The following is a 72,089-nucleotide window of genomic DNA, read 5'->3' on the forward strand; positions in this document are numbered from 1 at the left end:
CCCCAGTGCCCAGGTCAGCACCTGTACGTTGTGAATGCTCAATAAACGTTTGTTGAATGAATGAACAGTGGCAGCACTGTGTAATTAGCACTCTTCTTATTCCCGTCTCACTAAAGAGGAAACTGAGGCCCGGAGAAAGGAAGTGCGTGTTCACAAGACTTAACACACCCAACGCAATTACGCCATCACTCAAAACTGTCAGTGCAGCCTTGGCTGTTGCTGGGCTGCTTTTGATATATTCATGTAATAAACATTTATTGAGTGCCTGCGATGAGCTTGGCTCTGTATAGAGCAGATTTAGGCAACAATTCGGGTCCTGCCCTCAAGCAACTTACAGTCTGGTGGATAAGCAGCCTGGAAAACTCACGATGACAATTAAGAGACCGCCTTAGGATCTTGATGAGGGGCATTAACGAGACTCGGGGGTTAGGAAGGCTTCCTGGAGGAGGTGACACCCAAGGTAAGGCCTGAACATGGCAGGGGAAGAAACAGAAGTGCAAAGGCCTGGAGGCTAGGAAGAGAGAGGGGTTAAGCAAATATTGGCTGGAACTGCACGAGGACGCTGATTGCATTTGGCAAAAGGTACTCGCCTCTCCTTTTGCAGGTAGCCCGCTAGAAAAACCCAGCCACTCCCGGCTCCTCCAAAGGGGACAGCCGGCGTCATTTTACTGGCGCTTAAGTGGTCCCTGACACTTCCCAATGCTGGGGGCTCCTTCTGCTTTAATCCCTGGAATTAGCTTCTGGCCCCACCAGCACCATTCCCTGAATTGCGAGAGGGCAAAGGTCAACGCATTAAGCAGGGCAGATTAATACCCGGCCGTAAATCCCAGAAGCGGCATCTAAGCAGCGGTAATATTTCACAGGGGATTGCTCCGGCCACGGATGGGCCCATCTTTGGGAGGGTGCGTGCTGCGTCCCGGGCCGGCGTGTTTACGAGCCTGGCCGAGCCCCCCGGGGCAGCGCCCCCCACACGCTGCCCTTTGATCAGGGAAATCCGATACCTGAGGTCTGGGCTTTACGGGCAAGCAGGTCTAGATTAAGGAATTAACCACAGGAGATTACAACAAATAAAAGTGTGCCCGGCCCCACCGCAGCGTGGCCCTGGGGACAGGTCGGGGCGGGCCCCAGGTCCCACCCAGGGCCTCCTCCTGGAGCCAGGCTGTTCAAGGAGGCTGAGAGTGCGTGTGTGTGTGCGCGCGCGTGTTTTCTTGTCTAAACCCTCTCATACACTTTTTTCCTGTCTCCACTCTCCGCTGAACCTTTCGCGTACCAACATAGATTTGACATTTCCTAGAGAAAGAGAGACACCCAGACAATCCATTTATTCATGTATTTCTCCATTCAGCCGTTATCCACCAAATATTCACGAGGAACAGGTGAGGCAGGCACTGTTGTGGGTTGGGTTTGTCCCCACAAAAGATATTTTCAAGTGCTAACCCCTGGTACCTGTGAATGTGACCTGATCTGGGAATGGGGTCTTTGCAGATGCAATCCAGTTAAGTTGAAGTCACAGTGGATTAGGCTGGGCCCTAAATCTAATGACTGGTGTCCTTATAAGACGACGCAGAGACACAAAGGGAGGAGGCCGGGTGACAACAGAGATGGGAGTGATGCAGCCACCAGCCAAGAATTGCCAAGGCTGCCAGCCAGACCAGAAGCCGGGGGATAGGCACAGAGCAGATGCTCCCTCTGAGCTCCCGAGAAAGAACCAACCCTGCTGGCACCTTGATTTTAGACTTCTGGCCTCCTGAACGAGAGAATAAATTTCTATTGGTTAGGCCACACGGTTTTGGTAATTTGTTACAGCAGCCCTGGGAAACTAATACAGGCACCACGGTTACAGCAGTGAGTAAAACAGACCCAGAATCTACCCACAGGAGCCTTCACTCTCCCCAGGAGACAGACAAGGGTGAGGCGTTAGAATGCGACGTGGTGAGTTCTGGGAAACAGAGCGCTCAGCACCCGGAGGGCAGAGGAGGGGCATCGATCTTGGAGGGATCATGGAAGGCTTTCAGGAGGAGGTAAGGTTTATGCTGACGCATAAAGATGATTGGAGTTGGCTAGACAAAGGCTGGAAGGGAACGGTGCTAAAGGGAGAGGAACCAGCCGAAGGGAGCGTTCAGAGATGAGAAAGAAAATGGTGCATTTGAGGAGAGAAACTCAGACTGCTAGGAGTAGAGAAGGAGAGAGAGAGATCATGCTGGATGGGAGACTGGTGGGGAAGGGCCTGTATGTCAGGGTTAACAAGCTTGGGTTTATCCTATGGGCAGAGGGGAGCCACGGAGGGGGTGAGCGAGATAGCCAGGGTTGCGTTCAGAGGTTATTCTGGCAGCCGGGTATTGTGTTAATTGGAGTGACGCTAAGTGTGCCTGGAGGTGCCTTAGGGTAAAGTAAACACCAGTGTAGGATTCTCCCTGTTAAGGGCTGAGGGCTTAATAGCCCCATTCCTACCATCTCTCACTCCTAAAATGTGGAGAACATGGGACAGGGGCTTCCCACAAACAGGGCTCACAAGCCATTCACATGGGGCATGAGTTCCCTCTAGGAGTTTGCCGAATATCTACCCAGTACAAGTCCTAGCCCTCCATCAGAAGGCTCGGTCCCTGCTCTGCGGGAACATGTCGAAGGCTTGTTTTGCATGAAGACAAGTCAAAAATGTCATCCAGTCTGCAACCAAGGAGCACAGACTGCTCTGGAATAATGCAGAGCAAAGTCATGGTCAGAATAGGACAGGGGCATCTGGAAAGACTGCCTGAGTGAGGAGGTAAATTTTAAGCTGGGCTGTGAAGCAGGTAATTTCGATAATACAGCAGCAATAACAGCAAGAATGAACATTTATCGAGCACCTACTGTATGCAGCACTCATCGTTCAAAGGGCTTTGCAAATGGCTACCTCTTTTAATCCACCCAACAGGCCCACACTGTGGGTGGTCTTGCCACACCCAATCTACAGATGAGAACATTGGGCCGCAGATAGGTGACCTGCTAAGGTCACACAGCTCTTGAGTGGTGCGGCTGGATACATCTTAACCTGAAGCCTGTGTACTTAACCACTGTGTGCCCTGACATGCTCTTCTGCCTCCTGTCTGAGTTTTGAACCAGAGGGTGAGCAACAGAGAATTAAGAAAAAGAGATGCAAATCAGGCAGTTTGGGCCTCTGTTTAATCAAGGAGGGTAGTGGAGAAAGGGAGCCCTCACCCACACACACCACCGTGACGTGAGCAACATCTCAGTGTCTCCCCTGGAAGAGGTACCAAGCTCACCCGTCAGCAGCTGATGGACCAAGGGGGAAAATAAACCCCAGCCATCAGTTCTTAAATATCCAGTTATCTTTGAGGTAGAGCCACTCCAGGGTTGGCCAAACAGGAGACAAATTGACTGTTCAAGCCAAGTCTGATGCTTGAGGCAGTGACTCCACCATTCTACTATCATCTACTGAGGAAGCTCCTCCCTACACATCAGGCACCCCACCCCCTCTCTTCCCTCTGCACACATTGTGACTGCAGGTTTTATTGGAGCAATAAAAAAATTAGAGGAGGGTGGCAGGCACCCCTAAGATGTCCACATCTTAATCCCCAGAACCTGGGGATTAAGAACATGGAAAGAAGGGGTTCCGGTACCAGACGGAATTAAGGCTGCTGCTCTGTTGACCATAACATAAGGAATACCCTGGCTTATCTGGGTGGGCCCAGTGTAAGCAGGAGAGAGGGAAAGAGGGAGGGAGGAGAGTCAGTGTCAGAGTGGTCTGATGTGGAAAAGACTCAACCAGCCACTACTGATTCAAAAATGGAAGGAGGCCCTGGGCCGAGGAATGGGGCGGCCTCAAGAAGCTGGAAAAGGCAAGCCAATGGCTTCCTCCCGAGAGCCTCCAGGAGGAACGCAGCCCCACTGACACCGTGATTTTAGCCCAGCGAGACCCACTTCTGACCTCCAGGTTGCACAGCCCAAGAACCCAGCACAGTGCCGGAACATAGCAGCTGCTCGGTACAGCCTGGGAATCACCTAGACTCCTCTTCCTTCCCGTCTTGCTAAATATCACCACCATCTGCCCGGCACCCACACTAGAAACTGGGTCCACGCGTTCAGTCCCCACTCGGAGCCGTCAGTTCCACCACCCCAGCAACAGCACTCACCTCTACTCACTCCTCCACATTGCCACGTCTTGGTTAAGACTCTTTGCACATCTTGTCCGGAGTACTGCAGCGACCTCTGTGATGGTTAATTTACGTGTCAACTTGGCTAGGCCGGTACAGATATTTGGTCAAACATGAGTCCAGATGTCACTGTGAAGGTATTTTTCAGATGAGATTAACATTTAAATCAGTGGACTTTGAGTAAAGCAGATTACCCTCCATAATGTGGGTGGGTCTCACCCAATCAGTTGAAGGCCTTAAGAAAAAAAGACTGAGGTCCCTTGAGGAAGAGGAAATTCTGCTCCAGACTGCCTTCAGACTCCAGCTGCAACAGCAACGCTTCCCTGGGTCTCCAGCCCACCAGGCTGCCCTGAAGATTTTGGACTTAACCAGCACCCATAATCACATGAGCCAATTCCTTAAAATCTCTCTCTCCCTGTCTCATTCTCTCTCTAAATACATATATTTATATACTATATACTTATATATAAATATATAAGTATAAAGTATATAAATTATAAACATGTTTATAAATTATAACTTATTAATAGTTACATTATATATTTATATATTATATATATTCATAACATATCATATATATATATACACACGCTATTTGTTCTGTTTCTCTGAAGAACACTGACACAACCTCAGAACCTGTCTCCCTGTTCTTCCCATCCATTATCATGTCTGTATCTTCCCTCACAAAGCTTCCTTTGCCTGGAATTCCCTCCCTCCCGATTGCTCTCCCCCACCCCCACACCCCAAGGCCCCAGCTTGCCCCAGCCCCACACAGAGGTGACCATCAGTCAGGATCAGACTTGAACCCGGTGGATCTGACCCCAAAGTCCTTGCTCTTAACTACAGTTGCTCATAACCTCATATGTTATGAGGTTATGAGGTCACTCATAACCTCATTCAAGTGAGCATTTTTTAATTCTGGAAATTCTCACCAAATATAAAAGTAGGAAAAATAGTATCATGAACCCCTTCTACCAATCTCCTAGCTTCAACAATTATCAACTCTTGGCTTTTGCTATTTCATCCACACACATCTCTCGCATTATCATGAAGCAAATTCCCAACATCATATCCATTATCAATTTATTCATAAATATTTCAGAATGTATCTCTAAAAGATAAAGACTTTTTGTTTTAATATAACCACACTACCATTATCACATCCTCAAGTTAAACAATTTAACAATAATTTCTTAATATTATCAAATGTCCAGTTCAGCATTCAGATTTCTGGGTATCTCATATATGTCATTAACGTGGGAGTTTTTTTTAGTTCTTTTTTATTTGATTGACTCAAGATCCAAATAAGGCCCAGGTAATTCCAGGCACAGAATGTGACAGGCTCATGTGTCTCTTAAGTCTCTTTTTTTCTTGTGTGCTGAAGAAGATTTGCCCTGAGCTAACATCTGTGCCAATCTGCCTCTATTTTGTATGTGGGTCACTGCCACAGGATGGCTGACGAGTGGTGTAGGTCTGCACCTGGGATCCAAACCCATGAACTCAGGCCACGGAAGCAGAGCTTGCAGAACTTAACCACTAGACCACGGGGCTGGCCCCTTAAGTCTCTTTTAATCTATAGGTTAACCTCTGTCTTAGTTTGAGTTGTCCCAAAAGCAGACCCAGAGACAAGGATTTGGGTGGAAACAGTTGATTGTGGAGGTGACCCCAGGAAGCACAGTGAGGGAGTGCAGAATTGACCCAGAGAAGGAACAAGAGCCAATAAAGTGCAGGCTAATCAAAGGTAGCCATTTGGGCAGCTGGGGCTGAGTCCCACTGTAGCACTTGCTCCAGACCTGCCCACCAGGGGACAGGAGTGGGAGCATCTCTGCACCAACCCTCACCCGCCTTGGTGGAAGGCTGGTCCTGGGGCATTAACTCCCCGGCACTTCTGTCTGCCCTGCAGGCAGAGCCAGCACGCAGCATCAGCCAGAGGGGACCCTAAGGCAGAGACACGACACAGGAAGCCACTGGAGTGTAAGGAGCTGTCTGCAGCTGAAGTCTAGGGCAGACGAACCTCTTGGGGATGCACTGATAATGTCAGCCACAATCTCCATTTTTAACATCCATCTTCTTTGTTGAAGTAAACAGGTCATTTTTGTTTCCTATTTCTGCTGTAACATATGACCACAAGCTTAGTGGCTTAAAACAACACAAATGTGTTTCTTACAGTCATAGAGATCAGAAATCTGACATGGGTCTCACTGGGCTAAGATCAAGCTGTCAACAGGGCTGTGTTCCTTCTGGAGGGTATAGGGGAGAATCTGTTTTCTTATCTTTTTCAGCTTCTAGAAGCCACTTGGCTCACGGCCCCCTTCCTCCATCTTCAAAGCCAGCAGTGGCCGGTCAAATCTGTCTCGCATCAGAACACTCTGATCCCGACTCTCTCACCTCCTTCTTTCACTTATGAGGATCCTTGTGATTACACTGGACCCACTCAGATAATCCAGGGGAATCTCCCATCTCAAAGTCAACTGATTGGCAACCTTAATTGCATCTGCTCCCTTATTCTCCCTTCCTGTGTCACTTAATATATTCACAGGTTACAGGGATCAGGATGTGGACATATCTGGGGGTTATCATTCTGCCTGCCACAGGTCCTTTCTTCTGGAGAATAGCCACAGTACGGAACTTGCTGCTGCATCCCTATGGTGCCATTTTAGCATGTTCCTCTGTCACCTGTATTTTCTGCAAATTGCAGTTGAATTTCGAGACTTAATTGATTCAACAGTCAATTTACCGTTGGCAAGACTATGTCACAGATGGTATTGTAAATGTGAAAGGGTTAAAGAATTAGTTTATTTCACAGAATGAGACACACGTACCTACACTAATGGACTGAGAATTTACAGCTGCTTCTAGCCAGCTCTCCCTATGAAGTTCACAAGGTGTTAAAAATTGGACTGGGAGAAATTTTCAAAGGAAGACAACATCAGGAAATCAGAGATATACATCTCTTTTATTCTTTGCACACAAAAAAGTCCCTTATATTCTAACTTTTAGGCAAAAAATAATCAAGAAAGAGAAGAGGTATCCAAAAAAATTTTTGCATAGTTTAAAGTAGAGAAAAAAGAATTTTCTAAACAAGGCAAGAATTTGCATACCCAGAATGCTCTGATCAGGAGTTCTAAAAAGTACATTTTTTCTGTAACTCAATTTTTTGTGCACCAAAGTCTCCAGGGTTCTCCAAAAGATGGCCAAAACCACACCCACAGAAGAAAGATCCCCAGACTGCATTCAAACAAAAATTGTGCAAGCCAAAACCACAATAAGATACCACTTCACACCCTTTTGGATGGCTACTATCAAAAAAAAGAAAAGAAAAAATAAATGTTGGTGAGGATGTGGAGAAATTGGAACCCTCATGCATTGTTGCTGGTGAGAATGTAAAACGGTGCAGCCACTGTGGGAAACAGTATGGCAGTTCCTCAAGAAATTAAACATAGAATTATCATACAATCCAGCAATTCCACTTCTGGATATACACCCAAAAGAACTGAAAGAAGAGACTCAAAGAGATACTTGTACATCCACGTTTCGAGCAGCATTATTCATAATAGCCACAAGGCAGAAACAACCCCAATGTTCATCAGATGATGACGGATAAACTAAATGTGGTATCTAGCTACAATGGAATAGTATTCAGCCTTAAAAAGGAAGGAAATTCTGACACATGCTACAACGTAGATGTGCCTTGAAGACATTTCTGCTAAGTGAAATAAGCCAGACACAAAAGGACAAATATTGCATGATTCCACTTATATGACCCAGAATAGTTGAATTCATGGAGACAGAAAGTAGTGGTGGTTGCCAGGGGCTGGGAGGAGGGGGGACTGGGGAGTTGTTTAAGGGGTATGGAGTTTCAGTTGGGGATGATGAAAAAGTTCTGGAGATGGATGATGATGCCGGTTGCACAACACTATGAATGCACTCAATGCTATTGACCTGGACATTGAAAATCATTAAAATATTAAATTTTATGTGTGTATATTTTACCAGAATAATAAAAAAAGAAAGAAATACAGTTGTGTCTAATTTCCTTACCATTTCAACCACTGGAAAAGCCCCAGTCTCAAAGTCAAGTCAGAAGAAAAACAGTTGGCCAACAGACATGTAAAGAAGAAATTGTTCCAGGCGGGACGAGGCGAGGAAGAAAAACCACTTGGCCCAAAACATGGAGTTATTTTCATTTTCTTCTGTTGTTGCCTCTTATGTTTTCAATTTTCTAAAATTGCTACATCTCTGGGTTTTCAAATGTCAGAGGCAGAAAGTTTCTCACCATACAGAATCTCCCAGAACCCTGTCATCAAATTACACACTGGTCAACAATGCCATTAACATTCATCTATGTCACAGATGAACCTCGTATTTCACAGCAACTGGTCTTTAAAAAAAAAAAAACAGAAAGCAACTTTAGACCAAAGGACATAGACTTGGCCAAGAGAGTGGAAAAAGACGCAAGCAGAAAGGGAAAATGTTTTTCAAAGAACATTTAAGGTGGGGAGAGAGAGTCATTGGTGATAAAATGTGGGATGAAAACAACATAATTTAAAGGACACTGGATTTACCCACTCTCCTAGACCGAGGAGAGAACAGTTGAGGATACACTTTGCAGAATCGAGCACAGTTATACAAGTAAAAGAATGTACTTCCATTACATATATTTAAGTAATATATAATTCTTTGGCTCTTCATCATTATGGGTTTTCTGACTAAAAATATTCAACCCATACTTATATGCATAAATTAGAAAATGGAAACTTTTCATAATCCTATCACATGGAGAAAAAACACCATTAACAATATTGGATAAGTTCTTTCCAAATTTTTTGTATGCAGAGAAATGTATAATCATATATGATCATATATATGCAAAAAATGGTTACCCACATATATATAATTATATATAACATATACAATAAATTATATATCACATTTTCTATGACAAAAAAACTTCTTCAAAAATAGGATCATGGGGCCGGCCCTGTGGTGCAGCGGTTAAGTGCGCACACTCTGCTGCTGGCGGCCCGGGTTCAGATCCCGGGCGCGCACTGATGCACTGCTTGTCAGGCCATGCTGTGGTGGTGTCCCATATAAAGTGGAGGAAGATGGGCACGGATATTAGCCCAGGGCCAGTCTTCCTCGGCAAAAAAAAAAAGAGGAGGATTGGCATGGATGTTAGTTCAGGGCTGATCTTCCTCACAAAAAAAAAAAGGATCATATAAAACATTATCTTTCCACTTGCTTCTTTAACTTAACAAGGAATCATGGATGTCTTTGCATATCAACATATGTCTATGGAACTTGATCTTTTGAATGGCTGTATTGTATTCCACAAGAGCAGTGTTCATCCATATATCTACTTCCCTATGCATGGGCACTTGGGTTATGACCTTTTTAATGACCTTCTAGGGGAGAGAAAGGAAGAGTGTATTAAATCCCTTCTGAAATAAAGAAACATATAACATACTTTTTCCTGTGTGTGTGAGGAAGATCAGCCCTGAGCTAACATCCAATGCCAATCCTCCTCTTTTTGCCGAGGAAGATTGGCCCTGGGCTCACATCCATGTCCATTCCTCTACTTTATATAGGACGCCGCCACAGCATGGCTTGACAAGCGGTGCATCGGTGCGCGCCCAGGATCCAAACCTGCAAACCCTGGGCCACCGAAGCCGAGCATGCGCACTTAACCGCTGCGCGACCGCGCCGGCCCCATAACATACTTTCTAAAAGTCTCTTTTTCAGCCTAACACACAGGCCTCAGAAAATTTAAACACTGTCCTCTCTTAACTTGGATTCCATTGTCAATTTTTGCTTGTTTGCACAGAATGGAATTCATTATAATCCTTAGTATGATACATTTTTATTATTGGTCCATGCTTCCATTTAATGATTTTATTAGTCATTTTTTAACAATGTTATTAGCTTACGGGAGCTGCCACCAATGACAAAACCTAAGACCCTGCCAGTGACCCATGTCCACCTCCCTGGGCTCCCAGCCCATCCTCCTGGTCTCACCTCTCCCCCATGCAACCACCATCCTGAATCTTATGTTCATCAACCCCTTGCTTGCATTTTTTACACTGTCTTTTTCATCTATATGCACTCCTAAAAAGTATTCTTTTCCTCTTTTTTTGACTTAAAAAAAGGGTATCCAGTTGTGTGTTATTCTTTGTGACTTTTTTTTGCCACCTGATGTGATATCGCCAAGCACCTTCATTTGGGTTCCCCAAAAGCTGACTGGGGACAAGGATTTGCGTGCAAACATTTTCCTGGAGAGAGATGGAGAAGTGAGATAGAGAAGCTTAGTCTGCCCGGGCTGATATAACAAAATACCATAAACCGAGTGTTTATAAACAACAGAAATGTATTTCTCACAGCTCTGGAGGCTGGAAGTCCAAGATCAAGATGCCAGCATGGTCCGGGTTCTGGTGAGGCAGAACGCGAATCTCCTTCATGAGGGTTCCACCCTCATAACCTAACCACCTCCGAAAGGCCCTGCCTCCTAATATCATAGCCTTGGGGGTCAGGGTTCAACATATGAGTTCTGGGGCAACACAAACATTCAGACCATAGCAGAAGGGAAGACAGTCAATAAAAGCGCATTATCTGGAGTGCAACAGCTTAATGGATACGGGTTTCCTTTGAGGATGATGAAAATGTTTTGGAACTAGAAAGAGGTGGTAATTGGACAACATTGTGAAAACATTAAATGTCACTGAATTGTTCACTTTAAAATGGTTGATTTACGTTATGTGAAGTTTGCCTCAATTTTTTCTAAAGTGCCTTATCAAACAAACCACCGGGGAAAATCAAGGTGTGCGGTACACACATTCAGAGTTGTGTCCCCCGAGCAGTGAGGGGCTGGGATGGTACTACCAACTCTCATCAGTCCGTGGTTGAGAATTCTTCCTAAGAGGTGCTATTTCACCGACACTTCCAGCCTGCCGTGGAGGTGGCAAAAGGGGCTCCAGCTGGTGGCAGTGAAGACGTAAGCACAGGGTCATAGGTAGGGCAGGTGCCACGTGTCACCTGCATCAAAGTTCACCACATTGCTGCCATCACCACCCTCCATTTTTTTTACTGCTGTGTTATATTTCACTTTTTGAAAATACCTCACTTTTTTCACCACTCTATCACCAATGGGCATTTAGCTTGTTTCCAGCCATTACTGGAAACCAGGGCGCTGGGAACATTCTTATTTCTCTGGGGTATATATCCAGGAGAAAAATGACTAGATCAGAGGATGTCTGAATTTTCTACATGAGAATATAACACTAAGCTGTTTTTCCAAAGTAGATGCACCGATTTGCATTCCCTCTGCCCGCCATGTCCTTTCTAACTCTTGGCTTGTCAGATTTTTTAAAATTTTTGCCAAACAAATGAATGTAAAATAATATCTCATTCTGGTCTTGATTTGCCTCATCATTAAGGATGTTCAACATCTCTTCATAAATTTATCAGCCACATATGTTCTCTCATTTGAAATGTCTGTTCATGCACTTTGCCCATTATTATATTGGGTTGTCAGTTGGACTATATTTATTGATTTCTAGAAATTCTTTACATATGCTTGATAATACTCTCCTCTGTTAGTTGCGTGTATTGTATGTTCTCCTGGTTTGTAATGTGTCTTCCACCTTTTTAAGTGTCTTTGGATGAGCAAAATTCTTGATTTTAACAGTCAAATTTATCTACCTTTTTTAGTTTTTGAAAAGCTAAATATCTGACAACACGAAACTGAGCAAATAAACTATGGTATGTCCATGCAATGGAATATTGCATAGCTATTAAAAATTATTTTGTTGAAAAATATTTCTTGAAACAGAAAGATGTTTGCAATTCAATGTTAAGTCAAAAATAAGCATATCAAAAAAGCAATACGTATATCAAGATCTCACAGTACGATTTTTTTTTTTAAGTTTGATAATACACTATGTTGGCAGGCTTGTGGACAAATAAGCTCTCCCATTCATTATTGGTGGGTGGTGTAAATTGGAACAATCTCTAGGAAATGCAATTTGGCAATGTCTATCCAAAATTTAAAGGTACAAATAATTTGACCCAGTAAGTCTTCTTCTGGATATTTACACAAGCAACATCCTCACGTGTGTGCCAAGAGACATACATACAATAATAGTCAACACCGCACTGGTTAATAGCAACAGATAAAATCATGATACCGCCATAGGGTAGAATACTGGGTAACTGTTAAAAAGAACAAAATAGGCTATATGTATTAGAAAATATATGAAATCATCTCCAAGGCATATTGTTAAATGAAATGAGCAAGAGGGTATTGTGTGATGTCATTTGCATGACAAATATTCAGAGCTATGTAAATTCTTTGCATGCATTATTTGCATAGAACATTTCTGGAAGGGAGCCAAAGAAACAGGTAACTGATTGCTTCCTAGGAGGGGACCTGGGTGACTGCAGAGCAGCCTCACACCTCTTTGGGAAGGAGATATTATTATTGCATCCATTGGAGATGAAGACACTGAGAACAGAGCACTCCTGAAGCCTCCTGGGGGAAAAAAAAAGAATCAAATGAAATCATCTCTGTTAATTCGATTCAAATTTCTTTACCATTTTCCCTGCTCCGGGGTCTCTGGGATAATAACAGCGCCTATCCATGTTGTTGTTTGTGACCAAATGAGACCAATAAGCAGAAATTCACTCCCCAGGGGTGCTTAGTAAACAGGAGTTAGTTCTTATAACAATAGTTATTAGTGTAATTGATTTTGCAGCTTATCTTGCTTGGTTTTGCCAACAGCTCTTTGCATCAAATAAAGCAAGGGTGGTTTCTATTGTACTCATTTTAGAGAAAATCGAGGCTCAGAAAGGTTAAGTCCATGGGAGCTCCTCACCCAGCTTTGGAAAGCACAGAAGAGGCTTCCTGGAGGAGGCTGTGCCTGCCACAGGCTCTGCCCCTGGATAACTGGGATCAAATCCTGGCTCCACCCCTCACTGGCTGTGGGATGCTGAGCAAGTTACTTAAGCTCTCTGTGCCTCAGTTTTTGCATCTATAAAATGGGAGCAATAAAGTACTGCTTCCTAGAATGGGAAGATGAGGTGAGTTAATATGTGTTAATTACTGCAACCAGTGATCCTTTTACAAACATAAATCAGATCACATCACTCTTCTGCTCAAACCCTTCCACTGGCTCCTTTCTCACTCGGAATAAAAGCCAAATGCTTACAGGGAGGGGCCCACGAGGCCCGGCAGGCCTGGTTGTCCAGCGACCTCCTCTCCGGTGTCATCCTCATCTCATTCCTCGTCCATCACCCGCTCCCTGGCTGCACCTCCAGCGCACAAGCCCCGCCCTGCCTGCAGGCCCTGGACGTTTTGTTCCCTCGGCCAGGAACAGCTCTTGCCACAGACGCCCCGCGGCTCCCCCGGCCTCTTCAGATCTTGCTCAAGTGTCTCCTATCAAGCCCGCCTCCCCCAGCCACCTCCCTCCTTATCCCGCTCAGCTATTTCTCACCAGCCCTCGTGGCCACCACATATCCGTTTATTTGTGTCATTTCTCATGCTTAAACATAGGCTGGAGGGGGGCAGGTGCCTGCTCTGTTTTGTTCGCTGCCTCATCTGCAATACTTAGCACAGCGCCTCACCCCCCCTGGGGCGCTCCAAAGCGATCTCTCTCCCAAGAGGCTGAGGGAAGGGCATTTCAGGCAGTGGGCGGTGGGGACAGAGCATGACCCCAGCAGGGACCACTCGTGCTTCCTTCCACCTGGCCCACCACCGCGATTATGGAAATGGCCTCTGCTTACCACCAGGGAGCTCGGGAAGCCGCCTAACCCGCTTTGGGCTGGCCCACCATCTGCACCCTTCTTCATCCCCTGCTCTCTTTGCTGCCCTCTCTTCCTTTCCTGGGGCCCCTGCAGCCCTAGTCTCCAGCCCCCAAGGCTAGGGGTACAGACGGCCAGGGCGGGGGGCTCCCCCTCAGCCCCAGCCAGCAGCTTTGGGGGCCTTGGGAGGGCCTGTGTCTAACACAATAAAGGAGAGACTTTGGGGGGGGCCCCCCCCCGGGAAAGCTGCCTTGCTGAGCACTGACAGCTCACAGCAAATAAACAGCAGACAACTGGAAAGGGTCTGCATCTCCCCCACCCCTTCAAGAAAGACACCTCGGGACTCCGGCTGGAGGTCGCAGCAGGAAACCAAACACACACAGAAGGGCTGCCCGGCCAAATAAATAGTCGTTTATTAAGGTACTTGTCTCCCCAGCCGGAAATCAGCGTGGGGGTGGGGACCCTCCCGAGGAGAGGAGCCATTTTTAAAAAGAAAGAGGGGGGGAAAAGCTTGATTTGAAACACTTCTATCCAGATGGGACCAGGAAAAACCCAGGCCCTCAGCCTGGTTGCAAACCTCGCAGGAAAAGGAATAGTAATGAGCAGCTTTCTAGAACCTTCCAGGGCAGAAAGCAAGGCCCTCTCCAGGCCAGGGTGCCGGCTGTTTGGCCTGAGCCACCCCCAGACTTGTGCCCACACGGCTTTCTCTGAATTTATGGCGGGGGCTGAGATGATAGCCCAGCGGCACATTTGTTTCTGCAAAGGGAGGTTGTCTCTGACATGGAGCCAAGACAAGGTCTGAGCTGGATTTCCTGCCCACGGCTCTGGGCAGTGCATCCAGGATGGCGCATCTCCCGGGGCCGTGCTGGTTCAGGCATGCTGCTCTCCTTCCTTGAAAGCTTTCTCATTCCATGGAGCCTGTGCAGGGTTTTCTTGCTTTGCCTGGAATGTTCTCTCCCCACCAAACTCCACCACCACCCCATCACCACTCTGTGGCCTGCACAACTCCTTTTCATCTTTTAGATCTCTGCCCAACCAGGGAAGCCTTCTCTGATCATGCAGGCAAGCTGAGATGCCTTGTTACGGGCTTTCCTGTACCCACCCCCTCCCCAAGTTACACATTGCCTGTGCTGATCACAGCTGGCCGTTCCTATTTTATAGAGATGGGACTGTCTACTGCCATTCTTCTGCATTACTTCTGTCCTGCTCACCACGACAGCCACAGCACATGACACATAGTAGGCCCTCAATAAAATGTGCTGAATGAATGAATAAATGGGCCCTTGGGGAAAATCCGTCAGTGTACCTCAGGCTCCTAGGCTAGTGTCCAAACACTTGAATGCATGCATGAATGAGTGAATGAGTGATGGAGCAATGAATAGGTGAGTGAATGAATGAATGCATGAGTGGAATAACGAATGAGTGAGTGAATTAATGAATGGGTGGTTGGACGAGTGCACGAGTAAAAGAGGGAGAATGAATAGTGAGGGCTCCCTCGGGGGTGGCCCTGTCTGATAATACCTTTCTCCCATCTCCTTTTCTGTCTATGCGGTCGGAGAAAGACGTGGGAGAGGTTGGCATAAATATGATTCTGACCAACACCCCACGGCAAGAAGAGGGCATTTCCCGAAGGGGCACCCAGTGGGGGGCTTCCAGGCAGAGGCTGACCCCCAAGGGCAGCTCCATCCCTGGCCCCTTTCACCTTCGCTTGTTCTGATCTTTATGGGGCCGTCTGCCTTTTAGCATCAAAGGAGACAGCATGGCCGTGATTTGTCCCACAACAGCTCTATAAAAATGTAATTACCCAATAACCCGCTGTCTGCAAAACAAACCATCTTCCTGTTTCTTCTCCCATAAAAAGCATTTGACAGCCCTGCTCTATCAGCTTATAAAACCTGCAGAGAGTTGACTTAGCCCTCTCTGGAATGAAAATCCTCCAGGGGGGAGAGTGTAAAGAGGGGAGAAACACACCTCTGATCTCCCAGGCAGTCGGCTGCAAAGTCTCTGGAGGTTTCGAGGACCAGTCATCTTGGTTCAACATGGGACTGGACAATGCAAGTCACACCTAGAAAGGGCAGGGGGAGACGCAGAGAGTCCAGGCCTGCCCCAGCCACAGGCAGCAGCCTCACACCTCTCTGGAAGCCATTCCTTCATTTAGTCACTCAACAAACATGGACCAGGCACCTACTATGCACTAGACAGTAGGCTAGGCCCTGAGGGTTCAAGTCCTCACATCTGTAAGACGCGTTTATTTTAAATGATGATGGAGTACTGATCTGAATTTATTGACATGCAAAAGGTGTATATAATCCATCATTACATGGACGAGACAGGTTATAAAACAGTGAGGACACTACGGCCCCATTTTCACATTTTTTTAATTGATAGAAAAAAATAACGGCATTTGAGGGAAGAGTGATAGAATTGTTCTTTTTTTTTTTTTTTTGAGGAAGATTGTCCCTGAGCTAACATCTGTGCCAATCTTCCTCTATTCTGTATGTGGGATGCCGCCACAGCATGGCTTGATGAGCGGTGTATAGGTCCGCACCCAGGATCCGAACCTGCGAACCCTGGGCCAGCGAAGTAGAGCGTGCAAACTTAACCACTACGCCACCGGGCCGGGCCCTAGAATTGTTCTATATCTTGATTGGGAGCTATGTAGTGGGTTAAATTGTGTTCCCCCAAAAAGATATGTCCAAGTGCTAACCCAGGGTACCCGTGACGATGACCTTGTTTGGAAATAGAGTCTATGCAGATGTAATTAGGGCCAGGATCAAGAAGAGATCATCCTGGATTAGGACGGGTCCTGATTCCAATGAGAGCATCCTCACGAGAGAAAGGAAAGAGAGACTTGGTACAAACAGGGCAGAGACCACGTGGAGACAGAGGCAGAGAGCAGAGCGATGCAGACACAAGCCAACGAACTTCCGGAGCTGGAAGAGACAAGGAAGGATCCTCCCCAGAGCCTTCCGAGGGAGCGTGGCCCTGCTCACACTTTGATTTCAGCCTTCTGGCCTCCAGAACTGTGTGAGAATCAATTTCTATTGTTTAAGCCACCAAGTTTGTGGTAATTTGTGACAGCAGTGACAGGAAACTAATACAGGGTGGCTCCCAGCCTGTGTGCATTCGTCATAGAACTGTTCACTAAAGTAGGTAAATTCCACTATATTTAAATTACACTTTGATTTTAGAAGTATTCAAAAAACAGGCAGAGTCAGGACTTGAATAGACACTTCTCCAAGAAGATATACAAATGGCTAATAAGCACATGAAAAGATGCTCATCATCTTAGTCATCAGGGAAACGCAAATCAAGACCACAATGAGATACCGCTTCACACCCACTAGGATGGCTGTTATCAAAAACAAAACGAAACAAAAAGCGATCGGGAGGATGTAAAGAAATTGGAACCCTCGTGCACTGCCATTGAGAATGTAAAATGGTGCAGGATGGTCAAAGAGTTAAACCATCCAGCAACTCCACTCCTAGGTATATACACAATCGAATTGAAAGCAGGGACCCAACAGATATTTGTACACCAGTGTTCTTAGCAGCACTATTCACAACAGCCAAAAGGTGGAAACAACCCAAGTGTCCCTCGACTGATGGATGGGTGAAGAAGATGTGATACGTACACTGTGCTAAGCGAAAGAAGCCAGACACAAAAGGACAAGTACTGTATGATTCCACATATGTGATGTGCCTCAAACAGGCAAATTCATAGAGACAGAAGATAAAATAGAGGTTTCCAGGGTCTGGGGACGGTGGGTAACGAGAGCTGTTGTTTAATGGAGACAGAGTTTCTGTTTGGGAAGATGAAACACTTCTGAAAATGGATGTGGTGATGGTTGTACAATATTGTAAATGCATTTAACGTCACTGAATTGTACATTTAAAAATGGTTACGAGCGGTGAATTTTATGTTATCCGTTATAGAAATATATATAATTTTAAAAACAGGAGAGATGCGTAGATGTTACCAGGGACTTGGGTGTTTTTTTTGTTTTCCTCTTTAAACTTTAAACTTTCTGGTGTTTCCAATACTTGTTTTACTATGAATGTATGTTGTATAAAGAACTCACAGTCTGGTGGGGGAGATTGATACGGAAATCCATTATTACAGTGTATGGTAATGTGCACATCGATCTAACTCAGACTGTGGGAGTGCCATGGAAGGCTCCCCAGCAAAAGGGCAAGGAGGACGAATGAGCCAGGCGCAGAGTGGGGGTGGAGGGGAGTGGGCATTCCAGGTGAGAACCAGCATTGAAAATGCAACAAGACTGCCCAGTCTGATTCTTGGCCTGGCTGTGTACTTGCTCTGTGTTCTTGAGTGAGTTACTTAACCTCTCTGTGCTTCAGTTTTCTCTTCTGTAAAATGAGAGTACACCAACATACTTACCCAAAGGATGCTGTGAGGATTAAGTGAGTTAATACATACAAAGCAATTACAACGGTGTCCAGCGTATGATCAAGACTATATAAGAATTAGCTTTTTCTTAATGACTATAAAGGACAGGAAACTTCTGGAAATAGTACAAAAGAGAAACGGAGTGGCGAAAAGAGCCTGGGCAAAGAGCAATGTAAGAATCATCTTCATTGAAATAAAAAGCAAATAAAGCCTTGGGAAAAAAACAAAGGAAATCACAAATCTGGAAATAAAGTGTCTTTTGAGGACGGGATTATGTTTTGGACCAAGATATTTATAGCTAACAAAATTGAGTTAAAAATGGGTTTTGACTGAGCGAAAAGATGCTGAAAATGCATAAAAGAGTCAGGCTTGAAAGGCTGAATATAAGTCAGCCTCTTTGTTCGCAAAGCCTCCACTGTATTCAACATTTGGAATTGATGACTCGGTGGTTTCCTTGGGGGAAGAAAATATCTTGACATTTCCTTGTAAGTGTTCCTTCCTACCCCCTCGCTCTCCACGACATTCTATATCCACGTAACGTCCCGGCTGGAGCACTGACAGGCACGTGTACACAGACGATATTCAGAATATTCGCCGTCTGGAGGTTCAGAGTGGTGTCTGCCGTCTTCACAAAGATGCAAGCAGCTCTACTGCCTAAGCAACCGTCACAGTCACAAATCACCGTTTCATAAATTCCAGGATTTCAAAGCTGCGGCATAAATTTTCAAGCTAGAAGAACAGCATGGAAGACTTAAGTGCTGGGTTTCAACCCTCTAGACTCCATGGAACCACTGTCTGGGGTTCTGGCAGCATCAGTATGGCCCTTTCATCCTTCCAAGGGATATGGATGGTGTGTTAAGCCAATGAGAGACAGCATGTGGTCTTTGAATGGAAGCCACAGTGTGTACTTCAAGGGTCTTGGATCCACTTTGAAACTTTGAACAGGGAATTTCTGCTCCTCGTTCCTCTGCATTATCATCTTTTAAATGGGTATGGCAATGTTTTATTCTGGCACAGAATTAAAGGTCTTAACATCTTTGAGGGAAGGAGGACTGGGTCTGTTTAAGCCTATAGATATCAGGACTTTGTTTTGCATTTGAGGGAAAGATTTGGAAACACCCTTTTATCTATTAGTAATACATTCAGCTTCAAGTCATAGAACATCTCATGACAGTGCCTTAAATTAGTAAGGATTCATTATTCTTACACAACAAGAATTCTGGAGGTGGTTAGCTACATGTTCTGGTTCAATAGCTCAACCATATCTTGACCAAGGTATTGACAAAAGAGCTGCTGCAGCTCCAGCCATTACATCCAAATTTAAGACAGGAAAAAAGTGAAAGAGGAAAGTGCCATATCTGTCACCTTTTCCAGGAGAATATTTTTTTTCCCAGAATCTCTTGCAACAGATCTTTGGGACAGAACTGGGTCACATACCCTCCCGGCTGCAAAGAAAGCTGGAAAATTAGGGAACAGAACTTAGACCGATTGTGATCCATAGTCTGGGTCTGGGCTCACTGGGAGTCATTGTACCCACTTAACAGGCTAGTAGAGAGAATTAAATGAAACGATCCATAGGGAACTGTTGGCACTGTGCCTGGCACACAGCAAGTATTCAATAGCTGATAACTATTACTCAAATTCTGAGTTTCTAAGATTCATTTGGTCTCTTCTTTGAGCATCTTGGCCTGGGTAGTCTTTGAACCCCACCATGTCAACCAATCTATCCTTACAGGTGCTTTGAGATGTCTGAGATCAAAGAACACCCATTTCTTCTTCTTTTTCCTTCCTACACAAATCAGGAAGTACCTAGATTAACATCTTGCAACCTACACAAGAAGAAATACATCAAAGAGTGATGAGAGGCTTAATTGAAAACAAAGAAAGACAAGCAACTCTCAGATCTCTCAAAACCAAAAGGGATCAGGTGAAGTCACAGAATTAGACTCAAAAACTGTCTGCCTGTTTTGAAGCATGAAGAAATTTCTCCAGTGATGGCATTGGGAGCCTATGTCATGATTCATTTGGGGCTCTGTGGCCTCATCAAGCCGAGTCAATAGGAGGGGTTATTTAAGCAAATGGATAAAAGCCATTTCTTATTTAGCACTTTATATTTGCTAAGGGCTGATCCATTCTCTAACTCTGTCCATTCCTGACTCCACGTTGCTAATTAATTGTTTCAGAGCCTCTCTCTGTTGGGCAGGCACCCTTGGGTGCCTGGAAGGAGCGGGTGTTCCCATTTTATAGATAAAGCAGATGAGGCAAGGAGAAAAATCCCTCAAGTGAGAAGATGGACACGAGGCATGGTTTACCCTTGGTTATCAGGTAAGGAGAAGAGAGTGGGGACTGATGGGGAGACTGAGCCAAATATAGGTAAACTTGCCCCAGATCAGCCAAGACGGCCACCCACAAATTTTGCCCTCAAAGACCATAGACTCAGGTGGTCCAGGGATCAGAGCTGCATTAAGCTCAGAGGGTTATTAATAGTAATGACAACAATAATAAGGATTTAGACACTACTGTTCCTTACTGAGCCCTCACTATGTTCCAGGCACTGGGCTAAGACCTTTCATTCACTGCCTCTTAGATCCTCCGACCACCTTATGGGATGGCTTCATTTATTAGCTCCATTTTACAGATGGATAAACTGAGGCACAGAGATGCTATGTAACTCACTCAGCATCCCTCACACCAGCTACTGCAGAATCAGGATATGAACCTAAGCTTTCTCAACTCCTACCTATGTCTACATTTCCATGGGTTTATAAGGTTCTGGAAATTCAAGCAGCTTTGGCATCTAGCTTGATGCCTTCTTAGCTTTGAGAAAAAATTGTGAATCTACAGACTTTTTAAGAATGTGAGCAAAGGAGTCGGGTCCCTAAATGGCCACCATGTATCGGTAACTTCCTGTTTGCCAGACACATTACACACCTGCTCCGATTCAATGTTCCTAACAACCCTATGAGGAGGGAGGGATTAGCACCCCACTCCACAGGTGCGGACCTGAGCCTCAAGAGGTTGAGTGAAGCATGACGTGGCATGACTAGTATTCAAGATGGCGCCAACTTCCTTCCTCAAAGGGGCCTTGGATTGCCTTGAGATACACTTTCAAACCACCCCTCCCACCTGAGAAATCTGGAGGGAGCTTTTCTCTCTCTGCAAATGGGGCTCGGGAACTTGGAAAGACCCGGATATCCCACCAGAGTCCCAACCCCTGTTCCTCTGGTCCCCAACCCCACCACTGTGACTCTCCCAGGAATTCTGGGTCTGTGACATTGGGTTAGTGTGTGTGTTAGTCCAGGTCCTCGAGAAGCAGACACCAAAGCAGGGTCATCATAAAGGATTTTCTGGGGGGAAATGTCTGTGTAAGAGACAGTGGGATGGGAGCCGGGAGAAACTGAGATGCCTGTGTGACCCGGCGTGGAGGGGAATGGGGGGAAGGCTGGGTAGAAGCATTCTAGACCGCTGTGCAACCTAAGGAAGGATCAGCAAGGCCTTCGGGGGTCCTAGAGCCAAGTCAGTAGGAGAGGAGCCCTGTGTCTCCCAGGACCAGACGTGCCTCAGCACCCCTCCCCGCTCAGTCATTGGCTGGGGCAGCCTGTGGGCAGGCAGGCCTGGCCCCCACGTCCAACATGGAGGGGCGGCAGAGCAGCAGCTGGAGCACTGGGAAAGACGCACTCCCTGGGCTTGAAGGTCTGTGAGGCTCGTTCTCCTGGCCACGGACATCTGGAAGGTTTATAGAAACGCAAAGCAGGCAAGTGTCCCTGGACTACCCCCATCCAGTCTCTATGCTGGGGGACACTGAAATCCACCTGCCTTGGGGACTGGCAAAGTCTCACCTGGGACCACCCTGCTGCCAATGGCAGGGGTGAGGGCCTCCCTCTGGGGGTGATGTGTACACCCTGCAGAGGGCAGTCTGTGCTGGAGAAGGCTGGATCCAGTCCTGGGCCTGGAGAAGGGAGTAGGAGATGAACGAGAAGGATTAGAAGAGTCTTGCTGGGCCCAATGTCCAAGGCAACCTGGATACACAAATTGCCCGGTCGACAGGGTGCTTCTCCGTGCTTAGCGTCACCACTGTGCACTGCAGGCCCAGCCTGCATTTCCATGGAGCGCATCCTGAGGTGGGGTCGAAGATGCTAGTGGTTAAGGGCCCAGGCTTTGAGTCACATGGATGTGGATTTGAATCCTCACCTCCCCCCTGGCTCCCTGGGTGGACTTGGGAAGATCAAGTTACTTTGCTGAGCCTCAGTCTACTCATCTGTAAAACAGGCTCGAGGAGATACCACCTCCCAGGGGGGCTGTGGAAGATAAAGGAGAGAGAGTGGTGAGCCCTGATCACAACCACTGTCCTCACTAGACAAATGGTACCCTGAGTCCCATTTCTCACATCGAGGAAATGAAAAATACCCACTCTACAGGATTGTTGTGACGATGGAGGGAGACAACAAACATCAAACAATTCGCACAGAAACTGGCACATGGCAGCTATTATTATTACATCCGTATGATAAATAATAATCAAAATAATGATCCCTCAACAGAGTGTAGCATGATCCACCCATTTGGGCCAAATGGACCGTCTCAGTGTGTCAAATTTTGATCAGGTTTATCATCGTTATTACACGTATCGGTCAGCGTCCCAGCCGGAAACAGAAAACAGACACAAAGTGGATAATTTCATGAAGGCCCGATTTACAAAGCCGTGGGTGGAGGGTGGAGAGAACACGGGGGACCGCCGAGCCCCCCAGAGCCAGCCCCAGCCAGAGCTGTTACAAGCCTAAGAGGAGGGAGTGGTTTCTGGAACCTCGAGAGAGGGCTGTCTGGAGAAGGGCTGCTTGTGACCTTAAGCTGAGGGAGGCAGCAACCCACAGTGACGCCCGCACCAGGGGAGCGGGGGAATAAATGCCCCGACCCCACTCTCCCCCTCCCTCTGACCCCCCGCTGATGCTCCCACTGGAGGAACCACAGGAAGCCAGAGGGCACTGGAGCTGGTCCGGGGAGTGACAGAGGTCAGCCCAGTGCAGAGGGTGGGATGGAGAAGCGTGGACAGTGGATCTGGAGGGGCAAACGGAAGATACCTGGCTGTTCAGGCACCCTCAAACCTGAGATTCTCATTCCGCCACTTGTTCTCAGGTTTGTGACCAATAGCGATAGTTCTGACAGGGGCAAAGCTGATGTGTAAAATTGAAAGGACTTGTGTATGAGAACATCTAAGCCAGTTCCGAGCACCTAGGACACGCGGAGCCCTGGTCAACAAGCCACACCAGGTCCCCGCCCCCCAGAGCTCTGAGTGTCCTGGAGGACACAGACGAGCAGACAGGCAGTGCAAAGTGACAATGACGGAGAGATCCCTGGGTGCTGTGGGAGCTCACAGCAAGGGCAATGCTCCCAGCTTTGGGGCAGCCGGGAATGCTTCCCGGAGAAAGGGATGCCCACCTGGATGGGAAGGAAGAGAGGAGTGAGCTGCATGAAGAGGGCGGATGAGCAGGGTCGTTGTCTGGGGCTGGAGATAGAGTGGACGTGAAATTAACTTTAAAGAATCCATCTGGCTGGAGTGCGGTATTCAAGGCAGAAGTGGTGAGAGATGAGGCTGGAAAGTTAGGCTGGGACGAGGTCATGCAGAGCCTCGTAGACCGTGGAAATGAACTCGAGCAAGAGACTGGGGGCCGTAGGGGGCCACGGAAGAAGTTTAAGCAGGCGAGTGATGTTGTATTCCATACCCGGCATAGAAAGAAAGAAAGAAGGGGAGAGAGAAAGAAGGAGGGAGGAGGAGAGAGAGAGAGAAAGAGGGAGAGAGGGAGGGAGGGAGAGGGAGGGAGAGAGAGAGAGACTGAACACATGTGTGGGGAGAGATCAAGTGTGGAGAATGGAACTTTGCCTAGAACCCAGAGATAGGATGGGAGAATGTCTGGTATCTAATTTCTGCTGGCGTGTGCAGCCGGGAGAAGCACATGTGTGACCTGACCTGGGAGGAGGTCAAAATGACCCACAAACAGCTGAACATTCCAGATCATTCTATTTCCAATCCAGGGGTTGTTTCCAGGAGCCCAGCAACTTCTCCCTCCCTCCAGAGTCCACCCACAGCCATGATCGCCCGTTCACCCCCTTCACTTCTCCTTGGCCAACTGACAGCTCACTCAGCTGCCTGGAAGGGGGGTGGGGATGGGAACACTTCAGGACTCTGAGGATGACACAAGACAGCTTACTCAGAAGGCAGAAACGTGATCTGTCCTCCTGTGGGCAGGCGCCGCGAGGGGGCAATGAGCTGCCAGGTATAATTAGACTAAGCCCCAGAACAGGCTCCTTGCCTCAATCATGTCAGCACCCTTTCCCTGACGTCTCCTTCTGGTGCCTAAGCAGCACTGCCTTATCCAACCACTGCCCTAGCGGAGCCGCCCAGCAGAGAAGGGGCTGTGCTCTGCCCCTCGATGGGCATGGCCACAGTCATTAGCCTAGGAAAATTAATAAAAATAACAATAATAGTTCACAACGATCGATGATGATAAGAGAAACAGTAATAACACAATCATAGTGACCACCTTTTGAGGATATACTTTGTGGGGTGTAATTGGCGAGGTACTGAACAGACGTGACCTCATTTAACCCACCCAACCAATCTACGGGGAAGGTAAGATCAGCCTCGTTTTCCAAATGATGAAAGTGAGCTTCAGAGGACTTTAAGTGAGAAAAGCAGAAACTGAACTCAGGTTTTCTGGACTGGAGCACAGATTCCTCACTGCGACGTCCTGTTGACAGAGGACGGCTTCTGAAACGTGCTGCCATCGTTCCAGCTTGTGAGTGAGTTCCAAACTCTAACCTAGGATTCTGAGAACTGGATTCATTGGGTTCTAACCCCAAATTACTAGCCCTTTATTCTCTGGGTGGAGGCAGCCTTGCATACATGGTGGGAAGTAGTAGGAGGAAGTTGAAAAGGAAAATCGGCCCCCGATCCTGCAGGGCATTAAAGGTGTTTGATGAAGACAGCGTAGCAAAGGGACCTGGCCTCGATTTTGCTGTATGTATTTCTGAGACCCTTCTCCAGGACCAACTTTTGTAGCAGGCCCCACACGTAAGGATTCAGATCCACAAAGCATTTATTGAGCCCCTGCTGGAGACAGTGGGTTGCTATCAGCAGTCTATGAAATGCAGGAAGCATCTAACGGATGACTCCTTAGGAGGGTCTGGCCATTGATGGAGGCAGGACACAGCTTCTCCACGTAACGCAGAGATGCTCCCCATCGCCTGTGCTTCTAGTGGCTAAAACCGCTGTTCCGTGGCTCCACCAGCAGGCAGGTGGGTTGGAGAAAGCAGGTATTCTCATCTCCCAGCATTCAGCATCCACAGCTTTCCCACACCCTCACAAAACAAACATTCTCTGCACCTTCTTCTGGCTCCATCTACATATCCTTGAGGTGAGAACAAACTGTCCTCCTTGTAACTTCAGAACCATCCCATCACGTGGGGCAGAGGTGCGCACGATGCTGATAGCGTCTTCTCTGATGGGATCTGACCCAATCCCTCTAAATCAGAATGCCTTGTTTACCCATTAGTGGAGCTTCGGACACTAGCAGCAGACAGGCTGGCTCCGAGGCATTTAAAATGTCAGGAATCCAGAGCCCAGGAGGGTCATCAGCTGGGATTCTGCTCACAGAGCTGCAGGGACGAGCATGGTTTTCTAAAAGCACCATCAATGTGCTTTGGCCTCGAAGAGAATGAGACCCATTGGTCAGAGGCAAGCTTCTCTAGGAAAGGATCTTTCTCTCCAGTCCGAGATGGCCCATGACCCTCGGGCGGCTGCCCTCAACCAGAAGCATTGCCTGAATCACTTTGATCTTGGAGAAACTGAGGCTGCCTTGGGGAAACTTTCTTGGAAAAACTGCTGCCTTGGAGAAACTGAGGCAGTGAAAGAAAATGGAATTCTGCCACAGAACTGGAACCCGCAGAGTCCTCAAGAGTAATCTCTAATTCCAACCAGGTGGAATAGTGATGACTTATAACAAGCAGAGCCTTTTAAAATCTCACGTACCAGACATGAACACTCTACATACATTATCTCATTTAATATAACAACCCCAAGAGGTGCTGATTTTTATCCCCACGTTACACGTGAGGCTCAGGTTAAATCATTTGCCAAAGTTATCTAGCTAGTTAAGTGGTGGAGCTGGGATTTGAACCCAGGTCTCTATCTAGGTTGGCCTCATTAGCTCTGCAGGGAGGAAACGACCACCATCTAGCAGTTGGGAATCATAAAGGCATTGGGGCCGAGAGCTCAGTGAAGCCCAGATTGGAAGGAAAGGGTATTTTCGTTCATTGTTTGCTTTTCCCAGCACAGTTCAGGGGAGAAGATGCCCTGACAGGTTGAACTGGTCAGACTGGGGGTGACATCGTGCCGGACTTAGAGGACAGACGATGACTCACCACACGAACGTTTTACAGCTGGTGGAAAACACAGGGAGAGAAACTTGTTGGCTAGTGTCTTAGAAGAAGAAACTCTCCTTATTTTATAGATGTGGAAACCAAGCCACAGATGGAAAGCGTCCTGCTCAAACACGGACTGGGATTATTGGTTTCCTGGTTCCTAGAACACTTATTTTTCAAATAACAACAACAACAACCATAACAATAATAAAAGCAGCCAACATTTTACTGAGTGCTTAGTATGTGTCAAGTTCACTGCTAAGCATTTCATATATGTGTAACATAATTATACATGTATTATATATATATATTGTTGAATCTTCACAAAAGCCTCATGGATAAATTCTAAAGCTCAGAGAGGTTGGGTCAATTGCCTAAATCACACAGCTAGTAAATGGCAGAAATAAGATTTTAAAACTTAGACAGCCTGACTCCAGAATCTGAACTGGTAACTCCTAGGCTATGCTTTCTCTATAGAATAGCATTCATTCAACAAACATTGATTAAGCACCCACAAGCTTCCAGAGGAATGACACCCTGCCTACTCTCCATGAATTGACCAGTTCATCAGAGAAACAGACGCATACATAGATAATCTAATACAGTGTAAAAGTGCTTTAGTGGGGGAGGAAGCAAATAACAGCCTGAGTTGGACAAAGACTAACAAGAGATGTTACATGAGCTGAGTTTTGAGGGTTAAGTAGGAGTTCGCCAAATAAAGGAGGGAAAGGCATTCCAACGGGGGGCATAGCAAAGCACGAAGGAAGAGCTGTGAAGTATGTTGTGTCTCCAGAAAAGAGCAAGAGATTCTAGTTGGCTCAAGTATGAAAGAGATAAGGCTGAGGGAAAGGCCCAAATGCCTACCAACAGGTAGACCAATTTAAAAACATTGTGGCATAACTATACAATGGAATATTACTCTGCAATAAAAAGAAACAACCAACATAAGCAACAATATGGATGAATCTCGAAACCATTATGTTGAATGGAAGAAACCAGAACCAGACACAAAGAATATACATGGTATGATTCCACTTAAAGAAATTCTGGAACAAAAATCTAAGTAATAGTGATACAATTCAGAAACAGTGGTTGCCTCCTGGAAAGGCAATGAGGGAGTCTTCAGGGTGATGGAGACGTTCCACATCTTGATTGCAATGGTGATTACTTGGGTGTGTAAGTTTGTCAAAACCTATCAAGTAAAACTTGTTAGATTTGTGCATTTTCTTATGCGTCCATTACACCACAATTTGAAAAGAGACAGAGAAGGAGAGAGCAGAGGAGACAGAGAGAAAGAGGGAGAGAGAGATCTTAACCTGAAGCACTGTGTACGTCTTGCTAAGGAAATTGGACTCTAGAGGGCAGGAGAGAAGTGGTTGAGATGTTTTCACAGAGGAGTCATGAGGTGGCTTGAATTTGAGGAAAATTTCACTCTGTGCTCAGAAGGAGAATAGAGAACTGGGAAAGGCAAGGAAGAGAATTAGGAGGCTGGTGCCCAAGAGACGGCTCCAGATTCGATTAGGGCGGTTGCCGTAGTGATGTAGGGAAGGGATGGGGACATTCGGGAGGCAGAAGTGGGAAGACCTGGATACCAACCCAATGTGGGATGTAAGGGACAGAGAAGCGCTGTGGAGGACTCTGCGATTTCTGGGTGACCAGGTAAATGGCAGCATCCTTGACAGAGATGGGACATTTCTTTTAAAGGGGCAGGTTTGGGGACACAGGAGGGAGTTTGAGCAATGAGTTTAGGTTGAGTTTACACATGATGAGCTTCAGGGGTTTGTGGGACACCCAGAGACAGATGCTCAGGGAGCAGATAGATAAGGGAGACAGAAGAGAGATTGGGGGCCAACAAAGAAAGACTCAAGAAACAAGAGTGGTGGACAGCCACAGAAGTTCTGATTGAGAATATGCTTCCTGTGTGCTTGACATCTCTTAATCCTCACAACCCCCTGAGGAAGCTCTCCACAGAAGGGGGTGTGAGTTGCTCAAAGTCACCCAGCTGGTAATGGGAGGAGCCAAGATTCAAATCAGGCTCACTGACCCCAGTGGGGAGGAAGGCTCCTGACCACAGGGCCACAAGAGTGGACAGCAGCCTTCCAGGAGAGTGTGCATCAAGTCTAGTCAAAGCCTCCACCGGCCCATAGCTTTATTGCTCCTCCCATAATGCAGTTCAAATCAACAAAACCTGATGGAGAACCGTAGGCATCAGGGAACACACAGGCTTAAAGAACAGGGTCCTTCCCCTCTAGGAGTTGAGAAATAAATTCTAGGCCATCGTTGGACTCATTTATTTGAGGAAGCCTACATATCATGAAAGGGTCCCTCAAGGCCCAACTTAGACCTGGTTCCCAAAATAGATCACCTCTCACTATAAACCAATTCTGGACCCATTGTGCACAACCCAGTCTTGTATAGGCAGCAGAAACCTGATTCTGTCCTGAAGACAGTTCCTCTGCATATTCACTCAACAAGTGTTTATTAATTGCTAGCAATGTGCTGGCCATTGTGATAGGCACTGGTGAACATGAATTTTAAAAAAAGGAGAGAGAGAGAGCGAGCAAATGCTTAAAGTATCAGCAAAGTAAGGACACCAAGAAAGTAAGGGAAAAGATTTTAAAGAAATTTATATTGTATATTGCCCCTTAAACACCACACAAGTGATCATCATGATAGCAAAAATCAAATTTAAATGGCATCATAACAGTTTCAGTATTCTGGGTCTTTAACTAGTCCAAGAGGAAGACTCAGGTCCCTGTCTTTCTGGAACTGGATGAAACATGTTAGAGAAGGTTTGAGTATGGTAGAGTTTTTGAGTCAGAAAGGCTTGGTTCAAACCCCAGTTCTGCTCCTTTCCAGCTGTGTGAACTTGGACAAGTCCCTTAAATTATGAGTCTTGATTTTTTCATCTGTAAAATGTGGATAGGAACAACTAGTTCTCAGAGCTGTTATATGGATTTCATAACGTCAATAAAGTGCAGGGCCTAAATCAATAGGAATGGAACCTCATTCTGAGAGCTTCCTCCTCCTTGGCTGTATTAGTTAACTATTGCCACACAACATCACCACGTACTCAGCGCCTTAAAACCACACACAAGTATTATCTCACAGTTTCTGTGCATCAGGTATTCAGGCATCATTACCTGGGTTTCCTTTTTCAGAGTCTCTCACAAGCCTACAGTCTAGGTATTACCAGGGTTGGGGTCTCATCTGAAAGCTCAACTGGGGAAGGTTTCACGTCCAATCTCACTTTTGTTGTTTTTGGCAGGATTCAGTTCCTTCTGGGCTATTGGGCTGAGAGCCTCAGTTCCCAGCTGGCTGAGCCAGAAGCCACCCTCAGTTCCTTGTCACATGGACCTCCCCAGCATAGCAACTTGCTTTATCAAAGCCAGAAAGGGAGAGAGTCCACTAGCAAGAGAGAGGTGACAATCTTATATAATGTCATCATGGAAGTACCACCCCATCATATTTTCCATATTCAGTTTGTTAGAAGCAAGTCATAGGTCCTGCCCACATTCAAGAAGAAGGGATTACACAAGAGTGTGAATACCAGGAGGTGAGGGTCATGGAGGTCATTTTAGGGACCGTCTCCCACACTGCTGACATTTCTCTCACCTTCAGCAGAGGCTTCTACCATTGGCACATCAAAGAGGATGCCTCTGCTCTTCAGCCCAAAAAATCTGTAGCATTAAGACCCTCTCCAACATGGCAGACCAGGTTGGCTACCAGTTGGAAAGCACCAGAAAATCCAATGTCCTATCCTTGAATAGCACTAAACAGAGGCACAGCTTTGCATTCTGAAATACAAATAAGCATGTGCTTTGTGATCTAATTTGATGTGGTCTCTCCTAAAGGTAGGTTGAACTTTGCTTACAAATACTTTTATAAAATGAAGGTGTCCTGTTTGAGATTAGGCAGAATCACACAGAACTTATAACACCTTTGAGCCCAATTTTCATTTATTCATCTGGCAAATATTTATTGAATGTCTACTTAGTGCCAGCACTGTTCTACACATTGGGGATACTATTGGTGGAAAAAAAAAAAACTTCTGTCCTCTTGGAACTCACATTCTACCAGCAGGACCAGGAGGAGGGGTTGGGGAAAAACAGAGAGTAGAATAAACACATAACATTTTCTGCAATATCAATTCTTTGTCACATGTGGGTCAGTTATAAAGTTTAAACATGAAATTTAAAATCCATGGTTTATTTCCAAATGTAAGAATTGCTTTGAAGTGTTTATTAACAATTCCAGTAGCTATTGCCTCAGCAGAGCAAAGTTTCCCCAAAATGAAATTAATTTTTAAATAACCATGAAAATCTTAATTGAGGTGGTAATTACATGAGTATATACATTTGCTACAACTCACTGAAGTGTTACATTTAGAATGTGTGTTTTATTGTATGTAAATTATACCCCAATGAAAAAACAACTAAATAAAAATTGATTTCAGAAAAAAACTACTTGAGAAGTAACATGCCTGAAGAAAGATGTTTTTAATTTGGCATTACCATTGATAGATCACAAATTATCTGAAAATAGTGATTAGAACCATATAATTAGCCATTTTGCTGAAATGAAAGTAAGAAAATACTTTTTCTTTTTCCTCGCCAAAGCCCCAGTACATAGTTGTATATTCTAGTTATAGGTCCTTCTAGTTCTTCTATGTGAGCCGCCACAGCATGGCGACTGACAGACAAGTGGTGTGGGTCCACATCCAGGAACTGAACCTGGGCCACTGAAGTGGAGCACCCCAAACTCTAACCACTAGGCCATCAGGGCTGGCTCGAAAATATATTTTTACATTATGAATACACAGCAATTTGTGAATTATATTTGCCTTTATTTTATTGCTGATCCAAACGTCATCAACCCATTATCCGAAGTCCAAGTCTTGCAGGATTGTAATTAATATTTGATATTTTTGCTGACTTTCCGTTATCAAAAACTATACTATTACACACAAAAATTTTTTATTTTGTTGTTATGAGTTACATACGTCGAGATTGGAGCCCAGGATGTATTTTCTTTAACAGTTTGCTAGTTTGCACAGAACATTTAAATTTTAGACATTGAGTGTGTGAGTCTCCCTGTGTCCCTTGTCCCAGGTTCTCAAAAGTCCAGGGCAGGCCTGGTTCCACCTCTGAAGGTAACATCGAGCAGTGGTTGAAAGCGAAGCCATAAGAATCACTAAGCTAAACCAGCTCCGTCTCTGCACGGCAGTGTGACCTGGGCGAGGCACCTGCCACTCAGAACCTCAGTTTCTTCCTCTGTAAAAGGGAGCTGACAATAGAACACGCTTCGTAGAGATGTTGGGAGAAGTAGTGCGATAATGGCCTGTAAACCAGTTAGCACCAGTCCTGACAGGCAAGAAACCCCCCAAAATAAATTAGCAATCACTAATGTTCTGGTGGAAATGAGAAAGCTGCTGGAATTTCTTTGAAAAAAATTCCTTTCGGGTGTTCCTGTAGGGCAAGCCTGGAGGCAGAGAGTTTAGAGAACTGGGCGTGATTGTGGAATCTCAGGTCATAAGAGAATCTAAGGCAGAGGTAAGAAGAATCAGCAGAGAGAACACAGGATAACGAACGGGCTGTGAGTTAACTGGAGCTTAGCTCTACCGTTGTGGGGAGGAGAATGACAATGAGCGATCCCTGCAGGGCCCTGGACCCACCTGGGCACAAGGACAACTGCTTCACAAACGCTGGTGGCCGCCAGCACCACCCAGGGAGCTCATCAAAATGCAAATTCCCAAGACCCACCCACAGAGAGTCCAATTCAGTAGGTCCTGGGATGGGGCCCAAGATCTGAATTTTTAAAGTTACAATTACAAGCATTGTTTTCAGGAGTCCAAGTATTCCTGCCCTTCTCATGTTCTAACTAAGACATATTCATGTCACTCTTTAAAACATGCACACTCTGATTAGTTAGAACCCCTGGACGTCTGCCTCCCCCAGGAGGGGCAGGAACTCACAGGAGATGGCTTTCTCCACCTGTGGCTGAGACCAGGCTGTGATCCAGCATCAGAGCAGCGCATCTGAACCACCAGACCTAGGAATCACGGGGCGACAAACAGCGGGGGGCCCTGGAGCAGGCAGTGGCAACTATTCTACTCTGTCGCTGTGGGGTAAAAGCAGCCACAGACAATGCACAAACAAATGGGCGTGGTCGTGTGCCGATAAAACTTTATTTACAAAAACAACCAGATTTGGCCCCTGGGCCACAAGTTTACCAACCCCCGATCTAGATCCAGGTGGAATACCTTTGAAATCTCAGCTCCACTGCGCTATATCCTTGCATAAGTCACCTAACTTCTCTGAGCCTCAGTCTTCTCATGTGCAAATTCAGAAAAATACTAGTACCAGCTTCACGGCGTTGCCAGGAGAATCCTCACATTTTAAATGCAAAGTATTTAGCACCGTTCTTGAAGAAGTACACCATGATAAAAGTCAGCTATCACTACTGTCTGATCTAGGATGCCAAGGTTCTGACCATGGCCCCACCCCCTCCTAGCTGGGTGACCTTGGGCCGGTGATGTAACCACTCTGTGCCTCAGTTTCCCAAATGTAAAGTAGGAATAATAACAGTTGTGAGAATTAAATAAGACAATAAATGAAAAGTGCTTAGAATAATGCATGGAAACACACTCAAAAGTTAGCTTGTTATTATTTTTGTTATATCATGATTATAAATTATTGTTTTATTATTGTTCTATCATACAGTTTCACACAGAGAAGAGATTGAATCAACAGAGTAAGGGAGAGAATCCCTTTGCAAGCAAAGAAAACAGCACCCAGAGCCTTGCCATTTCCAGAAGCTTTTAAGATTTGAGCCTTTTGCCAAAGACACTGACTGTAAGAAGGTATTTCTTTGTGCCCACAAGCCAGTGCAGAGACAGCCACACCGAGACCAAAAGGGCCAAAGCCGAAATATATTCATGCCTCTTAGCTTTGCCCCTAAATTCTTACTAAAGACGAAACACAACATCTAACACTTCCGTGGGAGCTTTGAGACAAAGCTCTGGAATAGGAAAATAAAAGTGGGGAGCCTATTTTAATAAATAGATGATTTTTATCTGGTTTTAATCAGTTTCGCATTCATTTCATCCTTTATTTAGTCTCCAGAATTTGCCATCAGCCTGTCAAAGACAAGTGACGCCTTAGCAAATATGTTATCTTTTGTTATTTATACATATATATATATATATATATTTAAGTCCAAGTGGATGAAAGTTCTCCTAACACACACACAGAAGCCAACACAATTAACTTTCCTTAAAGGAAATTCCACCACCTTTGCAGAAAATGGTCCGTGGGGCTCTCCTCTGGGTGGCTGCAACACACACGCGCACACAGTCCAAACGGCGCTAAAGTAATTAAAGCCATTGGATTGATTGGGGTTCTGAGTGACCTTTTGGTAACTTACCTATGCCTGCCATTTAGAGAAAGAATAATTTATGATTCAAGTCAAAGTGCAGAAAACCAAGGCAGACAGAAAGAGAATTCTGATCAGCTCTGGAGAGGCAAGCTGTCAGGAAGGGCCCCCGGCTCCTTCTGAAAACAGGGAAGGAAAGCAGTAAATGTCCACGTTCGCCCAGACACAGACGCCTGCGGTTCCCAGGGTGCGTCTGCTCTGCTGGTTTGTCGAATCCGAGAATTTCAGGGCTGGGGAGGGCTTAAAGGTCTCGCCAAGCCCATTCATTTGACAAATGAGGAAACTGAGGCTCAGAACAGGGGCCAACTGGATGTGACTGCAGGTCTCCTGCACGCCGAATTCGAAGAGTTGACCACTTATCTAGACAATTACTCCAACCAGAGGGATCTTCCAACTCCAAAATGCCCTTTATTTGTAAGTTATAAATAAGTTTGTAATTAAAATTACAAATTAAATTTGCAGAATACAAGTGCGATGAAGCCATGGATTATTCTGTTTTGTTCACTGCTGGAACCCTAGCACCTAGAACAGCAATGGGCACACAGTAGACGTGCAATACATTTTCATGGAATCAGCTTTCAGGAGCAACTGTCCCTGGACTCAAGAGAGGCATGGTAGAGCTTGGTCAGGCTTTGTCTCCAAAATGGTGCCCATTTTGGGGACATCACAAAAACAAAAGATCTAGATGCTCAACACATTTCATTTGCACTAAAGATTATTTCGCAGCCTCTCAATCAAGTCACAGAGACATGGATGACCAGTGATGAAATCTGTGCAGCCGGGAGAATTGACTAAAGGGTGGGGACTTCCCTTAATGCGCTCCCACCAGTGATTACCTACCTCTGAATCTTCACCCATACTTCAAACCCCAACTCCCATGCAACCTCCTCCAGGAAGCTCTCTTTGCTTTTTCCTACACAAAAGCAATCCCTCTCTCTTGTGAGCTAACTCCCACACAGCCTTTGGGACTTTGTTTATATGCCACTTTGTCAGGGGGGCCTTCCCTGACCTTCTGGTTGAGGTTAAGTTTTCCTACTTCCAATACTTTACTCTCACGACACTGACTATGCTTTTTTTATTATCTCTCTTCCCCCTTTAGAGAGTCAGTTCCATGAGAACAGACACTATATTTATTGTTTCACTATTGTATTCCTAGAACATAGCACAGTGTCTTGACCACAGGAGACATGAATAAATGGAAGGATGGATGGATGGATGGTTGGATGGATGGATGGATGGATGGATGCATAGATGGATGGATGCATGCATGCATGGATACATGGATGCATGGATGGATGGTCAATTAATCAATGAATGGTTGAATGAATCACCTAATGAGTTAATCAGGGAATCAAACAACAAATGAATGAATAAATCAATGAATTAATTAACAAGTCAATGAACGAATCATTTATATGCTATTTATCCAATCTCTGCCATGCTGTTGAACCTATTTCTCAAAGACAGAATAATGCAGTAGTTGAAAGTGTGGTTTCTAGACCCGGGCTGCCTGAGATCAAATCTTGACTCTGTTTACCACCTGTGTGACATTAGGCAAGCTCCTTAACATTTCTGAGCCTCATTTTCCCCATCTAGAAATGAGAACAATCATACTGCCCACACCTCAGAAGACTGTTTAGGTTGAAGTGAGATAATGGGTGTACAGTGTTTGGCATGTCCTAAGTACTCAATAAGTATTAGCTTTTATTGTTCTGGTGTTATCTAACTTAGGGCAAGAGTTGTCGTCTTTATCTTTGTAAGGCCCAGCACCTAGCGCATATTTGGTTCTCAAAAATATCGGATACACAAATGGATATTTTAAATCTCTCTGCCAAGACACTTCAAAATTGTGGGAATGTCAAATATGTCAGTGTCGTAGAAGGAAGCCAAAGAGACATGACAGCTAAATGCAACGCCTGATACTGGACTGGATCCAGGACAATGCTAAGGAGGACATCATTGGGCCCATTGACAAAGCGGGACTACAGGTGGTAGACGGGATGAAAGTATTGTCTCCATGTTCAATTCTCTGAAGTTGGTAACTGTAATGTTGTTACATGAGACTATCCATATTCTTTGGAAATACACACTGAAATATTTGGGGTAAAAGACCAGGATATGTACAACTTACTCTCAAATGTTTCAGAAAAATTCTATATATGAGAGAAAAGGAAAAAACAAAATGTTAACAATAAGTAACAACTTGTTACTTACTGTAACAAAAATGTTACAATAGTAACAAGTTGTTACTTATTGTAACAAAGATGTTACCACAGTAAAAAAAATGTTAACAATAGGTGACTGAGGGTAAGGACAGATGGGTGTCCTTTGTGCTATTCTTATCCTTGAAATTTTTCTGTAGGTTTGAAATTAGTGCCAAATAAAAAGATTTTTGCAGATTGTGGGATGAATCTGGAGCTCCCTTGTGTTATAGCTCTGGGTTTTCAAATCATACTTACGTCTGAAAAGCAATCTGGTAAACTAATTTCCAGTAGGAAATCAGCTGATAACCTGCAGAGAAGGCAAATCCATGAATCCCCACCCTCCTTTGTGGCAAACATTACTAATCAAGATGGCATCCTTTCTCAGTAAATTCAGACACAGCCTCCGAATCCTTCTCAACACAGCTACTGGCAATCAAACAGGGTTGGCTCTCTGGATGAAATAGCTATGAACTTGGTGCCCTTCAGAGATTCTTCTGTTCCAACTGGGGACTCACCAAGATCCAAAGCCTTTCTAATGAAGGTATTTTAGTCCCTGAAACACCTGGGTGGATAGATTACAAAGTACAGCTCAAAAGCCTCTATCTTTCTCCCTACCAAAACTTAGAATTGATTTTCCTTTAGTGAAAGGAGGTTCTATGTGGTAGGAAGATGCTAGCAGCCAGATGTCTCTGTGTTTGAATACCATCTCTGTCACCTCCCAAACTGGACAAGCTGCTACCTTCCTGTGCCTCAGTTTCCCCATCTACAAAAAGGAGCTAACCACCCCCAGGCTATGGTGAGGGCCAGCTAAGGTAAGGACTGTGAGCATCTTGTACCCCTTTACAGCTAAATGGTTTATGTACAGATTATGAGGATCACGATCATCAACATCATCATCATCATTTTTCCCCGTTTTCTTCTTTCCAATTAGCCCAGCTAATGGAGTCCTGTTTCTTTAGAGAGTGGAAAGCCGCCTCTGCCCAAAACATTTCCAGCTTGGATTTTTCAACAACCCACGGAGCTCTCCTGCCTTGAGCCTGAATCATGATGGAGTTTCAAGAGAGCAGTTACATGTCCATTTTCCTCGATTATCAGTGAAAGGTTAAGTGCCCGGGCTCTCAGCCCCAGATGCCCATCTAGGCTTTCCATTACGAGCCAAGGTAGAGGAACTGGGTCTGCGAGTCCATTCTCCGGCCCTGGCCCTCCAGCTAATAGAACCTCAGCCACTCTCTTGAGCGTAAAGCTTTCTCTCCGGGCAGAACCAACCAATTTAAATGGCACTCACAGCCCATGCCCGCATGTCATGGGCTCCGAGTACTCCAAGGAGCCAGAGCAATAAAATCTATTAGGTCTCCTTTGTCCCATCTTGTCGTGAACTTCTAAGAAAAAGGCACTAAGAGGATCAGTACCGAGAAAAACCTTCATAATTGTGGCTTCTACACAGCGAATGAGGACAATTACCAAGGCAACCGGCCAATCGTTCTGGTTAAGGGCAGAGGGAGTTTAGTCAAGAAGAGGCTGTTGCGAACCTCTGTTGCGCAGTAATCAGAGAGTAACCAACATTTTAAAAGGCCCTTGTGTAAAAACAGGAGGGACGGCAGGGGAGGGAGAGAGGGGAGGGGGGAGAAAATTAATTTCCTCTCATTTCCTGCCTGCCCCATTGATCGTGGTCCACAGGCAAGATGATGCACTGCTGTCATTCCACCTGGGGCCGCGGGAGCTGGCAGCCGAGCCGGCGATGCCGTCTAATTTTACGTACGCGTTTATTTATTTATTTTCCCTGCTGGGCCCAGCATCTGCAGCGTAGATCTCATGACAGGCGCAGCAAAGGTATCAGTAAAAATCTTTAAGGACAGTACAGAGCCTCTTCCAGTATCTTCTAGCCCCATAAGAATAAAAATAATAGCGCATCCTTCTTTATCCAGCCTTCATCGCCTCGGTTGCTGGTTTGGGGCAGATCGTTTTGTGACAGAAGTCATTTTGCTCATGAGAGTGTCTCCCAGGAATGTATGTTGGAAATCAGGGCGATGTTGGGGTAAAGTGATAACGGGGACGTTGGGAGCACACAAACTCCAGCCACTTCTTCATGGTGGGACTCCGGCGAGTCCAGTTGGCTGAATAAGGACTGACTTCTTTCTCCTGGGCCGTACGAGGCTCCTGGGAGGGTTGATGACTTTGGTGAGAATTTGTCTTTGGTGCACAGTCTCCGTGTTCTGAGTCCTGAGTCCTCCTGCCTTGGGCCCCCCAACCCACCCAGCCATGGTCAGCAAATGCTCCATAACCCGCCCCGTGTTTGCTCATCTTCCTGGTAGAACTAACAAAGCCATCCAACGAAACAAGAAGCTACCTTTTCCATGAATGAGCTCCCCTTCACAGGAGGTGTGAAAGGAGAGGCGTCCCTAGTTGAAGAACCACATATATTCACTCAACAAACACAGGCCAGGTGCTCTTCTTCTAGCATTTGGATAGAAAATCATTTCTGTGGTTCTTTCCGACTAGCAGAGTCTATAATTCTAGTTTCGTTGAGATAACAGTAATGAAAATCATAGCACGAGAGGGAAGAATGACAACAGCAGCAAGTGGATTACGCATTTGCTAAGTGCCAGGTCATGTGTCATGACATCCCTTAAGCCTCTAGGATGTGATAGCATCAGTCAGGGTCTCAGCAGGAAGTAGGTGGCACCTTCAAAGGGTTTAGCTGAGGAGAGTTTAATAAAGGGTGCCTTTTTTTTCCTAGATGTATAGCCATGGTTTTTTGCTTGCTTGTTTCCAGCTTTATTGACCTATATAATCGACATATAACATTGTGTAAGTTTAAGGTGCACACCGTGCTGGTTGATAGACTTATATATTGCAATATGATGGCCACTGTAGCATTAGCTAACACCTCCGTCATGTCACATAATTACCATTTCTTTGTTGTGCCGAGAGCATTTAAGATCTCTTAGCAACTTTCAAGTGTATGATATAGTATTGATTAGTTCTGGGGATCTAGTAAAGGGTCTCTTTACACAGGGGTGAACAGGGTTAAAGGAACCAGCAAGGGATGTTGAAATTTGGGGCCAGCAGTAGTGGGGAACCTTCACCACCCTCGGCCAGTGAAGGGGAGTGGGGTTCCCAGGCCAAGGAGGGCTGGACCATGGGAGAGGAGCTGCCCAACGGGAGCTGGGGAAACAGATCATCCCAGTGTTCTCTCCTGCCTCCCGATCTCTCACCAGCGATTTCCACTGGCCAATCCCAACAGGAAGCCGGAAGGCAAGGGGAGCTGGGGATAAAGTCGGTGCAGGTCACCCCCGGGAGCCTGGAGGAGGGTAAGATGGGCGGAGACTGGATATGGGGGTTGGGGAGGGGCCAATGGAGAACCACCAGCACATCAGTGTCCCCATTTTACAGACAGACATATTGAGTCTCCAGACAGGAAAAACTAACCAAGGTCATCTCGCCAGCAAGTCATGGATTGAGAATTAGAACGTGTACCTGCCTCACACTAAAGCCATATGGAGGGTGAGGCCCGAGAGTCCTAGATCAGAAATACCGAGGGAACTGACAAACGTGAGGGCCTGGGACGGTGGTTCTCAGCTTTAGCCTGGACAGGGGCCAGTGGGAGCTTGTTAAAATGCAAACTCCCAGGCCCTATATCCAGATTCTGATCTGGTAGCTCGGGGAGTGGGGGTCTGGAACCACGTTATTAACAAGCACCCCTGGTGATTCCGGTGCCGGGGGTCCAAGAAACTCACTCTCACCAACACTGGCCCCAAAACGCATGTATATGGGGCATTGACATCAAATAGAATCACTTAGAACAGATACAACACTGAGCGGTCACAACAGAGTCACCTGGATAGGACCTTAAGAAGATTAACAGGTCCCTCTCCCACCTCCCATGGGACCAAACCCACCGTGACCCAAAATACTCTAGTTCCTCAAACTGTCTAGACCAAATCACTGTCACGGTTTCACCATATTTGCTATGTATTCCTATAAATATTAAAGATCCTTTGGGACTATCAGCAAGCTTCCTCTTTCTTTCTTTCTTTTCAACAAGCTTTTTTCCTTTTTTTTTGCTGAGGAAGATTCACCCTCAGCTAACATCTGTTACCAAACTTCTACTATTTTATATGTGGGTCACTGACACAGCAAAGTCACCAACAAGTGGTGTAGGTCCACACCCAGGAACCGAACCCGGGCTGCCAAAACGGAGCACACCAAACACAACCACCAGGCCATGGGCCTGGCCTAGCAAGCTTATTGTTAATATAACTCTTTAAGGGTTCAAAAAACAAAACAGATGAAAAAGTGAGTATATCTAGGTTTTCTTTGGTAACTGCATGACACCAAAAGAAAATATCCTCTAAGTTGGGCAGCTGTTTGGCCCAAGGGTCTGGTGAGAGACCTGGCATTCCGGCATCCCACAGACCAAAGGTTGCAAGCTCTGGTGCCCGCAGGAGCCAGGGCGGTTACCTACAAGAGAGAAAGGGCTGAGTGCGCCTGTGGTTACTGGAGATTGCTTGTCCTATCTAAAGGGACAGCCACTTCTCAGCTCCACCCAATTGTAGCATGCAGGTTTGAGCACCTAGTTTGTTAGCTCCTCCAATTTTTTTTTTTTTGATGTGAGGAAGATCAGCCCTGAGGTAACATCCATGCCAATCCTCCTCTTTTTGCTGAGGAAGACTGGCCCTGGGCTAACATCCATGGCTGTCTTCTTCTACTTTGTGTGGGACACCTATCACAGCATGGCCTGACAAGTGGTGCGTCGGTGCGCGCCCGGGATCGAACCCAGGCCGCCAGCAGCGGAGCGCGCGCACTTAACCGCTAAGCCACAGGGCCGGCCCCTCCTCCTTTTAAGAGAGTCTAGAGATCCAGATTCTTACATAGAATCTTCCCCTTTTCAAACGAAGGCAACTAACCCAATGAACATGGCCAAAATAAAGTGAAACAAAACCACCACTGTGGGGGCCAGATAATGCAGCTGAGGGCCACGAGTTTGCAATCCCCACTGCAGGCAAAGCCATCTAGGATCGTTGGGCCCTGGGGCAAGGAAAAACCTTGGCTTTAGGTCTGACCCTGAAGCTAACTCCCTGTGTGTCCTTGGGCAAGTCCCAACCCCTCTCAGGACCCCAGTCTTCTTGTCTGCTCACCTGAAGGAGACGGAAGATGATGACCCCAAAGACCCTTTTCCAGAACTTCAAGTTTCCTAATTTGGTGTGCTTTCCCCTTAGAAGTGAAGCTATTCAATCGCACAATTATATCTAAGAAACTTCCACCATTACCTTTAAGAGGTGCTTTTCCCTATCTCCTCCTACTTCTGTCTGCATAATCTCCAACTCTGTTCACCTTCTCCCCTCTCTCCTTGAGAAGCAAGAAAATTAACCAAAGGGTATGGAACAGTTATCAGGAAAAACCTTATAGGAGAATATAGAGGCTCCTCAAGTATCTTCTAGTCCCATGAGAACAGTGAAACCAGGGACCAACTTGCTGTAACTATACTCAGTTAGTTGTCTGTTTGCAAAAGAAGTTAGATAATGCATTACCAAAGCCCACCCTATAGATAGCATCTCTGATGCTTGGGTCACCATGGTAACAGTGGGGTGCTTAAGTTTTTTCAGGAACTGAGAGTCCACTTCTTGTCCAGCTCAGGCTGGTTGAACCATCAACTCGTCAAATGCGCAGCTGACCGATAAGTGACCCTTTGATGGCAAGGAGCTAAAAACTCCACCCTGAGATCATGGTAACACCGCCATTTTGTGAATATGCGCCCTACGAAGAAGCATGAAGCTTGACTACACTTGTGCAGATCATCAATTACCTCACTTCTCCTTATCTCCAAAAGTCTATCCTACTTCAGACACCCCTGCCCCCTCATCCCATAAATATCCCTAATCCTCCTTTTTGTGGGAGGTGGATTTGAGATTTGTTCTCCCACATCCCCGCTTGGCTGCCTTGTGATTAAATCCTTTCTCTTTGCAACTCGTGGTCTTGGTGACTGGCATAACCATGCGGTGGTCAAAATGAAACTGGTTCACTAAGATAGAAACAATAGAGTATCCTTCTTTATCCAGCCTTCATCACCTGAGTTGCTGGTTTAGGCAGAACATTTTGTTACTGAAGTCATTTTGCCGATCAGAGTGTCCCCTACGAATTTATAGGAAGTATGTCGGAAATCAGGGTAATGTTGGGATATGACAAATGATATTACGACCAGAGGATTCATGAATATTTGAACACCGTCCTGGACCACAGGAGGCCCCTGAGGGAATTACATACATGAGATGGACATGTGGGAGGTGGATCTGGGGAATGACCATAAACTCTCGTGCATAACTCAAGTTATCGTGGCTGGGCCACCTAGAAAGAACCTTCAGTTGCAATAACCCTGGACCAAAAGCCAACTCAAAGCCTTTTTCATCTATTTCATCCCCTACACCCAAGCCTAAGTTTCGGCATCACCACCTCTGATGTAAGGGTGGCCCACTGCTCCCTCCATCACTGCTGCCCTGTCTCAGTCTCATTATTTCCCACCTGGCTGATGGCAACAGCCTTCTAACCCAGCTCCCCACCTCTTTTCCCTGAACTTTCTCTAATGTTGTTGAGTAATGCTTTATTGAGGTATTGACATCTTTATTGAGGTACTGACAAATAGAAATGGTATAGATTTAAGGTGTATGTTCCAATATTTTGATATATGTATATATTGTGAAACTAATCACCACAATCAAGGTAATTAACAATTTCACCACCTCACATAGGTACCATCGTGTGTGTGTGTTGAGAACACTTAAAGACCTACCCTCTTAGCAAACTTCAAGTATACGCTACAGTTTTATTAACTATCGTCACCACGCTATACGTTAGATCTCCAGACCTTATTCATCCTGCATAACTGAAACTTTGTGCCCTTTGACCAAAATCTCCCCATTTCCCCTCCTGCCAGCCCCTGGCAACCACCAGTCAACTCTCTGTTTCTATTTTAGATTCCACATATAAATCAGATCATGCAGTGTTTGTCTTGCTATGTCTGGTTTATCTCACTTAGCATCATGTCCTTAGGATTTGCTTGGATTCATAGAAAATGGTAGCAGTGACATTTGGGGATTCCAGAGCCTGGGTCTTAAGATACTTCTGGCCTCCACTTTCATCCTCTTGGAACCCAGCCACCATGCTGTGACCCGAGGAAGAGAGACCACGTGGAGGAGAACAGAGGCCCCCAGCCAAGAGCCAGAACCAAGTGCCACTGGTGCGAATGAAGCCATCTTAGACATCCCAGCCCCAGCCAAGCCCCCGCTGAGAGCAGCCACATGAGCGGCCCCAGCTAACACCCCGCAGAGCAGAAGTGGTCCCGGCCAGGCCCTGAGCAAACCACAAAACTGCAAGGCAATAAACAGTTCTTATTTAAGCCATGATCTCCCATTTATAGCAAGAGATAACTGAAATAGTGCCTTTTAAATACCCACCCCCAAGAAAATTTTCCCCCATCAGTGTATCATAATCTGAATTATGCAAATCGATGACTCCTATCCCTGGTGTGGAGTAAGTGGGCTGAGGGGTGGGAGGAGCTTTCTAGAAGGGGATGGAAGGAGCAAACCTTTTACCTTTCGGGGTCCCGATGTGTGTGAACAGCTGTCATACACACCAGTAACAGCAGCTCACACAAGTTGTTGTTTTAGTGTGGTAAAATACACATAGCACAAAACTTACCACGTTAACCATTTTTAAATGTACATTTCAGTGACGTTAGGTACATTCACACTGCTGTGCAACCATCACCACTCTCTAGTTCCAGAAATTTTTCATTACCCCAAACAGAAAGCCCGTATCCATTAAGTAAGTCACTCTCCCTTCTGTCTTTCCCTCAGCCCCAGGTAACCACTAATCCACTTTCTGTCTCTATGGATTTGCCTATTCGGGACATTTCATATAAATAGAATCATACAATTTGTGATCTATCGTGTCTGGCTTCTTTCACGGAGCATCATGTTTTCAAGGTTCATCCATGTCATAGCATGTGTCAGTGCTACATCTCCTTTTGTGGCTGATGAGTATTCCATTGTTGGATGGACCACGTGCTCTTTATCCATTCATCCATTGATGGACAACCACCTTTTAGCTCTTGTGAATAAGGCTGCTATGAATATTCATCACACAAGTTTTGATCCAACCCAGTGGTTCTCAACTGGAGGTCCTTGTGTCCCCCTGGGGACATTCGTGACATTCTTGATTGTCACACATGAGGGAAGGTGCTATTAGCATCTAGTGAATGCAGGCCAGGGAAGCCGCTTAACATCCTACAATGCACAGGACAGCCCCACCACGAGAATGATCCGGCAAATGTCACTAGTGCCGAGATCGAAAGACTCTGCTCTAATCCAACCTCTCCAGCCTCCACAGAGGCACCGGGATTATACAAAACTTCCCCTTGAGTGTGGATTCTTTCTGAGCCCCCCAACAAATGGTAACTTCTCTCCTTCCCATCTCAGAATTCCCGGCCTGGTGGCCAGTTTAGAAACGTGTGATTCTTTTTAACACCCACCATTTCCAAGAGAGAAATCAAAACAAAGCCCTCCATGTCAATTTGCGGGAAAAATAAAAGGATAGTTCTGATGTTTTCCTAAGCTTTTCATCCTTTTTAAAACAGAGGGGTCAAGTGGCGACAGAAGAATGAAAGCAAGTGCTCACATGCATCAGCCGCCAAGAGTCCACCGAAAATCAAAACAAACCGCTCTCAGTGTGCGTAATTACGGTACAATCAAGTAATGAAAGCTTTATTGGTTTAATGCGATTCCATCGAGTACCGGCAAGAGGGAAGGAGTGGGAAAAAGAAAGAAAACGGACATGAAAAGGGAGAGGGCGGGGGGGACATGAAAGAGGGACGTCAGAGGGCAGAGAGGGCGCAGTTAAGATGCACCTGTAATTAACGGTACGTTCTGGGTGTTGGCCCAGCCCGGATCCACAGGAGCGGCAGGAGCAGACCTGAACGCCTTCTCCAAAATGCGTACCTCTGCATTCATTCAACAAATCATGTGTGGATGCTATGTGCTTAGCACCGTTTTAGGCAGCAGGGATCCAGCAATGAGCAAAACAGACAAAAATCTCTCCCTGTCCCCCTGGAGCTTACATTCAAGTGGGGAAAACAGGCATTCAATGAAAGAATAAGTAAAATGCATGGTACGTTACGCAGAGGAAAATAAAGCAGGGAAGAGCGATAGGAAGTATCAGGGATGGGGGAAGCATTGGAATCTTAGACCGCGTGGCCAAGAAGGGGATGATAGACAAGCAAAGACCTGAAGGAAGAGAAGGAGTGAGCCAAGGGCAGATCTAGGGAAAGAGCATGCCAGGCAGAGGGCAAAGGAAGTGCAAATGTCCTGGGGTGGAACGTGCCGGTGGAGGAAGAGTGAGGGGGCTGGTGTGGCTGCAGCAGAGCTGGGGAAGATGAGGGCAGGCAGGTAACAGAGGCCAGATCACGTAGCACCCTGTGGGGCACAGGAAGGACTTTGGCTTTTACCCTGAGTGAGAAGGGAGCTTGGGACAGAGGAAGGACACAGGATCACCCTGGCTGCTGGGTGGAGAGGAGAGAGAGGCTGGGCAGGGACCAGGGTGAGGCAAGTGAGGCATCTAAGGGGCAAAATGTAAGGAGGTGCTCGCTCTCGGGGTGTTCAGTGTGTCACTCGCCTCACCCTAGTCCCAGCCCTGGAATGAAGGGTTATTTAGACCCTGACGTCAGGAATCTGTGGTCGACACCGACCGCCCCATCCAGGGAAGGCCTTGTTGCCCACCATCTGGGAGTGCTGGCGGCAGACGGCCCCCCAGCTGGCAGCCCTCCAGGGATGGCCCTGGATGCAGAGAGCTGCTATTCCAGGGTCTTGCCCCTTCCCAGGGTGTGTTTCCAAATGGAGATTTTATTATGGCTCAGGTATGGTGAGGCCAAGGATCAGGAGATGATTGCCATGGAAAAGATAGCTTGTTATGCTTACGGGACCCAAGAGGAGGGGACACGTCAGGCCACCATGCTGGGCCACGTGGGAAAGCACCAGGGTTGGTCAGGAGGCAGAGGGACCAGGAGGAAACATGGACTAGAGCCTTTACTGCAGTTTCCACAGGAAGGAACGGGTGAGCAGGCTTACGACGGGCTAGTCTGAAGAATTTTGGCAGGCTCTGGGGTGTAGGGGCTGCTCTGAGCTGTCTGGTACCTGGCCCTGGGTGATGAGGGCAGATGGACATGGCCTGAGTGTGAGAGCCCATAAAAGAGGTGGTTGGGGTGTGGACTCTGGATGGGTTGGTTTGCATGTGAAAGATAAGCTCACCAGTGGGTCATTTACTACACCTAGGAATTGGCTAGCCCTTGGGGGAGGAGGGACAGAGCAGTTTCCCAGGGTCAGCAAGGTTCCAGAAGTCAAAACATCAGAATAAAAAGACATGCTTAAGACAGGGGGGGCCACATCCAATGACTGATCCATGCAGCAGTATAAAGGCCTGGGCCTCCCATTTTCATTGCTGTGTAGTATTCCATGGTGCAAATGTACCCAATTTTCCATTCTACTTTAATGGACATTAGGGTCAACAGGCAGGTCATAAAAGAATTTCTCCAATGGCCAATAAACACATGAAAAGATGCTCAACCTCATTAGTCACCACGAAAATGCCAATTAAAACCCAAATGGGACACTATTACATACCCACCTGAATGGCTAAAATTAAAAAGTTGGAGTGATTCTAAAGTGAGGCCAGGGTTATGCAGGAAGGCTCCCAGATACACATGGGATTGTTAAAGGCAGGCTTTGGTTCAAGGGGACTTAACAGGGTCTGTTCTGCCTGGATTTGGAAAGTGCAGCCCACATTCCTCATGCTGTAGCAGAATTAGTGGACGGCTGTGGGTGGGGAGGGCATCTGAAGACAGGGAAGGAGCTCCATGTAGGAGCTCATATTTGCTGAATCTCTCCCGTGACAAACGACAGAGGAGTGTGGCCTTTTCTGCATCTCAAGATCCTTCTGCCTCTGAATGTGCTGGTAGCAGGTGAAGGGGCTGTGCTGATGCCTGTAAAGTCATACAGGTGTGATTTCCCTACCTAATATTGCCTGAGAAAGAAGCCTAGAGAAGGAGAAGAAGGAGGAAGAAACAGCTGGTTCTCAGGTCGCATTGTCTCTAAGCCAGACCTGGTCACCTTTAAGGAGCAAAGAAAAGAAGCCTGGGATGTAAAGAGAAAGGAGACACTAGCCGTACACCCAGGAGTGTGGCTGCTATGACAATTTGGGGGAATATCTCCTCGTTACGAATAGAACTTGAAGAATGGACTCGCTGCGTCACCATTTTTGTGCGTCTTCAAGTTTAATCCACGTTTAATCACTTCATCTTTCCTGCAAAATATTTAAATCCATCTCAGTAACCCTGGAGAAGAGTCTTCATTTCCCCACATCAACCCTACATTGGCAGTGTCTGAATTTTCATGAACTGTATATACATATGTTATTGTTGATTTTACTTGTGTTTCTTGGATTACTTGTGATGCTGTTTATAATGTATTATGTCATCGACCACCTGAAGTTACTAATCTATAAATTGCCTCGTCGTAGTCATAACCCCATTACGTGTGTAGTTTTCCTTTTGCTTATGCAATGGTAAAAATTTTTTTTTTAATCTCTCCTGGATCCTATCTTGTTCTGGGTGATGGGCATTGCAAATAGATCCTTCCATTTTGTGGTTGGTCGTAACTTCTATTTTCAGACGGGATTTACTAGTTATAATATGTCAGAGTTTGCTCTATTCCTTTGTAGTTTGTATTTTGTATCTTTATAAGAAAAGAAAAGTTGGACTCTAGCAAGTGTTGGTGAGGATGTGGTGCAATGGCATTTCTCTTTTACCAAGCCAAGCTGCGTGGTACCCGGGTTCCTGGATGAGGAGTCAACTGTGTTCACCAGAACCAAGGAAGCCAAGAATATTAATGACTGGTCAGAGACTTCACATCAACCAAATAGCTCTTCAACATAAACACAGATACCAGGAAAACTCACCAGCCCTCCATCCCCCTCCTGAGCTCCTCATCCAGCTTGGTTTTCCCAGTTAAGGCAATAAACCCAAGCACAGTTGACTAGGGGCATATATTTTGGCCTCAGCACCAAACCAAAGGGGCAGAGAATGGATGTGCCATCTCAGACAGATGCAGCTTGAATCCTGAGTCTGGAGAGCTGGTAGAGACACAGACAGCACCATCTCTGACAGATTGCCTGGATCAGAACCACGTAAAGTTTTGTTTAGGTCTGGGCGTTTTGCTAGCAACTTGAAGCATCCAAGTGGCTTTCAAAAAATAAAAATAATCTAAGAGGTTACACGGACAGATATTGAAATCCAAATCCTAAAAGCCTTCTGACTATGGCACTCCAGGTGGCTCTGAGATATATTTTTTTCCCTCTTTTAATCTAAATCATGTTCCCAGACAGCACAGACCCTGGTATAAATTCTCTTCTGCACTAATCTTTTAGATACTTTTATGCTTGTCTGAGATGATTGAACATGACTCATTCATGGGTCTGTTTTCAACCCCCACCAGTTGCTTCCATCAGCAACATCTGGTTTTCTGCAGTAAAAGGTTCCCTTTGTCTATCATACAAGTCTGCGGTGTTCTTAGGAGAAGGGAAGTCTACACTGAGGGCTGGTGCAATGCCAGTGACTGCCATGCCCGATAGTAGAGCCCAGACCATCTGCCCTATTTATTGATGGTGATATGAAACTGCACGTCAGCTGAATGAAAACTACCAACTCCGCAGTGTAGACTGGTGGGTTTCAACCTTTTTATTGTTTTTGTTGCAAACCAATTTTTTTTAAATAAAATTTAAATAAAACTTTGAAACAGATTCCTCTTCTGGGGGAGACACACCCTCTCCTTTAGTCTCAAGAGAATTCTTGGGGCACCTTCTCTGAAACATTGGTGCTCCAGAAAGCTGCTCGCAAGCCACCGTGTAGACCAAGTCCGTGGCATAGTTCTGGTTAACATAGATTATCTCCAGGTGATTTTGATTTTTTGTCTGCTTTTTATCTATTTTAAATTCTCTATGATGAACATTTATAACTCTGTAATCATAAAATAAATTGAATGTCTTAAAGAAAACTAGGTTTGTTTGATATTTCTTATACGTACCTCATAAAGCATCAAGCCACTTTCTGGCAAGAAGTCCATCAGTATTAACCAAATGCTAAATGTGTGCCAGGCACCATTCCTGGCACTGAAGATACAGTGGTGAGCAAGAGGGATAGCAATTGACCTCAAAGATCCGACATTTTAGTGGCAGGAAGGCAGAAGTAGGAGTAGCTCTGCTCACCATCGCTCTCTAGCAACTCACTTGAGGAATCTGTACTTTCCATCCCTGCCACTTGGAGCTCTGTAGGTCTAGAGACCCTGATACCCAGAGGGAGGATGCTTCCACTACAAGACTCAGGAATAATCCCATTAAACTCAAATCTATGGCTGCTCCTGGTCACTTTGGGTAACCCGTGCCAGTTAGCCAGAAGGCAAAGTAGTCATCATGCTGGCAACAATTTATTTACCCATTCTTCTGTAGACAGAAATCTGGGTTGTTTCCAACTTTTAGTTATTATGGATAAAGCTGCTATAAAAATTCTTGCACAAGATTTTTTGTGAGCATGTATTTTTATTCCTCTTGGGTAAATACCCAGGAGTGGAATGACTGGGTCGTAAGGGAGATGTATAACTTAACATTATAAGAAACTTCCAGTTTTCCAAAGTGGTTGTACCATTTTACACCAGCAATGTATGGGAGTTCTAGTTGTTCCACATCCTTGCCAACATTTAGCGCTGTCATATTTTTAATTTTAGCCATTCTAGTGGGTGTGAAATATCTCATTGTTGTTTTAATTTGCACTTCCCTAACGGCTAATGACATTGAGCACCTTTCCATGTGCTTATAAGCCATTCATGTATCTTTTCTTCTAAAATATCTATCCAAGTCTTTTACCCATTTTATTGAGTTGTCTTTTTATTATTGATTTGTGGGTGTTTTTAATATATTCTGGATACAAGTCTACAACAGGTATATGTTTTGCGAATATTTTCTCCTCATCTGTGGCTTTTCTTTTCATCTTTCTATGGAGTCTTTTGGTAAGCAAGAGTTTTAATTTTGATGAAGTGCAATTTTTCTTTGTTTTATGGTTAGTGCATTTTGTGTCTTTTCTAATAAATCTTTTGCCCACCCCTAAGATTGCTAAGATATTCTCCAATGTTTTCTTCTAGAAGGTTTGTAGTTCAGCTCTCACATTTAGGTCTACGATACTTCTCAGATTCAGTTTGGTGTGTGATGCAAGGTGGGGATGGAGGTTAATGTTTTCAAACATTTATCCAGCTTCTCCAGTCCTACTGGTTGAAAAGACTTTCTTAATGGAATTGGGGCATTTGCTGAAAATTATACATGTGTGAATCTATTTCTGGAGTCTGGATACTGTTCCATTGACCTATTTGCCTGTAAATCATATTCTTGCTTAGCTTTTTCCCCTGAAATGTTTCCTTTACCTCTCCTCTCCTGAAAGAATTCTCTTAAATCACTTGAATAACATTTCCATCACAGCCTCTGTTTTCAGGGAACTGGCCCTAAGAGAACAGTCAACAGACATGTAAGTTAATAGTTAAATGAGATAACTTTTCATGTGCTCATGTGTGCTAGGAACAGGATAAAATATGGTAATACTGCAGAAAGTGACTGGCTTGGGGGTGGTAATTAGGGAGTTCAGGAAAGGCCTCTCTGAGGAAGTGACATTTAAGTCAAGTCCTGAGTAATGACAACATGAATGGATGGTTGAGGTGGGGCAAGGAAGATAACCATGGGAGCCAAGAAGGTCTAGGAACCGAGAGGGAAGAGTATGGAGCGCTAGATCTTCAATGTCATGGCTGAAGCCACAAAGCATGACGGTAAGAGAAGTTTTGGAAAGTGGGTCAGAGAACCAGCTGCTAAACCAGGCAGTTTATTGAAAAGCCTTCATATTGATTGGGGATTTTGAAGGAGGAAGGAGTCGAGATCATGTCAAAGTGTCAATGGAGAGCAAAGAGGAGAACAACCCCATCTCCAGGTGCTGAGTTCCTTGGGAGTCAGGAGGGAACCACACCCCACTGAGGAGAGCTGTAGGGGAAATATCTCCAGGGAGCAGCCAGGTATCATTTGGAGCAAGAATTGGAGGGAATGTTTCAGGGAAGATACTTAGGATGTAGTGGAGCATGCAGACCATGGAACACAAGCTCCAGAGGGCACAGTGGAGGGGCCAGGGAGCCTGGAGATGTGGGCGATGGAGGCACATTAGGGTGTGTAGGGAGTGGGGGGCAGGGGAATCCCGTGATGATGGAGATGTGGGGGGGCTTGGACTTCTGGGGGTGTCGTGGCGAATGGGATTGCTCCCGAAAATAAAGTATGCAGCGTTTGGGCATCTGCTGAAGAAAGATTGGCAGCCCACGGCATCCAGACGTTAAAGACCTCAGGAATGCTGGACTTGACCAGTGCCCTTCAGAGTTTCCTAAACTCCAGAGACCCGTGTACAACCTTCAGGCTTTTTCTTTTTTTTTTTTTTTTGCTGAGGAAGATTCACCCTGAGCTAACATCTGTGCCAATCTTCCTCTATTTTGTATGTGGGATGCTGACACAGCATGGCTGATGAGTGGCGTAGGTCTGCGCCTGGGATCTGAACCCACAAACCTGGGCTGCTGAAGTGGAGCGCACTGAACTTAACCACTAGGCCACAGGGCCAGCCCCCCAACCTTTAGGCTTTTTGACACACCTGCATAAGGCTGTCCAACCATTTACAGAGCCATTTGCTTTCATTTAAAACTTGAAATCTGTTTAGAAAGGAAAACAATAATATCCTTAAAATCTTGATTTCATGTGCTGACTATATTTTTGAACAACCGTTAAAATAATAATTCCATAATTTTATTAAAACAAACATTAGATCCCCTAAAATGATCTAGTATCTGACCACATTTGGGAAAATAGCATTTTTTTTAATTGAGGAATATTTGGCAACTAAAAACTGTATATATTTAAGATGTCTAATTTCATAATTTGATATAATGTGAAATAATCAACCACGATCAAGCTAATTAACATATCTATCACTTCAGATAGCTACCATTTTTGGGGGGGGGGATGAGAACATTTAAGATCTACCCTCTTAGTAAACTTCAAGTATACAATACAGTGCTGTTAACTATAGGCACCATGCTGTACATGACATCCCCAGGGCTTATTCAACCCGCATAACTGAAACTTTGTACCCTTTCCCCATCACCTCCCCATTTCCCCTCCCCCCCGGCAACCACCATTCTACTCTCTGCTTCTATGAGTTTGACTATTTTAGATTCTACATATAAGTGAGATCATATAGTATTTGTCTTTCTCTGTCTGGCTTATTTCACTTAGCACAGTGTCCTCCAGATCCATCCATGTTGTCACAAATGGCAAGATTTCCTTCTTTTATATGGCTGAATAATATTCCACTATATATATATATAATATTCCTGTATATATTCCATTCCATTATATATATATATGTCACATCTTCTTTATTCATCCATCGATGGACATTTAGCTTGTTTCCACATCTTGGCTACTATGAATGATGCTGCTATTAACATGGGGTTGCAGATACCTCCTCGAGATCCTGATTTCATTTGCCTTGGATATAAACCCAGAAGTGGGATTGCTGGATCATATAGTATTTCTTTTTTTTTCCCTTGGTGAGGAAGATTGGCCCTGAGCTAACATCTGTGCCCATGTTCCTCTATTTTGTATATGTGATGCCTTCCACAGCATGGCTTGATAAGCGGTGCATAGGTCCACACCTGGGATCCGAACCTGCGAACCCCATGCCGCCAAAGTGGAGTGTGTGAACTTAACCACTACGCTACCGGGCCAGCCCCTATTTTTAATTTTTTGAGGAACCTCCATACTGTTTTCCACAGCAGCCGCACCAATTTACATTCCCACCAACAGTGCACAAGGGTTCCCTTCTCTCCACATCTTCGCCAAAACTTGTTACCTCTTATCTATTTGATAACAGCCATCCTGGCAGGTGTGAGGTGATATCCCATGTGGTTTTGATCTGCAAGGAAACACCACTTTACAGTATTTCAAAGTCACAGCCAGCACACTGTCTCTGTGTCACTCCTGCTGTGTGCTTGTCATTGGACTGGGGACACCTCGGTGAGCCAGCAAGGAGCATAAATCACGTGAGGGATGGAGAGAAGAAAACTGACTGTTAGCATCCATGTGATAAGTTCTCTGATGAAGGTGGCAAGGGTGCAATGGGACCCCCTGATGTAGGGAGAAAGCCCTAGAGTTTGGGGAATGGGTGAGCAAAGGGTGATCAATGAAGGATGGTTTGGGGCAGATCTCTCTTCGTTGGCCTCAATCAGTGGTTCTCAAACTTCACGAGCAGCAGAATCCCCGGAGAGCCTCTTAAAACCCAGATGGCTGGGCCCCACCCGGATTTTGGGTGGTCTGGGGTGACTCGGAAGGTCTGGGGTAGGATCCAGGAATATGCATTTCTAACAAGCTTTCAGGTGATGCTGATGCTGGGAATGCAGGGAGCACACTTGCAGGACCACTGACTTAGACGATAAGGGGTCAGGAGACAGTCAGCGTCACGGTTGGTTCAGCGGCTCAACGTTGGCAAGTCCACGGGTGGTTTCTGTGAATAAAGTTGTGTTGGCACACAGCCACGCCCATGTGTTCACATCATCTGCAGCTGCCTCCCTGCTGTCACGGCCGAGACGAGGAGCTGCAACAGAAACCACAGGGCCTGCAAAGCCTAAAATATTTACTGTCTTCACAAAGGAGAAAAAGGAAGCCCAGAGCAGTTAAGTGACTTGCCCAGGGATACACAGTACATAAGAAGTAAAGACAAAATTCAAACCCAGCTCAGCGAGATGGGCAGCCTCACTCACTCAGAACGTATGCACGTGGTAGGTGCTCACGCAGCGATGGTGCCCTTCTTGCACTTTTACTCCCAAGGGGTCCTGCCGGGAGTATGCCTGGCGAGGCAGCCAAGAGACACAGGCCTGAAATTGTTCTTACATTTGGGGTTGGGAGTGGGGAGGGCACTGGCCCATCTTTGGACTGGATGCTGCTTCCAGCACACAACCCACATCAAGCTGGATTTTCCCCATAAATATAAACCCCTTGTCATGCCCCCTGGTCCACGTACAAGTGAAACTCAACCTAAGGAAATGACCCAGGGGACGCCAGGCCCCATAGGCTTGATGAGCAGAAAGGGCCTTTTCATGACACACGCATGCATTCAAAACCCAACGGGGCCAGGCCCTGTCCATCACTCCTCCTCCGCCCCGAGCCTGGAAACCATTTCTTAAATATTAAAACATGGCCTCTAAGCTGGGAGATGAAACGCGAGGCAGCCTTCTTACCTCAGGTAGGAGATCCAGAGGCCCTCCTGGTGTAACCGTAACAGGATCCCTCCGTGAGGGGAACTAATCACCGTGAAAGCTTTTTAGGGTAGAGGGGAAGGGCGGGGCCGAGACAGCGCCCAGCGGCCCGGCTAATTCCCCACAGCGACCCGGGTCAGAGGAGTCCACCCGCAGGAACACTTGGAGCTCAGGCTCACGGCAGCTGCAGAGCCCAGAGCTACCAACGAGGAAGGAAGGGATGGCCAGACCCATTTCACAGATGGGGCTCGTCAAGTCTGGGGGGGCAACACATGAGATAGTCCCCCCAAAAGAAATGCGCAGGAAGCCACCCAGGGCTGTAGACGTGCAGGGCCCTCTTGCAACTGTAATAACCAGCATGGCACTCTCCACTCTGAAAGGCGGCCCAGGAGGGTGCTGGAAGCTGATGGCTAAAGAGTCAGGAGTCTCGTGAGTCAACCGTTGAACTGCTGGCAGCTTGAAATCAGCGACAATGGGAGTATTTACACCACGGAAATCAGCAAACACGAAAACCAGGATCTGCTGTGGTTGTTTTTCCGGAGAACGGGCTGACCAACACACCACTGCATAAGGCGGTAAAAATGCTTCGGGACTGAAGCCGGAAAGGCTTGTGTTCACATCCTGGCACCTCTGCCATAAGCCCATGACCTAGGCAAGTTATTGATCCCTCCGGGCCTCAGTTTCCTCATCTATAAAATGGAGCTGATACTAGCAGCTATGTCATAGGGTGCATGAGGATTAAATAAGATGTGTGAGATAGCACAGGCCTAGCTGGCACTTAACCAATGTTGGCCTTTCACTGCAATTAAAATAATAATGTATTCACTCACTCGTTTCTCCCAGCAATTTCTTCTTACTGCCCAGACTGCAGGCACCCGTCCTCTGTGAAACCACGTGCCTGGATATCATGATATTAGGGCAGAATGAGGTAAATGAAAGAACTTGAACTTGAGAACCCCAAAGACCTGGGATGGGGTCCCAGCGTCTCAGCCCCTACCCGCTGTGGGAGCTTGGGCACGTCACACGGCTTCTCTGAGCCATCATCTCGTCATGAGTAAAAACGGGAGGAGGAGAGCCTGCTGTGAGGCCGCTGCCACGATTAAATGAGATACACGCTTGTAAAGCACGCAGTGGGGGCTTGCGTCTGAGGATGCTGACGGGGAAGCGTTTTCATCCCCCCAGATTGTGATTTCTGCAAAGGTCTGTGCCCAGCACGGAGTAGGTGCTCAGTGAATTCCAGCTGAAGGACATCAACCCAGGGGGTTAACAGCCTTTCTCCCCTCCCCTCTCCCAGGAGGCCATCAGCTCGTCCCAGCAGCCGTGTTGTCAGCGGCAGGACAGCTGTTTCTTTAGGAGGAGCCGATAGAGTCGGTACTCACCTGGGCGGTGCCCTTCAGAAGCCAATGGCACCTAACCCACCATCTAATCAATGCCTCCTCTAACTAACAGTACACAGGGACCTGCCGGCCTGGTTGTCTAACTGCAATCCCCACTCCCCAAAGAAACACACACTGTCCGTGCTCCACACCACGTCTGCCCAAGCCCTCCTTCCTCTCGGAACGCAGTCCCTTCCAGGCTCCGAGAGTCCTGCCCATCCTTCAAGGCAGGCTCAGCTCAGGCGTCCCCTGCCCAGGGAGGCTCCCCTCTGGTTAGGGACAGTCGCTGCTGACAAGTCTACACTCTCTGCTCTAGGCCGAGACACAGGCTCCGGCCAGACCTGGGTCCAAACCCAGGGTACGTGATTCTGAGCAAATCATTTGACCTCACAGAGGCTTGATTTCTTGAAAAGCACCCCAGAACTCCTACAGGCATTACATGAACAAACAAAGCATGTGCAACACAGTGCCTGGTCCTCAGCAAGCCCTTAATAAACGGCAGCTGCTATTTGTACCGAGGACAAGCCCCACATTCTCCACCTCCATCCCCCAACACACACACCCCTTACACACAGGGGACGCTCAGCGAGTCTCTGTTGGGGATCGGCTGGTGACCCAGGACGGCCGAGGGTGACCAGGGATGAGCCGACCGTGCAGTCTGCTTGTCTCCATCAAGCACCCACTGTGTGCGAGACTTGCACCCTGGGGAAAAGTGATGAAGGGATGAGCTGCAGGGTTCTGATGTGAGGGAGGCTGATCTGCAAGGGGAACAAGGATTTCTCTGCTACAGACAGGACCGAGCTCTCCACCGTCAGAACTTCCCTGAGTTCCACTTTTCGCATCTGCCAAAATGATAAGGACCCCACGTTACGGACTGTGTGAGCCCTCAATAAAACAAGCCACAGAGCGCAGAGGCAGCGTTAGAGAATGTTAGCCTTTATCACTACAATTGTTACTGGCGGTACTGAAACCCAGGGGGCATTACCTTGGAGTACAGGGTCAAGGGGGAGAAGGTGATGAAATAAAGGAAGGGCCTCCTGCCTTCCTCTGTCTTTGAACAGAGAGAGGACCCGTGCTGGGAAGAGTTGTGTTAGGAATGTGCTCAGCTGCAAGTAACAGTATCTCGCCAGGACTGCCTTCAACAGCGGGTTGAATTTTCCCACCTCACAAGTCCAGAGCAGGCTGCCAAGGGCTGGTGGGGAGCTCGGGGAGGCCAAGGTCCTGGACTGACATCACTGCAACTCTCCGGACCCCAGTTCACGGCCTCAGCTCCACCACGACCCTCAGCCGCCAGCCTCCCACAGCAGAGGGGACAGGAGAGGTGGGGCACTTCCCAGAGCCCCCCACGGAGCTGCTGTTGCATCCCACCTGCCGGAGCTGGGTCACCTGTGTCCCTGTAAGGCAAGGAAGCCCTGGCAGAGGGCCGAGGGTTACCGTGACTACTTAGAGACTCGCACAATTCACACGCTGGGGCTGCGCCCACCTCCCTGGAGACATTGCCCCTTAAACAACGAGACTATTAGCAGGAGCACGGAGGGGCAGTGCCCACCATGGCCTTCTTCCCCAGGATGCTTGTGTGGGGACGAGCGAGGGGCAGGGGCAGAGAGGACCCCGTCCCCAACACCCCAGGGGCTGAAGGTCCATCACGGCCTCAGGTGGGCCTATTAGACACCTACTGTGTGCCCGGCCCGTGCCTGATGCCACGGGAGGTACAGGAGACTCAGCCCCTGCCCCTAAAAGGACAACATAGTCAAGTCACAGACACAGGACACATGCGGCCGTCTAAAGGGAGGTCCCTGCACTGCCCCCGGCTGCCAGGTTCAGGGGGTCTCAGGGCCTGAAGATGGGGCAGGCCGGGGGGGCGGCGCGGAAGAGGCGAGGCCATCCCGGGCGAGGGGCTCGGCTGAGCACAGGAGGAGGAGGCAGCCCCCCGGCCCAGAGCCTCCTTCCCACGCTGAGAACACTGCTATGAGATGTCAGGCCTGCCCTGAACGCTGGAGACAGGGGGACGTTTCCACAGACTGGTGGTTCCAGTACCAAACAACAATGAACGGAGATCACCCGCTGGAAGCCAAGCCCTGCGCTGAGCACGTCACAGGATCATCTCATCTGATCGGCACAACAAGCCAGCACCACGCAGGCCGGCATTTTACAAAGGAGGAGACTGAGGCACGAGGCAGTAAACACCTGGAGAAGCAGTAGGATGGGAGGGTGTCCCTGCAGGGCAAGAACACGATGTTCCCACCTTGGCGCAGCCACAAACACTCTGCGTGAGCCCAAGTCCTGTGCCCTTTCTGGGCCTCATCTTCCCTGTCTGTCAAAGGGACGCACAGAGCTCCACTGGCTACAGGCTCTAAGGTGGTGCGTCTCGAACGCATTAGAAACCTGGGGGCCTTCCATAACCCTGACAGCCTGGTCACATCACAGGCCAATTCTGTCAGAATGTCTGGGGGTGGAAACAGGCGTCGGTGGGGATTTCTTTTTTTTTCAAAGTCTCCAGGTGATTCCGACATCAGTCAAGTTTGGGAGCCGTTGGTCCAAGGACTCCAATTTCCTGGCCTCCTGTGACACAGCGAGGACGGCCTGGGATAGGCCATCCTATATGAAGGTACTGAGGCAAAAATAAAACTAGATTAAATGTCCAGAATAGGCAAATCCATAGAAACAGAAGCAGATGGTGGGTGCCAGGGGCTGGGGGAGGGAGGATGGGGAGTGACTGCTTAACGGGTCCGAGTTTCCTTTTGGGGCGATGAGAATGTTCAAGAACCAGACAGTGATGATGGCTGCACAGCATGGTGAATGTACTAAATGCCACTGAGTTGTACATTTAAAATGGTTAAAATGGTAACTTTTATGTTATGTATATTTTACCACAATAAAAAAAAATAAAGATTAAAAAAATAAATAAAAATGAAGCAATTCAATTAAAAATAGGTGTGTCTCTCAGAAGGTCAGGACTTGGTGGTCCAGCAAGGGGACACACAGGGTCGGAGCCCGGCCTCTGGAGGCAGATCTGGGTTCAAATCCCCACGCTGCGACCTGCTAAGCGGGCGCTGTGTGACCCGAGCAGGTGACCTCACCTCTCTGAGCCTCTCTCGTGCGTCCCTACAATGGAGGTAAGGAAACTCCAGACCTGAGTGAGACATCCTGGGGCTCCGTAGAAAGTGGTCCGCGTGGGGAGCGCAAGCTACTGTTCCTCTGAGCCGCGGGCGAGCATCTCAGGGGTTTCAGGAGGCCAGGAAGCTGGGCCTGGGAGGAAAGGGACTTGCGCACAGTCCGCCAGCGGGCCAGAGGCCAAGCACCGGAGCGCGGGGCGGCCGGCCACCTCCCTGCCCCGGGCGCGCGCGGGACGGGCCCCGCCAGCGCCGCCCTCTCCCCGCCCCGCGCTCCGGGCGCGGCTTTTTCAAGGGCCACGTGACGCCCGGGCCCGGGCTCCGGTCCCGCGGGGCGCGGGCGGGCGGGGGCGGCGCCGCCAGGTGAGGCCGCCGCCAGGTGAGGCCCGCGCGCCGCTCCGCCGCCTCCCGGTCTGCGGCGACACCTGCTGGCCGTGCGCGGAGGGCCCCGACCCCCCGCTCTGACTGCCTGTTGCAATTCCGCGAATCCATCCCCGAGCATCGACTATGTGCGGGGTGCGCACCCTCTCTGCTCTCCTGGAGTTTACAGACCACCAGAAAAGTCAGTGAGAGACAGGAAAAGAGATGCAAGGTGTATCATTCCTTGCTCAGATACAGAATAACTTCAGTCGAGGAGGTCCCAGCCCATCCTCTCTGAGATAACACAAAGACTTAGAAGAAGCCAAGAAACTCTCCATGGAGAGGGGGTGAAAGTAATCCAAGCAGCGGAAACAGCATGTGCAAAGGCCCTGAGGTAGGAAGGAGACCGGTTATTTACAGAATGTGAAAAAGGCGGGGGCTGAAACATAGTGAGCGTGGTATGAAGTAGGTCGAGACTCTCTATCTATACTCTCACTGTTCCCCTGGGAGAACAGAGACCTGGAGGGGAAAGGACTTGCCCTACATTACAGATGAGGCAGTAACAGCCCAGTGTGGCGGACCACAGTCCAGAGCTCTCTCCACCACTCCACGCCAGCCATGTCTTCTGTTGGTGTCCAAGAATCCATTCATTCGTTCGATGCACATTCCTTGAGCAGCTATTATGTGCCAAGGACTGTGCTAAAAAGCATTAAGGATATAATGGTAGATGAGACATATTCCTTAAGATGCTCCTATTCTAGTGAGGGCATCTAAACAGACTCGGAAGGTTAGAGAGGGCTCCCCCTTCCCCACAAAAGACGAACCCAAAGGAATGAATCTCTAATGGTGGAAATCTGAGACAAGTAGAGGCCAGTAGAGGAGATATCTCAGCATGCTCCAAAGCATACCATAGGAACAAATTATTTTAATCAAGCCTTCTCCCCACTTTTTTGTAGAAGTGAAAAGTTAGGTCACAGAGGGGTTGAGTTGGGATACTGCGCTGAACCTCTACTGAGATGTCAGAATCCTGTTGGCAGATTAAGCTCAGGGGACGTGTCTTAGTAATAGGAGTTTACGCCAGTTCTCAGACAAGAGAACCTGTCCTCAGCCTTCCTCAGACAAGGGGGAGAGTCCTCAATGCACACTGCCCCGGTCAGGCTGATGGGGCTAATGTCACCCCCCACCCTCCTCTCCTCCTCATCGTCGTCCCATTCGGAACTTATCATCACTGGCATCGCTCACCATTTGCTCTGGACCAGCCCCCACGTCCCCGATTTATTAAACCAAAGAAGGTTTATTAATAAATCTGATTAACAAATCAGCACCCCTGTTCCGGCTTCACCGTTTGGGGCTGGGCCAGACGCACAAAGGCAAAAGCTGCCCTTGAAGAGCTCTCAGAAGAGGCAGGTTGATGTTGAAACGAATCATCTCAACCTGGGGGAGGCAACCTGCACCCGCGAGGAAGCGCAGACGGCCGTGGGCTCCCGCCGCCTGGAGAGGTCTGGAGAGAGAGAGGACGCGTGAACCGCAAGGCTGCTCATCCTCATCTCTAGTCCGGGGGTTCTCAAAGCGTGGCCCTGAGGCAGCAGCACCTTCGCCACGTGGGGACCTGCTAGAAATGAAACTCTGGGGTGGCTCCCACCGCCTGTGCTTTGACCCCCCTCCAGGTGGTTCTGACGCTCGCTGAGGACTGAGAGAAACTCTGGCTGAGGAGGGGAGCTCCAGCGGAGCCTGTGAATCTGGGTTTTTAACAAGCATCCAAGTGGTTTTCCGTGATCCGCGTGTCTGGGAAGAGTACTGTAGTTACAATCACTGATTTTTCTTTTCACTCAACTTTTACATTCCCTTTTCTTCTTTTGTCTCTGAAGTATCATCTCATCTTAATATTATGAGTGTGTTTGTTCTCATAGACAGTCAGGACCACACCAGAAAAGCAACAAGCACAAATGTGGTCAATGAGGGATGTGGTGACCAGCCGTCCATTAGCCCAGGACTCTCCTGGTTTTAATGCTGAAAATCCCACATCCCAGAAAATCTTTAAGTCTCGGGAAAACCAGGACGGTTGGTCACCCTAGGTGGGCATTTATATATGTGCTTCATTGTGACCCAAAAAACATGAAATGCTAGGAGTTTTGAATCGCAGTTTCTACAACGTTTGTGTGTCCACCCTAATCCTAACCCAAATTTGGTAACCTTTCACCATCGTCACCTTTCTGATTTGGTACTGCTGATCCACCTAACTAACAAAGCTCGTAGACAAAGTGTTACACATTTCATTTTATGGCCATTGGACTTATGAATATCATTAAAACTTGGCTCCGTGAGGTCAAAAGTATGATTCAGCAATTCTGCTGTTGGGAGAAGCTTCTAGAGAAATTAGGTAGAAGAAAGTTCATAGCTACATTGGTTGTAATAGTCTTGAAATATGAAAACAACATCAATGGTCAACCAGAGAACGGACCACCACGTGGTGCTGAAAATCAATGAACCAAAGCTACACGTATCAACGTGAATATCGGAAAAACTTGGTGTCATGAGAAGAATGCAAGTTGCAGAAGGCTCCATCTAGTACTCCATTTATAAAAAGCGTAACTGACTGCAAAATGACTGTATAAATTTTTATAGATGCATAATATGTAATAAAAGTATAAAAATTGGCATGAGAATGATAAACAGGATGACGGTTCTCTCCAGAGGCAGGAAGGAGAGGATGGAGGGAATGAGGGCTGCAGAGGGTTCTAACTGTATTTTTTAACTGCCTTTTTTATCTCTTAAGCTGAAACATGTGATAAATCATTATATTATTGTAATAAAAGTCATTATATTATTCTCCATACTTTTTGCCATGTCTGAAATATTTCATAGTACATGTTTTGCATACTTTATGGTTTGTACCGGGATCCATGCTGTTTTCAACACACAAAGTCTCCATGACTAGATAAAATTTGAAAATGTCTGGCTGATTAAACCAAACAGGAGTTTCTTGTGCTGTATTGAGTATGTATGTTTTCTTGGAAAGAATTTGTATATTTCTCATTCATTCACTGAATTCCTGCTGCCAGCAAAGGACTTGAAGATACCTTGTAGGTCCTCAAGTAATGTTTGCAAATGAATAAAATATTGACCAAAACTCTTCATTTTATCAGTGAAGGAACTGAGGCTCAGAAGCGAAATGGTTTAGCTCAAACCAGACCCTGACATAGAGGGAGAACCAGGGACTAGCTCCGTTGTCTCTCAAACCCTCCAGGGTAGTCCTGTTCCTCCACCCAGTGCTTCTCAACGTGGGCTCCCTGGCCTGCTTTGTCCTGGCAGGGTCAGCAGTATACCTCACGCAGTTGCCACAATTCTGTTCTCTGCCCTAACATCGCCCGCAGAGACCTTCATCTCCCCAACTCACTGCACTGATAACACGATGCTGATTGCATCTGCTGAGCAGGAAGTAGCAAGGACTTCAGATGCCTTCATAAGACACGCAGACGAGAGGGAGAAGATAACCCCCCAAAAATTCAGGGGCACACTCTTCAGTGAAGTGTCTGGGCCACAATCGTCTGGAGTATGTCGAGATATCTCCTCTGAGGTGAGAGACAAGTTACTGCACCTTATGCCACCTACAGTCCAAACCAGACACACTGCTTGGCAGCCCTTTTGGGTTCTGGAGGAGACATGTAACCCATCTGAGTGAGCTACTTTGACCCATCTACAGAGCTACCCCTAAGGCTGCCAGTTTCGTGTGGGGACCAGAACAAGAGAAGGCTCTGCGGGGAGCTCAGGCAGCAGCACACGCTGCCTACAATCCAGCAGATCCCCCGATACCGCGACGGTTCCACTGCAGTGGAAGATGAGACCACCAGCCAGACATTTTGGACTCCTCATGCCACTGAACCAAGAAGGAAAAAAAGAGGAGATAGTTTACTGGCTGGAGTGGTTGATCCCTATGACATTGGGGTGGAAATTGGGGTGCTCCAACACAGTGGGGACCAGGAAGATGATGTCTGGACCAGGGGGTTCTCGGGTACCTCTAGAACTTCCACACCAAGTAGTCAAGGTGAATAGAAGACCCCGGCAGCCAAAACCTGTCAGGAAGGTTGAGGACACAGACCCCTCAGAAATGAAGATTTGGGTCACTCCACCGAGGAAAGGACCCCCATCAGCTGAAGTTCCCACCAGGAGTGGGAGAAATACAGAATCATTGGTAGAAGAAGGAAGCCCTTGATACCAATTCTGGCCTCATGGCCATGACTACAGAAACAAGGACTTTGCATGTATTCTATTCGCGTGTTAAATGGATGTTTGTTTTTATATGCTAACCGTCATCTTCCTTCTGCTCCTGCCCATTTTTATTTTATATACAAGTTGTTAGAAGTTAATGTTACAATTCACCCTCTAGGGACCAGAATATTCAGGAGAACTGTGACTGAATTTCAGGAGTGACTTATATCTCCAGTTACAAAGAAAACGCCCCTTGCGACTGTGCATCCTCTTATTTTGGAGAAAAGAGTGGGAATTTATTGGTAAGAAGCATGGCTGTATCTTGTTAGATAGGAATATAAAGTTGTTTTGCTGGTGTAGATAATAAAAACGTAGGTAGCGGGGTACATATAGAAGCTGAGTAGTCAAAGGAGGGAACTGTGCTGTTATCAATTTATTGTCTCTAGCTCCAAATTCACCCTTTTTGCCTGCTCCGTGAGGAGGAACCTGGGCCCCTTAAATACTTTCCCTCTGCCAGATGGCACCACGTTAAGCTTTGCCAGTAGGGGGCGCTGGAGAGACACTGCAGGAGGAAGGGGCTCTTTCCTGGGGCTGATGGGCTGTCACCAGGCTTCTCCGGAGCGCCCCCCAGTGGCCGGCTTCTGCAGTGCATGGCAGTCAGCAGCATCCTGCAGCTTCCCCCAGGCCTCCCCTTCAGGCATTTTTGTAGCAGAACAGCGGAGTCCCTCCAGCTTTCCCTGGCCCCCTGGGGGGCGGAGTTCCAGCAAGTTCTGCTGGCATGACACCACAGCACATCTCTGCCATCTGGTGAACCATAGCCGTGCCCTCCCAACCAGGTCTGGAGCCCAGCCCTGTTGGGGGTTGCAGAGGCCTCCTTGGGTTCTCCACCTCAGCCCTAGGGTAGTGGCTGCTCTTCTAGCTGCGACTCCTGTGTTCTTTAGAATTCTCTGTAATTCTTACTAACAACTTAAGGCAAATACCACCTGCCCTGGGGAGGGGGACCACCTAGAAGTCATCTCAGGCCATCCTACCCTCTCCCCCTCCTCTCCCATTCTGTCCCCCCTCCTGCCCATTTTCCCTCCTCTCCTCCTCTGTCCTCTGTTCCCCCTCCTCCTCCTCACCTTATCACCTCCCCTCCGTCCTTTTTCAAAAATAAAGAGCTCCAATTTTATGCACTTGAGATGAAGAATGCATCAAGCCCATTAGTGCTTGGCAGAGGGCTCCTGGCTTTCTCTGTGATGTCACAGCGGGAAGGGGTGGGCAGGGGGCACCAGGCAGGCACAAAGGGCCTTCATGGTCACTCCCCAGCCCAGAGGCCCGTACAGCACTGGCCTCCCTTCAGGCACTTCCTGACCGCTCCCTCTCCAAATGTGCTCCTTCAGTGAACGTGGACTGAATAATCCACACAGAAGGGTCTAAAGAAAAACTGAGACTCGCAGACACGCTGCCAGGTGTGGAGGGGCTGAACATTTCATTCTGGAACCAGGGTTCGGTGGTCTCCCCTCTGCTCCCATGGGAAGGAGAAAATTGGCACAGAGTGGGGCGGTCAGAGCGCCCCCTACTGGCCAGTTGTATCATACGGAAATAGAGAAGTGTCACATGCACCCTATATATAAACACGTTATATGATAACACATGTCATACATTATCAAGGGGCTTTTGATAACATATTATGGGAGACACTGTGCCTGTCCATCAGGGTTGGACGGATTACAGTAGACCCACAGTTTGGAATGCAAGGCAACCATTTAAAGAAAGGGGTAGATCTATGGATGAGCCTGGAAATGTGTCCATGAGGTGTTGATGAGGAAACAAAAGCAATTTGCAAATGTACATGTGAACATGGGCATTTTTTATTAAATCTGGAAGGGGTAAGTACCACTTTGTAAAAATCATAATGTCGGGGCTGGCCCGGTGGCGCAAGTGGTTAAGTGCGCGCGCTCCGCTGCGGCGGCCCGGGGTTCGCTGGTTCAGATCCCGGGCGCGCACCGACACACTGCTTGGTAAGCCATGCTGTGGCAGCGTCCCATATAAAGTGGAGGAAGATAGGCACCGATGTTAGCCCAGGGCCGTCTTCCTCAGCAAAAAAAAAAAGAGGAGGATTGGCGGATGTTAGCTCAGGGCTGATCTCCTCACAAAAAAAAAAAAAAAAAAAAAAAAAAAAATATCATAATGTCAAAGGGGAAGGCGTTGAGGAATGCGGAGACCGTCACTTTCAACTTCACAGACTTCAGTAATATTTGATGATTTTACCGTGTGTATATGATCATTTTGTAATAAAACTGAGATATTTCCAGTTTGGAAAATGAATGCATGGAATGCACACACAGACTTAGGCCCGTCAAGTCCCCTCTCTGGGCCTCAGTTTTCCCATCTGTAAAATGGAGATGACCTTCTCCTCCTCACATTATCTATTTCACACAGATTTATATAAACACTTTTTCTGTGCCAGGGACTGTTCTAAGTGTTTTATAAATATTGACGCAATCAATCTTTATAACGAGGCTACAATGGAGAGACTATTATTATCCCCATTTTATTTGTAGATGAGGGAACTGAGGCACAGAGAGGTTGAGTGACTTGCCCAAGCTCACCCAGCTAATAAGTGGCAGAGCCAGGATTCGAACCCAAGCAGTCAGGCTCCAGAGTCTGTCTTCTTAGCTACTATACAAGGTTGGGAAGAGTCACTGAGAAGGTATGTACTGTGGTTTCCATATAATATGTGTTAGTAATATTTAGTGGATGGTGAGAATGCTTCTCAGTCTCTACCTAAAAGTGTGTACTCCTCACAACCCCCTAGGACGGCTCCTGGCCCATAAAAGCATTCAGGACCCAATTGCTGAATTAATGACTGTGGGACTGAATGAATCAACAGATATTTAGATCACAGCCTTATGTTTCTTGGCTTTTTTGCATGGCCAGAAGTTAGCACGTAGTAGGGGTAAGGGGTGGAGGGAGAGAGATGAGCGCATTTGGAACACAGTAGGCCCTCAGGAAATGACTGATCAGTTATAGCAGGGTGGCTTTTCTTCTGTTTCCTCTAGCCCCGCCCTGACTCTCCCACTAGACTGGGAGCTCGTAGAGGGCGGGGACCCCAGCACCCAGCCCGGGGCCTGGCACACAGTAGGTGCTCAGGAAAGACTGAAGAACACACGGCTGAGCAGAGTGGGGCCTGAAGGAGCAGAAGGGGCCGGGGCTGGGCCTGAGAGCTCAGGCAGAGCGACCCCAAAGGTCCAGCGCCCTTGCCTCTACGGGCAGCTGGGGATGGCACCTGGCCGTGCCCTGGGTGAGAGACAGCGGGATCTGCCTCCGGGAGACGGGGAAGCAGAGAAGAAAGCAACTGAGGGAGGTGGCCAGAGCCCAAGGTCGGGGCGCCGGGAGGAAGGCTGCTGGCTCTCAGCTGTGAGTCTGTGGCTAAGAAGAGCCCCCTCTCCACCATGCCTTTTTGGGGGAGCTCTTTCCTGTTCCCTCCAGGGGAAAGCATCCTGACCCCAAGGAAAAGGCTCCTAAAGGAAAATATATGCAGTATCCCCTTAAAAGTCCTCCTTCCCTCCCAAAATCTCGAGTGTCCACCCTATAACTAATGGCACCCCAGGAAGAGCCTCTCCCCATGAGTGAAGCCCCCAGAGGCAGTATAAAAATCAGGCCTGCCTTCTCCTGGTTTGCCCGGCCCCACCCACCCCTCCCGAAACCTGGTCCATTTCAGTCTCCTTTCACCTCCTTCCCTCCTGGAGACGAGACTCCCATCATTAATTTTCGTAGATGTCCGTGCGCTTGAAAAGAATGTGTGGTCTCCACTTATGGGGTTCTACGCATGTCCATTAGATCTGGGTTGTTAATTGTGTTGTTCCAATCTTCTGTGCTCTTACTTACTTTTTAGGCGTCTCTCGATTACCGGGAGAAGCATGTTAAAATCTTCCACTGTCATTGTGGATTTGGGATACGTTAAGTGCATACAAGTTTAAAATTATTACATCTTCTGTGAATTAAGTCTTTTAACATTATATTGTAAGCCTCTCTGTTTCTGACAGTGATCTTTGCCATAAAGTCTTTTTGGTCAGATATTAATTTAGTTGGCCGAGCTTGCTCTTAGTATTTACCTGGCTTATATTTTTGTATCTTTGCATTTATAATCTTTCTGCACCCTTACGGTTTTAGCTGTATCTTTTATAAACAATGTATAGCTGGTTATTATTTTTATTTTTGTTCTTAATCCAATAAGACGATGCTTCTTATCGGTATTACTGATATGTTTAGATTTATTGTGATTGCTGATATATGTGGATCTATAGCTAACGTCTTATTTTTGAACTATTTATCATGTTTTTTCTACGAATCTTTTTTTTTCCCCCTTTTCTACCTTCTACTGGATTGACCAAGTTTTTTTAATTTCCCCTTTTACTTTTCAAGGGTTGGAAGCTATACATTATCATCCAATTTATTTCAGTGTCTATACTTAAATTTTTAATTTGTCCCCTTCATTTCAAGCTAACTGTGGGTAATTGAGTTAATCAATATCTCTACCTTCCTCTCCAGCAATACGAAGACTTAGAACACTTTCATTCAGATTATGCTGTGACGGGACAGTCACGTGCCACATAACGATGTTTTGGTCAATGACAAATTGCACATATGACTGTGGTCCCATAAGATTAGTACCATACAGCCCAGGTGTGTAGCAAGCTATACCATCTAGGTTTGTGTAAGTCCACTCTGTGATGTTCGCACAATGACGAAATTGCCTAATAATGCATATCTCAGATTGTATCCCTGTCGTTCAGTGACTCATGACTGTATTTCCACATGGTTTTATATCCTCAAAAACACTCATTGGGGCCGGCCTGGTGGCGCAAGCGGTTAAGTGTGCGCGCTCCGCTGTGGTGGCCCGGGGTTCGCCGGTTTGGATCCCAGGCGCGCATCGATGCACTGCTTGTCAAGCCATGCTGTGGCGGTGTCCCATATAAAGTGGAGGAAGATGGGCACGGATGTTAGCCCAGGGCCAGTCTTCCTCAGCCAAAAAAAGAAGAGGATTGGCAGATGTTAGCACAGGGCTGATCTTCCTCACAAAAAAAACACACTCATCTTTGTTGTTGTTTTATACAATTAGTGCATTTCAATTTACCCACATATTTGTCAATTTCTTTTGACCATTTCTTCCCACTGTCCATGCTTCCTCCTGCCTTTGGTTTCCTTTGACCTAAAGTATATACGTTAGTAGTTATTTCGGCACGGCACTTGATGATAAAGGCTTTTCTTTTGTTTGTTTGAACACGTCTGTTTCAGCCCTCACTCTGGACGGATAGTTTCGCTGGGTGGAGCATTCCGGCGTCAGTCTCTGTGTTCTCAGCACTGCGAGGACTGTGACTTTTACCTTCTGCTGTTGCTGCTGAGAAGTGCGAGGTCAGGCCTTCGTGGGCAATCCTTCTTTTCCATCAGTTAAGATCTTTGCAATGGATTATGGCATTTTCTTTGGCTCTGTGTTCTGCAGTCGTCTTATGACATGGATTTATTTGTATTTGTCCTGCGTGGGGGTAGTTGTCCATCTTGAATCTGAGGATTCATGTCTTTCCTCGGTTATGAAAAAATATTCTTTGAATAATGCTTCTGTACAATTTTCTCTGCTCTCTCCTGCTAAAATTGCTGTTACATATTTATCAGACCTCATTCTAATGTCACGGGCTCTTAACGTCTTTTTTATATTTTCTGTCCCTTAATCTCTTTGGGTGGCATTCTGGAATTTTCTCACTTTCATCTTCTAGTTCACCCATGTGCTCTTCGTCTGTCCTGTTTACTCCAAGGATTAAGTCTGTTGCTAAATTTCACTCTACGCATTAATTTGAAAAGCTCAGATATTCCTATATCAGAACTAGTTTTTAATACTTTTTTTGAAATACAGTTATTGTTTCCTTTATATTCTTATGTATTTTATTTAAAGGATCTCAGAATGTCACTCTGAGAGGGATCCCTAGGCTTCTGTAGTCTGCCAAGAAGGTCACGGCACAGAGAAAGTTGAGACTCTGATCTAAAAGGATGGTTTTCATACGTGATCCAAAATTTGTAGGTATTTTGTAAGCAGAGGGGTTTTGGTTTGGCAGTTCACAGTATCGCCAGAGGAAAAGCCAAGTCACTCTTCGGGATGCCCAAGTGTGTCCCCAGCACGGCCTGGCCCCGACTCATGGACAAGTCTGGCAGGGTAGGGAGTGGAGTCAGGAAGATCCCAGGCCTTAGCTACCACTGAGTCTGGCCTTCAGTTAGCCCCCTGGTTGAGTAGAGATACCTGGCACCAATAATTAAGATAACTTGAAATGTACTCAAAGATGTTTCCTTTGGGAGGGAATTCTCATGACTCAGAGCCAGAGAGGAGGGAGTGGGGATGAACTCCTCAGGGGCTGGTCCAGGCCCTGAGACAACAGGGATGTACAAGGTGTGGATCCACCTCTGGGGCATTCAGTCAACAAGGGACAGAACCACTTTAATTTAATGGGGAAACCAAGGCTCCCAAGCGCTTGCCCAAAGGTTAGCAAAGGTAACATGCACCCCCATGGGAGTGCACAGTGCAGAGGCTGCTTCCCGGCAGCAACAGTGCCCGCGGGCAACACTCTTTACCGTTTATAAATGGTTTCCATCCTCCCAGCAGTCCACCGAGCCCCCCTTTTAAAGATAGGGAAACTGAGGCTCACAGGCCAAGTCATGTAACTTCTCTGGGCCTCAGTTTCTTCATCTGTCAATGGGGATAATAATGGCACCGACCTCTTCAGGCTGGTGTGAGAATGAAATGAGTTGATGTATACAAAGTGCTTACAATAGTGTTGGAGATAATAGTAACAGTAGGTACCATACAAGTGTTAGTGGTTCATATTACTCACACATCATCCAGAATCTGACCTCCCCACTGCCCCTGGTTACACTCTGCCACAGTGCCTTGTTTTACTTTCTTCATAGACTTATCTGTGTCTGAAATTCTGCACTCATTCCCTGTACGCTCCTTTACCGAGTCTCATGCACAGATCACGTGTGCCACGAGGACGGCGACCTCGCCTGGTTTATCCACTGAGCGCCCGGGGCATGGTGGCACGTGATAGATATTTCTTAAGTTTGTGAGTGGCTAGGAAGCTGATGGAGGTTTGATTTCAGGGAATCCCCCAATAACTCTGAGCTACGGGCCAGCCATTCACTGTGGACTACAGAAAGTGGCCTCTGGAATGCACACACCTCATCAGCCACAGCCACGCTTAGAGTCAATGCCATCATGTCTAGCCCATCTCCTCCAATGGCATCCTCACTCCTGGGCTACGTTTATTTTGTGCTCCTAATATGCTCCGCTTGGATCTCTATTTATAACACCTGTTGTTATTATTGATTTCCTGGGCAGTTGGGGAAGGTTCTTGTAAGCAAGAATGACACTCATCATTGCTGAATCTCCAGCAAGTGCCAGGCATCGGGAAGGTGTTTGAATGAATGAATGAATGAATGAATAACAGATGACACCAGGATAGGGTTACCAGATATAAGATACTTAGTTTAATCTGAATTTCAGACAAATAATGAATACTTTTTTAGTATAAGTATGTTCCAAGTACGGCATGGGCTATACTTATACTGGAAATCCTTTGTTGATTATCTGAAATTCAAGTTTAGCTGGATATCCTGTGTTTTTATTTGCTAAGTCTGGCAACCTTATAGGAAAGGCCCCTGCAGCACGGGACAGGAAGGGGTGACACAGGTCACACTAAAGTGTGGGCCTGGGCTTGCTGGGCAGGCGGGCCCAGCAGGCAATGCGGTCGCAAGAACAGTGGCTTCTAAAGTGTGGCTGTGAGGTATCTGAGCCAGGGAAGGTGGCCAAGGGCCTGGGGTGGACCCCTCTGCCTCTGAGCTTGTACAGGGACGGTCAGGGCACACTGAGGGAGGACGGCTGTGGAGGGAAGAGGACATGTCGAGAGGTCACTTTGGAGAAAAGGAACGCTCTCATTTCATAACCTGGCACTCTCGGGGTCTAGCATATAACGCCTCCAGAAAGGTGTGCTCAGCTGGAAACACACACGCACACATGTGCACACACACACGCACGCACGCACACAAGCACACACCCTGAGGCCACTTCCAATCTGTCTTCTCAGAGCAAAGCACGATCTTGAGAGACCAGCAGGGCCGTAAGACATTCTGTTTACCATCAGGAAACACCGCTGTCTTCCC

Source organism: Diceros bicornis, chromosome 35 (genome assembly GCF_020826845.1).
Source record: "Diceros bicornis minor isolate mBicDic1 chromosome 35, mDicBic1.mat.cur, whole genome shotgun sequence".
NCBI lineage: Eukaryota > Metazoa > Chordata > Mammalia > Perissodactyla > Rhinocerotidae > Diceros > Diceros bicornis.